General features: G+C 42.9%; 2 protein-coding genes across 2 annotated transcripts in view; both read right to left on the minus strand.

Annotated features, from left to right (window-relative positions):
- The window catches only part of LOC134347898 (uncharacterized protein C3orf38 homolog), a 20,857-nt gene extending 16,450 nt beyond the window's left edge, over positions 1 to 4,407 (minus strand). The window contains exon 1 of the mRNA XM_063050491.1: positions 4,193 to 4,407. Coding sequence (XP_062906561.1) covers positions 4,193 to 4,307 — 115 coding nt within the window. The 5' untranslated portion in view covers positions 4,308 to 4,407. The remainder of the gene's footprint in view (positions 1 to 4,192) is intronic.
- A 23,624-nt stretch (positions 4,408 to 28,031) lies between these two features.
- Positions 28,032 to 59,989, minus strand: LOC134347897 (uncharacterized protein C3orf38-like). Its single transcript, XM_063050490.1, has 5 exons — positions 59,733 to 59,989; positions 55,085 to 55,329; positions 40,316 to 40,415; positions 33,103 to 33,455; positions 28,032 to 29,051 (listed from the first exon to the last, which is right to left on the minus strand). Exons 1-5 carry the CDS (start codon positions 59,848 to 59,850, stop codon positions 29,046 to 29,048), a joined length of 822 nt encoding a protein of 273 aa, XP_062906560.1. The 5' UTR covers positions 59,851 to 59,989; the 3' UTR covers positions 28,032 to 29,045.
- Positions 59,990 to 60,948: the final 959 nt, after the last annotated feature.

The following is a 60,948-nucleotide window of genomic DNA, read 5'->3' on the forward strand; positions in this document are numbered from 1 at the left end:
GTACCTATGCAGAACGCCATACAAATATCACCTGAACATTTGCCACATTTCTGCTGTACATTTCCCTGAGAACATGTGTTCCCAATTTATGCTTCCAAGTTCCTACCTGATAGCTTCACATTTTCCCTACTCCAATTAAACACTTTCCTAACTTGTCTGTTCCTGTCCCTCTCCAATGCTATGGTAAAGGAGATAGAATTGTGATCACTATCTCCAAAATGCTCTCCCACTGAGAGACCTGGTATCTGACCAGGTTCATTTTCCAATACCAGATCCAGTACAGCCTCTCCGCTTGTAGGCTTATCTATATATTGTGTCAGGAAACCTTCCTGAACACACCTAGCAAACTCCACCCCATCTAAACCCCTTGCTCTAGGGAGATGCCAATCTATATTTAGGAAATTAAAATCTCCCACCACGACAACCCTGTTATTATTACACCTTTCCAGAATCTGACTCCCTTATCTGCTCCTCAATATCCCTGTTACTATTGGGTGGTCTATAAAAAATACCCAGCAGAGTTATTGACCCCTTCCTCTAACTTCCACCCAGACTCAGTAGACAAGCCCTCCATGACTTCCTCCTTTTCTGCAGCCGTGACACTATCTCTGATCAGCAGTGCCATGCCCCCACCTCTTTTGCCTCCCTCCTTGTCCTTTCTGAAATATCTAAAACCTGGTATTCTAAGCAGCCATTCCTGCCCCTGAGCCATCCAAGCCCACAACATCATAGCTCCAAGTACTGATCCACGCTCTAAGCTCATCCACTTTCTTCATAATGCTTCTTGCATTAAAAGGCACATTTCAAACCATTGGTCTGAGCACATCCCTTCTCTATCACCTACCTATCCTCCCTTTTGCACTGTCTCTAAGCTTTCTCTATTTACTACCTTTGAGGTCCTGCTTCTCAACTTCCTTCCTAACTCCCTGTAGTCTGTTTTCAGGACCTCCTCCCTTTTCCTACCTACAATGGCATGCAAATGTTTGGGCATCCCTGATCAAAATTTCTGTTACTGTGAATAGTTAAGTGAGTAAAAGATGAACTGATCTCCAAAAGACATAAAGTTAAAAATGAAACCATTCTTTTCCACATTTTAAGCAAGATTAGTGTATTATTTTTGTTTTGTACAATTTTAGAGTGAAAAAAAGGAAAAGAGCACCATGCAAAAGTTTGGGTACCCCAAGAGATTTGACCTCTCAGATAACTTTTACCAAGGTCTCAGACCTTAATTAGCTTGTTAGGTCTATGGCTTGTTCACATTCATCGTTAGGAAAAGCCAAATGATGCAATCTTCAAAGCTTTATAAATACCCTGACTCCTCAAACCTTGTCCCAACAATCAGCAGCCATGGGCTCCTCTAAGCAGCTGCCTAGCACTCTGAAAATTATAATAAATGATGCCCACAAAGCAGGAGAAGGCTATAAGAAAATAGCAAAGCCTTTTCAGGTAGCCGTTTCCTCAGTTCGTAATGTAATGACGAAATAGCAACTAACAGGAACGGTGGAGGTCAAGTTGAGGTCTGGAAGATCAAGAAAACTTTCAGAGAGAACTGCTTGTAGGATTGCTAGAAAGGCAATTCAAAATCTCCATTTGACTGCACGAGAAGATTTAACAGACTCTGGAGTGGTGGTGCACTGTTCTACTGTGCAGCGACACCTGCACAAATATGATCTTCATGGAAGAGTCATCAGAACAAAACCTTTCGTGCATCCTCACCAGAAAATTCAGCATCAGAAGTTTGCAAAGAAACATCTAAACAAGCCTGATGCATTTTGGAAATAAGTCCTGTGGACTGATGAATTTACAATAGAATTTTTTGGCTTTAATCAGCAAAGGTATGTTTAGAGAAAAAATGGTTCAGAATTTCATGAAAAGAACACCTCTCCAACTGTTAAGCACGGGGGAGGATAGATCATGCTTTGGGCTTGTGTTGCAGCCAGTTGCACGGGGAATATTTCACTGGTAGAGGGAAGAATGAATTCAATTAAATACCAGCAAATTCTGAAAGCAAACATGACACCATCTGTAAAAAAGCTGAAGATGAAAAGAGGATGGTTTCTACAACAGGATAATGATCCTGTACACACCTCAAAATCCACAACTACCTCAAGAGGCCCAAGCTGAAAGTTTTGCCATGGCCCTCACAGTCCCCTGACGTGCTGTGTACATACATCTATTGATGCTTCTGGACACATTTTCAGTGACGTTCCTGGAATCATCGGGTGTTTCGGGTCTTTCAACATCATACAACCTCCTCCAGGTGACCCAGCTGGGGCTGATCAGACCCCAGCTTGTGTCCAGATGGCTAGCTACTTATGACTCCATGGCTCCCCTCTTTTGAGCCACAGCCATCTTGAGGCCCTCTCTGCCGCATCGGTGGTACTGCGGATGGCTCTCCTCTTCCTCTCTCCCTCGATGCCCAAAATGCTGAAGGCTCTAACTAAAGAATGGGCTACGAATCCCTGACAACCAACCTCCACTGGGAGACACCTCGCTCTCCATCCAGCCTGCTGACAGTTGCTGACCAGTCCTGCGTACTTGGAGAGCTTCCTTTCAAAGGCCTCTTCCAAGCTATCTTCGCATGGGACTGTCAGCTCCAGCAGCACCACTTGCTTAGTAGACTATCATCGAAAATCTGTGGATAGACCTCAAAAGAACAGTGCATGCAAGACGGCCCAAGAATCTCACAAAACTAGAAGCCTTTTGCAAGGAAGAATAGGCGAAAATCCCCCAAACAAGTGAAACTCTCTTAGCTGGCTACAGAAAGCGTTTACAAGCTGTGATACTTGCCAAAGGGGGTGTTACTAAGTACCGACCATGCAGGGTGTCCAAACTTTAGCTTCGGGCCCGCTCTATAAAACTGTCTCCTTTTAACCTCTTTGCGCTGGTCTAACTTGGTAACGCCCAACCGCTTGGACAGGCATCCCTCGATCAAACCGCTGAACGAAAATACCTCCTTTTAACATCTTCACGCTTGTCCAACAACTCGCCAACGTCCACGCGCTTGCGCAGTCATCGCTCGATAATTTGCTGACATTGCAGACAGAAGGAAGCAAAGGAAGTTTGATTTTTGCAGCGAAATCAAGCTTGATTTATTTTAAGATGTTTCAGGAACTTCTGGTTAGGGTTTTCCACGTTCAGAGCACATTGACATCCTGCCGGTTTGGGTTTGTATTTGCAGTCTTATGTTGAAGTTTACGGCATACTGCTAGCCAACAAGCACTCTGAAACTGAACCTTATAGTTCGAAGTACATTTTTATCGAGGTATGTATACAGTATAAAACCTTCAGATTTGTCTTCTTGCAGGCAGTCACAAAAAGAAACACCAAATAACCCGTTTAAAGAAAAAATCCCACACAAGACCATCAAACGTGCGGGGGGAAAAAAAGAACAAATCACGCAGCAACAGAAGCGAAAAAATAATACACAGAACATTAACGTCAAACTGCAGAGTCTCCGAAAGTACATCCACAACCACCAGCCGCCGAGACGAGTGAAGCCAGTCCAGGAGCCAATGGCTGCGGCGACAGCAACCGAGTCAGTCAGTTCACCGCTAAGTCTGACAATGGCTGCAGGCCACAGCCATAAATCACTTGCGTGCCGAAGCACCTCAATCAAATCACACAAATAACAAAATATCTTCATCACTGAAGACATTAAACATCAAATTGCAGCCAAAAGTGAGTCCACAGACATGAGCTGCCAAGAAAATCGAACCTTCTAGCATGGGAACCAAGACTCCGGCACCTTCCGCCGGCAACACTGAGAAGGAGACCGGTCAAACACAGGAAGGTGGCAGTGAACACCCATTCGTTTTCCGTTCTCATTCTTGTTGAATTTAATCTTGCTCAACGCTATAATCAGAGTGGAGCAATGGCGCATTTTTTTTAGAAATGTAGAAATTTAAAAATATATACATTTATTAGAATGCTAATAAATGTCAATATTTAATAAATATCTGCTCTTTTAACTGTGGAAATGTTGCAAGATAAAAATATCTAGTTGATTTCTTTAAATACATTTAAAACTTCATCGAGCGTAAACGTGCAATGTTACACACAAGATTGATCTCAAACGGCAAAAATAGTCTGAAGAGAAAACAAATCCAGTGATGCATGAGAGAGAGAGTTACACGGTTATAAACAATTGTAATATATTTGTTAGACAGAAGTCGACTTTGGTTGTACTTACCATCTTTAGTAAACTTTCCACAGACAGTGTTCTTCAGTCGAAGCAAATTATCGCAATTTAATGATTCTAGGATTTCCGAACATCCTCTTCTTTGGGTTTGTGAAAAAGAAGACATGATTTTTCTCTCCTAAATGAAATCACGAAGGTCGCCAAGAATTTAGAGTCAACTCTGTTGGAAGATACGCAGTAATGTGCCACAGTGATTTCCGATTCGCTTCTAAAGCGTCAACACGTCAGTCAGCGATTTCGGGAATTTACATCGAGTGAAACTAACAAAGGATCAAGGGAAATCGAAACTGACATAAATCAGCTGATAGAAACAGGGAACGCCTTGAGATGTAAGGGTACAGAATTTATAACTGCTTCTTTATCGACAGGCTTCAAACAGGCAAAAGGTTATTGTAGAAATTGAGGCTTCTGGAATCAGAGTCATAGTGGGGTACCGCAAGGCTCAGTGCTGGGACCCCAGTTGTTTACAATATATATTAATGACTTGGATGAGGGAATTAAATGCAGCATCTCCAAGTTTGCAGATGACACGAAGCTGGGTGGCAGTGTTAGCAGTGAGGAGGATGCTAAGAGGATGCAGGGTGACTTGGATAGGTTGGGTGAGTGGGCAAACTCATGGCAGATGCAAATTAATGTGGATAAATGTGAAGTTATCCACTTTGGTGGCAAAAATAGGAAAACAGATTATTATCTGAATGGTGGCCGATTAGGAAAAGGGGAGGTGCAACGAGACCTGGGTGTCATTATACACCAGTCATTGAAAGTGGGCATGCAGGTACAGCAGGCGGTGAAAAAGGCGAACGGTATGCTGGCATTTATAGCGAGAGGATTCGAGTACAGGAGCAGGGAGGTACTACTGCAGTTGTACAAGGCCTTGGTGAGACCACACCTGGAGTATTGTGTGCAGTTTTGGTCCCCTAATCTGAGGAAAGACATCTTTGCCATAGAGGGAGTACAAAGAAGGTTCACCAGATTGATTCCTGGGATGGCAGGTCTTTCATATGAAGAAAGACTGGATGAACTGGGCTTGTACTCGTTGGAATTTAGAAGATTGAGGGGGGATCTGATTGAAACGTATAAGATCCTAAAGGGATTGGACAGGCTAGATGCGGGAAGATTGTTCCCGATGTTGGGGAGGTCCAGAACGAGGGGTCACAGTTTGAGGATAGAGGGGAAGCCTTTTAGGACCGAGATTAGGAAAAACTTCTTCACACAGAGAGTGGTGAATCTGTGGAATTCTCTGCCACAGCAAACTGTTGAGGCCGGTTCATTGGCTGTGTTTAAGAGGAAGTTAGATATGGCCCTTGTGGCTACAGGGATCAGGGGGTATGGAGGGAAGGCTGGGTTCTGAGTTGGATGATCAGCCATGATCATAATAAATGGCGGTGCAGGCTCGAAGGGCCGAATGGCCTACTCCTGCACCTATTTTCTATGTTTCTATGTTTCTATAGCACGGAAACAAGCTCTTCAGTCCGCCGAATCTGTAACAAACTTCAACCACCCATGTCCTCTGATCCTACAAGTATCACTTTTGTATTTTCCCCGTATTGCCATTTATCCCCATCTGTTTACAGCAATCACCGAAACACAGGGGCAATTGTCGGAGAGAAATTAATTTATCAGCACACCTTTCCTACACTCACACTGATTTATTATGCGTCCATTAAAATTACAGGCAAAGTGGTGATTCGGGCCTTTGGTTTTATGACTCTGGAACGTAAACGGTAACAAATCATCAGTGCAAAATAAGCAAAATATAATTTCTCGCCCCATTCTGGTAAAATTGCCATCATGTGTGCTCTCTTTTTGGATCTGAAAGCCAAGAGGGAAAAGTAAATAAATAAATATAATCAGAACAGATTAAAACTAGCAAAGCAAAGCAAATTCCATAATCGGCTAGGCAACAACACTGACGCCCGACTCAGCCGCATCTGTGATAGACCCCCAGATGAGTCCTACCGCTCATCTGCCACCACCTCTCCCCATCGGCCCCTTGTCTCACACTCCTCTGATAACCCTCGTCCTCCCCTCACTCCTCCGAGTCCCCCTCTTTCCACCACCTCACTTCCCCTGAGTCCTCCAAAACACTGCCCTCTTCTGACCCAATACCTGACCCTGTCGTGCCCTCAATCACCCCCCAACCCACCACTCCCACCGACCTCACTCTCTGTGAGCCACAACAACCTGACCTCAGCATGGTCTCATCTTTGTTTTCCCCAGGTTTTCATCCATTCCATTTCCCAGCACTCAACTACACGCAAGGGGTCTGGGGTCAAGTGTTACAGCTGTCCCTATACCTTCTCCCTCCCTATTATGCAAGGCTTTAAACAACAGTGTGTTGGCGCGTGGCCAAGTGATTAAGGTGTTGGACTAGTGATCTGAAGGTCGCAAGTTCATGTTGTGTCCTTGAGCAAGGCACTTAACCACACATTGCTCTGCGACGACACCGGTGCCAAGCTGTATCGGCCCTAATGCTCTTCCCTGGGTCAACATCAGTGACATGGAGAGGGGAGACTTGCAGCATGGGCAAATGCCGGTCTTCCATACAACCTTGCCCAGGCCTGCACCCTGGAAACCTTCTAAGGCGCAATTCCATGGTCTCACAAGACTAATGGATGCCTATAAAAAAAACAACCTGTCCAGGTGAGGCTGTCTTTCACAGGTGAATCCCATGGATCGGGAAGGAGATTGAAAATCTGGCTGAGTGGTGCCACAACAACATCTCACTCAATGTCAGCAAAACCAACAAGCTGAGTATTGATTACATGAGGAGGAAACTGGAGATCCATGAGCCAGTCCTTGTCATGTGGAGAGGATCAGCAACTTTAAAATTCTTGGCGTTATCATTTCAGAGGATCTTTCCATTACAAACAAGGCAAGGCAATGGCTCTGCTTTCTTCAACACCAATGCCCTTGAACTGAAAGCCTAGAAAATGTAACGGACACAGCCCTGTCCATCACAGGTAAAGCCCCCACCCACCAACCACTGAGTACTTGTACAAGGAGCACTCTCACAGGAAAACAGCATCCATCATCAAGGATGCTCAGCATCCAAGTCATGCAACTCCACCTATCACCACCCAGCTTCTGACATCATTCTCACTCTCCTCAGAATCAGAATCAGGTTTAGTATCACCGGCATACGTCGTGTCATTTACTAACTATGCGGCAACAATACAACGCAACACAAAAAAAAATTAAATTACATGATGAAAATATATATTAAATGGTTAAATTAAATAAGTAGTTCGAAAAAATAGAAATTAAAAAGTGAGGCAGTGTTCACGGATACAATTTCTATTCAGAAATCAAACATCATAGGGGAGGAAGGAGGAGAAGGAGGAGGAGGGGAAGATGGTGGTGCAACGGCAGTGCGCACAGCCACTTCAGTGGTGATGTCTGTTAACTGTCAAGTCGGGGACCGTGCACAATTCTGATTTGATGGAGACGGACGTGAGAGTACGGAGGAACATTAGATTAGATTAAATTATGAGGACACGCAGTTCTCTTTTATTGTCATTTAGTAATGCATGCATTAAGAAGTGATACAATATTCCTCTGGTGTGACATCACAGAAACACAGGACAGAACATCTGGAAAACTTCTGAAATGCCCGCTTCGCTGCTGCTGCTACTGTGTGGTAACCGGAATCTCCAGAGCAGAAGGCGCCAAAATCCTCGTGTTTCAGCAGCCGGGGCGAGGTCGAAGGCGCTCGGCAGGGGATGGCGCTCAGGAGGCTGTATTGGAGAGGCTGGTCGGAAGCTCGAAGTTTTCGGACGGATGGACTCACTGTCGGCTGTGGTCGGCTGCTTCCAAGGCATCGGCAAGTTGATGGTGCCTGGAGGTTTATGCAGGGAGTTTCTCCCTTTTGTTGCCTGCTATTGGGGCTCGGGAGTCAATCAACTCGGGGACTTTTGAGACTTTATTTACCGTGCCCATGGTTTGTTCTTCGTCAAATTATGGTATCGCTTTGCACTGCTGTAACTATATGTTATAATTATGTGGTTCTGTCAGTGTTAGTCTTTGGTTTGTCCTGTTTTCTGTGATATCATCCAGAGAAACATTGTATCATTTCTTAATGCATGTATGCATTTCTAAATGACAATAAAAGAGGGCTGAGTGTTCTCATAATCTAAATCTTAAAAAAAAGTTGTTCTTGAATCATTGAGTGTGTGCCTTCAGACTCCTCTACCTCTTTGCTGATGGTAGTAATGAGAATAGGGCGTGTCATAGGTGATGGGGTTTCTCAATGATGGTTAGCACATTTTTGAGACACCGCTCCCTGAAGGTGTCCTGGATACGACCAAGGCTGGTGCCCATGATGGACCTGACTAATTTTATAACTCTCTGCAGCTTACTTCAGTCCTGTGCCCCACGTTACCAGATGGTGATGCGGCCAGTTAGCATACTCTCCATGGTACATCTGTAGAAATTTCTAGAGTGTTTTGAGTGACATACCAAATCTCCTCAAACTCCTAATGAAATATAACCTCCATCTTGCATTCTTTATGGGTGCATTGATATGTTGAATCCAGTTTAGGTCTCAAAGATATTGATATCCAGGAACTTGAAATTTTCAGACCTTGCACTTCCGATCCCTCTGTGAGGATTGGTTTGTGTTCACTGATCTTCCCCTTTCTAAAGTCCACAATCAACTCTTTGGTCTTACTGATGTTGAGTGCAAGGTTGTTGCTGCGACATCACTCAGCTAACTGATATATCTTGCTCGTGTACGCCCTCTCCTGTACCAGGGGTCCACTAGCCTTGGTAGTATCCAGGACATCTTCACGAAGCGATGCCTCAAAAAGCTGGCATTCATCATTCATGATGCCATCTGAGATTCTGCCAACAGTAGTTCCATCATCAGCAAATTTTTAGATGGCATTTGAGCTGTACCTAGCCACACAGTCATAGGTGTAGAGAGAGTAGAGCAGAGGGTAAGCACACATCCTGAGATGCACCAGTATTGATTGTCAGCAAGGTGGAGACGTTATTTCCAATTTGCACAGATTGTGGTCCTCCAGCTAGGAAGTTGACGATCCAGTTGCAGAGAGAACCTCAGAAGCACAGGTTCTGAAGCCTTTTGACCAGAACTGTAGGAATGATGGTGTGAAACTCCGAGCATCCTGACATACAGTTGCAAGAAAAAGTTTGTGAACCCTTTGTTTCTCTGCATTAATTACTCATAAAATGTGGTCTGTTCTTCATCTAAGCGGCAATAATAGACAAACACTTAAGTCTTTATTGCACACATTGTTTAATTATTCACAGGCCAAGCTGGAAAATTTATATGAACCCTTGTATGTAAAACTGGTAGAACCTCCTTTAGCAGCAACAACCTCCACCAAATATTTCCTGTAGCTGCTGATCAGACTTGCACAACATTGAGGAGGAATTTTAGACCATTCCTCCATACAAAACTCTTTTGGTTCAATGTTTCTAGGATACCGTGCATGAACAGACCTCTTCAGGTCATGCTACAGCATCTCAATTGGTCTCCTACTTGGCCATTCCAAAACACTAGCTTTCTTCTTTTTAAACCGTTCCGTTGTTGATTTATTCTTTGTCTTTTTGATCATTGTCTTGTTTCATCATCCAACTTCTATTAATCTTCAGGTGATGGACCACTATCCTGAAATTCGCCTGTAAAATCTCTTGATACAATTTTGAATTCCTTGTTCCCAGAATGATTGCAAACTGTGCAGACCCTGAGGTAGCTGAGCAACCCCAAACCATGATGCTCCTTCCACCATGCTTCACAGTTGGATTGAGGTTTTGGTGTTGGCGTGCAGTGCCCGTTTTCCTCCAAACATAGCAGTATGTATTTCTACCAAAAGTTCAGCTTTTGTCTTATCTGTCAACAAAACATTGTCCCACAAGTGTTGTTGAACAACTAGGCGGTCTTTTGCAAACTCGAGACATGCAGCAATCTTTTTTTGGAGAGCAATGGTTTCAACCATGGTGTCCTTCCATGAACACAATTCTTGTTCGGTGCACTTCTTATAGTGTACACATGAACAAAGACTTTAACAGGCTCTAAAGATTTCTGCAGGTCTTTTGCTGTTTCCCCTTGGGTTTTTTTCACCTCCTTCAGTATTGCACGTAATGCTCTTGGTGTGATCTTTGCAGGTTGCCCACTCCTAAGGAGAGTAACAACAGTACTGACTTTCCTCCATTTGTAGACAATTTCACTTACTGTGGACTGATGAACACTCAGATCTTCAGAAGTGCTTTTGTAGCCTTTTCCAGCTTCAGGCCCCTCTACAATCCTTCTAAGGTTATCTGAAAGTTGTTTGATCAAGGTATGGTGCACATAAACAGATCTTTTTTGAGAAGAGCAGGCTCTGTCAGTAACCTGACTTTGCGTGTCTTTTTTATAGGGCAGGCCATCTCTACAACCCAGAGATGATTGTAATCTGTCATCTAATTGATTTCAACACCTGACTCCAAACAGCTATTGTCAAATGCATTACCCCAGAGGCTCATATACATTTTTCAACCTATGCTGTGATTATTTAAATGGTGTACTCCGTATTGATGAGGAAAAGTACAACGGTTTGAGTGTTGTTAGGTTAGGCAGATTGTGTTTGTCTACTATTGTGATTTAGATAAAGATCAGACCACATTTTATGGGTAATTAATGCAGAAAACCAGGTAATTGCAAAGGGTTCACAAACTTTTTCTTGCGGTTCTAGGTATTTGTACTGTCCGTCCCTTATCTGCCTATCACCTCTTCACCTGTTTCCATCTATCACCAGCTAGTTCTTTTTCCACTCTTTCCCTCCACCTTTCTATACTGGCTATCTCCCTCTTTCTTTTCAGTCCAGTTGAAGGGTCTTAACCCGAAACATTGACTATATCCATAGATGCTGTCCAGCTTTCTGAGTTCCTCCAATGCATTGTGTGCTGCTCCAGGTTTAGCATCTACAGCCTAATTTCATTTGTTTCTCATTGAGGCACTGGGTTCAGGAACAGTTGTTACTCTTCAACCATCAGGCTCCTGAACCAGCATGGATAACTTCACTCATCTCAATAGTGAACTGATTCCACAACTACAGATTCACTTTCAAGAACCCTGCGCTTCATGTTCTCAATATTGTTTGTTTCTTTGTTTATTTATTATGGCACTCGCACAGTTTGACTTCTTTAGTAGATTGCTTGTCCGTATTTGCTTGTGTGTAGCTTTTCATGATTCGGTTGTGCTTCTTTGTATCTACTGTAAGTACTTGCAGGAAAGTAAATCTCAGGGCAGCATATGGTGATATACAGTACACTTGCTTCGATAATACATTTACTGTGAGCCATTTAACTTTTTGAACTGTCTGCAATCATCCATTTTGAATAAATGCCTAATGGTGGGGAAAGCTTTCCCTGTCATGGATAGGGGTGTATCGAAATGTTCAAAGGTTCATTTTATTATCAATGTAGGTATGCAGAATTCAACTCTGAGATTTGTCTTCTATCTGGAAACCATAGAAATCATACAGAAAACCATAGAAGTAGTTGAAAGAAAGACATCAACAACCACCGCCCCCCCCCCCCACCACCACCATCTAGTCCATTACTTTCTGTGGGCTTTTTCTGATCTTTCCATATCAGGTAATAGCTTTGATTTTCCTCCATAAATCCAACAATTTCCAATGTCTAGTAAATACTGCACTGTTTGAAAATCCATTGCCTCACTTTATCCATTGTCAACCTTGCCTGAGTGTTAGCATTCTTGATTCTGTATTAGAAGGATTGTGTAACAACACGCACCCATCCGTGCCAGCTTCTGAGCTTTAGATGCTTTAACTCCCCAGAGTATGGATAGCTGGCATGGCTCCTTTAAAGATTCAGGACCGTCTTGCTCATTGGCAATCATGTGTTGGGCATCAAGGATTGGGCATTCAGGGAGCACCTGAACTGAGGTCCAGTGATCAATTGTAAGCCTACTTGTGATTTTGTTTGGTGTTTGTTTTATGCTCCGGTTCTTGATCTGGTTTGAAACCATGTCTCAATCCAAGGCTTGAACGTTCCAGCGTTTGGGGTCCAATCCATTCTTGTCAAGGACTATCATCACAGATGTAGCTTCAAGTTCAAAGGACTACAATACTTATTTTAAGCTTCGAACTCACTGCTACAAGGCTGAGGTGCCATTTTCCAGGATGGATGTTATAGCCAGGTAACTGTAAGTGATCTTAAATATCTTTGGTGGAGGAACAAAGAGTTCTCCTGGTATCCCAATCATGATTATATCCCTTCCACATTCGCCCAGAAACCGGATCACAAAGAAACCATTTAATAGTTCACTTGCTCACAATTTTGATTGCACAATTAAAGAGAATCTTGCACCATTAATTAAATTAAATTGCATTGATTCTGGTGTGGAACTGAAGTCACTCATGATACAAATCGGCACTTAGTAATGACTATGTCACTGCAGTGCATGTCTGAACAAATTAGACCAACGTCATTTAGCTAATTCAAAGTGACAAGCCAGCACAGGAAGAATCTATAACTGCACTGAGTTTAGGCATGGAAAAGAGTTTCACTGCATGTTGCTTTCACACAGAGATAACTTATATGTGGTTGCTATCTTATCTATTTGCTTTCTGCTGTCTGTGACTGTTGGTACTGCGGTTTGGTCCTTGGCCCCGGAGTAGTTGTAGTCATGGGTTCACTAGCATCCAAAGAATCCAGGACATCTTCAAGGAGCTTCACCTCAAAAAGACAGTATCAACATTAAGGACTCCATTACCCAGGACATGCCCTCTTCTCATTGATACCATCAGGTAGGAGGTTCAGAAACCTGAAGGCACACAATCAGGGATTCAGAAGCAGCTTCTTCCCCTCTGCCATCTGATTTCTGAATGGACATGGAAACCAAGAACACTACCAGACTACCTTTTTCATTTCCTAACTTTTTTTGCACTACATAACTATTTTAACTATTTAATGTATATACTACCTGTAACTCAGTTTTTTTTCTCTGTTATTACATATTGCGTTCTAGTGCTGCAGCAAAGTTAACATATTTCATGATGTATCAGTGATATTAAATCTTATTTTGATTCTGATTGTTGAATGAAATTAAACTTGAACTAAAGGAGTTGTTTCAACTTGCTTATGTAATGCCCTGGTTCACATAAGACGATAAGACATAGAAGCATTTTTACCTTTATGCTGTAGGTATTTCATTGTACAAGAGCTGCTGTTCTGCTTTCAGCCTGTTTGGGTTCTTGTGGAAGATAAGGGTTGATGTGGAATGTGTGCCATCCAATTAGCGGGAGGTTTTCATGGTCAGAGACAATAAGGTTGGGCTTGGGACTTTTGGTATAGAGGAGGTGAAGAGAGAAGACGCTGGGAAGAACCAGTAGTAGCACACAAACTGGTGGGAGACCTGATTGTTCGAGATGGATTGCGAGAGCAACGTTCGGAAGGTGGTGTGTGCTTTCACGTTGACCGAGCGCCCAGCACGTGAGTGACAGAGAAATTCAAGATGAGCTCCAACTTGTCCACATTTGACTGTTTAATTAAAATGGGCCCTTTTCATTTTGTTATTCTTTACAAACCTTTCAGTTAAGATTCATAAATATAATACCTTTAATCACATGCCATGTCCTTTCTGTTAATTCATGGCATTATTTTGTAACGGGGTAGACAATGACACAGCATCTACACAAACCGAGGTTTGGGGTGGGATCAAGTACACCTCAATCTCACATGTTTGGTGGAGATGGAGGTTGTCTTCCCTGGACTTGTGCAGCCAAGGAAACCAAGGTGGCTTTATTGTGGGGGTATCATCCAGGATTGATTTTGTTGGATGCATTAGATAGATAGATAGATAGATATACTTTATTAATCCCGAGGGAAAATTGGGTTTCGTTACAGCCGCACCATCCAAGAATAGAGCGTAAATATAGCAATACAAAAACCACAAACCACATTGATCCAGTGGGTTGTGTGTTTAAGTCTATGTTAAACAATTGTCTGGTAAAGTGATTATGATACATAGTTATGGATGATGCAGGGGTGGAGAGGAGGTTTGATAATACGACAGAAAAGACTGTGTTCTAGTTCAGACTGGCACTGGCGTAATGGCAGTAGAACTGCCTGGTTCTATTGGAACCCTGGGAGAGGGGCAGCCATAGGCTGTTCATAATTCCCAGAAAGAGGGGTGTGAAGCTGAGTGTACCGAATCAGAAGCCACGTTTCCCACAGCTGGGGCAGAGATTTTAAAGACATGTTGCTCTTGTTTCTGCAGATCGAGGGGAAGGAGTCGTCTGATGTAGAAGGTCTAATGAGTCCTCAAGCGAGGGCTGAGCATTCTGAGTTGGTAGTGGCCCTTACCTCCCTGGTGAATAAATGGCAAGATGCCCAGGTTCAAAGTCCCGGCTATTGTAGGCTCAGCCTGTTCTCAGGAATGAAGCCCACCCCTAAAGGAAATAAGAGGAGATATGATCAACAGGTTAGGTTCTCCCAATTCATGCCTGGAGACAGAGTCTTCATCAAGAATTTGGGGCTACTTGGAAGCATAAGTTGTCTGAGCTTTGGGCGATTATGCCCTATGTAGTGGAGAGTCAGATGCCAAAAGTACCAGTTTTCCGGGTGAAAACAGAGGATGGGAATGGGCCTGTCAAGATTCTCCATCAGAACCACTTTCTACCTCTGAGACAGGAGGTACATGTTGACCCAGAGGCCTGACATGGGCCCTACACGTAGTAAGAGGGCTCTGCGGCAATGTGGTGAGACTGAAGGACCAGCAGCGGGAAGGATTAAACTGGTGCCTGCCCCTGAATGGGATACGGACTCGAAGGATGAGGAACTGGGGGTGTGATATATGCTGCCTTTTGCCAACTCCCCATTAACTGGCTGATGAAATTCCCAAACTTTCTCATGCTGAGGCAGGTGAAATGGAGGGGAGCAGCAGTGCTCAGGCAGGCTTGCAGCTGGGCCATGAAGGGGGGCTGGGCTCTAAGGTAACTGGGGATGAAGCTGAGCTCAGCCAAGTGGCAGAGGGATCTGAGTTGCAGGAAGGCACGAGTGATAGACCGGGGGGAGGCCTTGCCTTATAGACCAGAAGTATCCCAAGTAGTGTCTGAAAGTGAAGATGTAGATGATGGGATAAGGAGGTTTCAAAGAGTCAGGAGACCCCAGATAGGCTAGCCTACGTAGCACCGGGGAAAAAGAGGGTTGTGACTATCCCCCCAGTGAGATATGTCACTACCATTTACAAATGGATTGGAGGTTCTGACATTCTGAAGTTCTTTTGAAAATGCTGTTATTAATAGTGGGATGACAAATGATTACAAAGTCATGAGGACGTGACTATTTGTGGTGGGGGAGGAGTGTAATGCCCTGGCTCACATCTTTACTGTTATGCTGTAGGTATTTCATTTAGCAGTTCTGTAAGAACAGTCTGCTCTGCTTTCAGCCTGTTTGGGTTCTTGTTGAAGATAAGGGATGATGTGGAATGTGTGCCATCCAATTAGTGGGAGGTTTTCTTGGTGAAGGACAATAAGGTTGGGCTTGGGGCTTTTGTTTGAGAGGAGGTGAAGAAAGAAGACACTGCGAAGAACCACTTATAGCATACAATCTGTTTAGAGACCTGATTATCTGAGATGGATTGTGAGAGTGACGTTCGGAAGGTGGTGCGTGCTTTCACATTGACTGAGGGCCCAGCGCCTGACTAACAGAGAAGTTCAAGATGAGATCCAACTTGTGCACATTTGACTGTTCAATTAGAAAGGGGCCTTTTCTTTTTGTTTTTCTTTACTAACACATCAGTTAAGATTCATAAATATAATTCCTTTAATCCTATGCAGTATACCGTCTGTTACTTTGTGGCATTAATTTGTAACAGTGTAGTAAATGACACAGCATGCACACAAACAGAGGTTTGGGGCGCCTCAGTCTCACGAGTTTAGCCGGCCTGGGGGCGGCTTCTCTGGACGTACGCAGCCAAGGAAACCAAGAAAATATTTCACTTTGGAAATACAAAAGGCTCCATTCCCTCAAGTCTGATTCTCAGGGAGTTCTCAGTGCCCACAATATTCCAGCCACACTCCACGATGACTCTTGATTTAAATAATGGGAGGCTATAAGCACCTTTCCTGGAGGTGCAGATGTGCTTCAGATTGCTGGCTCCATTGGAAGTTCTCCCAAAAATAAACCCTGTGAGAATACACTGCCTCAGTAAATGCACACAGCTGGAGAAGTCATTGGAGCGAGGTGAACAAACTAATGTTGGGTGTGACCTACAGTAGAGCAAAATTGTATGTGTTATTTCTGCATTACAGTCTCATCACTTACTTCATTTCTTTTTCCACTATCATCTGTACAGGCTGCCATACTTCCCAAGAGATCAACACTGACTAGGCTCCATTTTATCAATGCACCACAGAAAGCATTTCCACAGGATGCATAACATGGTACGGCAGCTGCTCTGAACATCACCACAAGTAGCTGCAGAGTTGTGGGCGCTGCTCAGCACATTCTCTCCCATCGGGCAGAAGATACCTGAAAGCACATCCCACCACCCTCAAGGACAGCTTCTATCCACCTTGTACCAGACTTTTGAATGGACCTCTTTTACAATGCGATGGATTTTTAACTTCATAATTTACTTTGTTATAATCTTGAACTTTGTTTATTTGCACTGCCCTTTCTCTGTAGCTTTTACACTTTATTCTGCATTGCTATTGCTCTACATTGTTTGACCTTAATGCAGTGTGTAATGATTGATCTGTATGAACAGCATGCAAGACAAGCTTCTAAGTACCTTAGTACATGTATCAATGAACAACACCAATATCAATACTAACAGCTGTGAGGAAAAGAACAAACCACTGAAGGAGCTCAGTAGGTCAGGCAGAATCGATGGAGGCAGAGGGTTGTCAGCATTTCAGGTCAAGACCCTGAGCTGTATACTGCAACCCCTTCCATCACTGCATTACCTTTCCATTACAATCATTAGCTGCAGGAATTAATGATTAATACAAACTTTATTATCCAATTAATTTATGTCAATGATAATTACAGTGTAACAATCAAATAATCAGAGAAGCATAAAACCCAAAGTCCAGATAATAACAGAGAAAATAATGAGTTGAGAATGTCCTTCTTCATCAATATTACTAAGAAGCAGCAGATATTAAAAGTAAAGAGTTAATATAACTACAGTTCTGTGCAAAACTCTTAGGCAGCCTAGATTTTATATACAAATTCTGTTTTAGAGGTTTATTTTTCTCTTCTGCATTAGTGTGTCAGTAGAAAGGAGCAAATTTTAGATTTCTAAACATTCATTTTCCAAAAAATTAAATGTTACCAAGAAAAATTGGTAGTTCTTTGAAGAAAATAACATATAATAGACGACCTTTCAGATAAAAACCTGATTACTTAGTACGTATCTAGCCCAGTGCATGATTAAATCAAGATAACAAACAGGATGCTAATGATCAATAACAAAATGAGTTGAATGCACTAAACTGATTAACTGAAACAGAAATATGTGTAGAGAAATCAAACTGGACGAAGGACAGCCAAACTAAAAGGTGAGATTGTGGCAGATGTGGGAGCTTAATCTTCAAATCATCGATTCTTACACCATGGCAAGAATGAGTTTAGTAATGTCGTGGTTTCTCGTTTCTCACAAACGACAAGGAGACACAGAAAATTCTTCAAGACGTTTTAAACTTTAATTTGAAAATCAAAGCTGAGACAATCAGAAAGCTAGTAGCTGACTGCCCGTCGAGGCTTGTATACAGCATTTTTTATAGCAATTTTCCTATCTTAGCTACATTGTCATATCCAGTCGGCCTGTGATTACATATCATCAATATATCCGCTCTCGACTTTCCACTATTGTTTTACTCCCCAACTTAATTATGTCCTAGTTTATATTTTAGACCATATGTCCTCTCATCCCTAACTACAGTTATTTCTTAATTAGTCTTGCATTGACATACTGCCACATATTTCATCATCTTACTCACCACTGTTATCTTTCTACTTGGTTTCATTCTAGTTCTCTTCATGAACTAACAGTGAACAGATCAAAAATCATGGCTACATAGTGAATACCTTCTATGAGCTAGCAGTGGTTACATAGTAAATATAGAAAATACATTGTGTGCATTTGAGTAAATACTGTAATACATAGAAAATACAATGCATGCATTTGCATTTTCCAATATAATCTACCCTTTGAGACCCACAGGGTCTCATACAGAGAGAGAGGACTGAGAGTCTATGCACAAAAGCTCAAATAAAGCCCCGCATTTACTCCCAAATTTGGGTTAAACTATAATTTCCTGCGCTTAGGACTCAGAGTGTTCTCTCCCTACCTCCCTAGGCTGCTGAGCCAAAAACTCATCCCTTCATAACTGAGACAGGGAAAAAGACTCAGGAGCCTTCACAGTCTAATCCCCACATATTTCATCTCTCTCCTGTTCGTCTTGCGTGTCTCGTAGACTGTACGAATACATTATCGGTGCTTCTTTCTCCGTAGGGCTCGACCCAACAATTTCCAGGAGGATCAGAAACCGTTTCATTGCAGTACGCACTACAAGCGACTTGAGGCGTGGAAGAAAACAGCACAGAATGACCGCACAGCTTAGCAATACAGTACCGATGGTTACTGCAATCTTGGTCAGCCATGCTCCCCACCCTCCTAGTTTACTATTTAACCAGTCAAAGAACTGGTGTCCAAACCCCGCATTTTGTTTAACTTCCTTTCTTAGATTTTTCAGTTTATTCATTGCTCTGGTAAACAATACCTCCGGACTAGTGTTATTCGGTATAAGAATACAGCACTGCTCCCCAAACATTACACAAACCCCTCCTTTCTCTGCCAATAGCCAGTCTAGTACCTGTCTATTTTGCCACGCCACTGTACTGGTTGCATCTAGCTGCTGTCCCAAAGCCTCTAGTGCATCATCAGTGTAGTTAATGAATCTCTGTTGGTTATAATATATATACTTTATCCATTCAACATTTTTGCTAACCCCTATCACAGGTGTAAGTGCTTCCCAGCCCGCAGCAATCTCATTTCTTGCCTTAAACTCGTTAGCTATACCCCTCGGCTGCCCTATACTGTCGATCCGAATCGTCAGGTCGGGATCATATTTTCTCTTCCTCCATTTTAGTGTCTGTTGCCTCAAGGTGTCAAACTGTATTTCAGGGAACACTACAACTTCTTGAATCAGCATAACATGCGTACATGTACCCGCCCAATTAAGGGGAAGCGTGGATCTCAGACACCCCCTCCTGTCCACACAGCCACCAGGTATCTGCTAACGGGATGGTCTGGGAGTTCAGTGCATCCTCGGGCAGAGGGGTACCTGTCTGGTATCTTCGGCCTGGGGTTACATCCCAAGTCTTAACACAGTTGCCGCTGAAATGCCCAACCGAGAGGTCACCGGTCCGCGTGAAACAGTCCTAACTCAACTGTTCCTGCATTTTAAGCTTTTCCAATGTGGGTGTCTGGCTCCTTTTATTTATAGCCCACGGTCTGCTGTAATTACAGTTAGAGGCAAGCTTATTTTGATCAAACTGCGAGGAAGCCTGGTATAACGTACACCAATAAGGGCACATTGGTGTGTTATCAATACATTTCTGAGAACAAGGATCCGTCCCGCTACAAATTCCCAGACTGCAGGTCTTGACTATACTTGGACACTGCCCCCTCCGCTCCTTTCGCCATTGCGTGCAGGTGGAGGAGTTACAAGGCATGGGGGCTACGTGTTGCACCGGACTTGCCCTTGAGCATAGATAACAATTCTGTCTCTTCATCATCCCTGCTGTATAATTTGCCCATTCGTACCACATGTTCTGGTACCATGGTATGGAGGTAACCATTGTGCTCCTCTTACTCCTTTCTCTCAGGTTTTGTGGGATCCTAACAGTCCCATGCCACATCTGCCAAATTAATGGTCTCCAAATCTGCACAAGAGTATCTGAGTGTATCATCCCGGGGGGCGGGACTGGTCGCCCCCAAGTCATCCCCATTATCTGAAAGAGTACTACCATCCATAACCCCATCCTTAGGGTCTTCGGGCCTGTCCTCAGGACCAAAAATTTCCCTTATTACTTGATCAAGTTCCTGCGGTTCAGTGTCAGCTTCTTGTTGCTCTTGTCTGTCCCCTACTGTTTGTTCCTCTTCACCACTTACCTCGGGTGGCCCACCTGACTGTACCTGCGGGACTGCTCTAGTGCAGTGATTGAGATGATACCAGGTGGAGCGTCCTTCCACTTGAACTGCGGTGGGTGGTGCTTTGGTTACTGTAAAGGGCCCTTCCCTTCTGGGTTCGTTCCACTTTCTTCGAAACGCTCGCACGTAGACCTAATCGCCTGGCTTGATTGGTCCTTCCCCTTGATCGATCTCTGGCTCTTTCTGTTTTTCCTGTGCATACATAGACTTATGTATCATAGTTAATTGCCGCATGTATTGTTTTAATTCCAATTCCACTTGTTCCAAACTAGGCCCTTTATATGGTCCTCCCCACTGGGGTACTGGCATGGGCCTTCCGGTTAGCATTTCATGCGGTGTTAGACACCTCATCCAATTAGTCTGCATGCGGTAACTCATTAATGCTGACGGTAGTGCATCGACCCAGTTGAGTTTAGTATTTGTTTAGTTTGGTTTTTAAGGTCCCGTTAATTCTTTCCACCATACCCTGCGATTGAGGGTGATACACACATCCGAATCTCTGCTTTATTCTCAGTGCTTGCAGTACTAACTTGACCACTTTTTGGATGAAAGCTGAACCATTGTCTGAGCTAATTTCTGTCGGTATCCCAAACCTTGGGATCACTTCGTTTGTCAGGAATTTCACCACTGTTCCTGCCCCTTGATCTTTCGAGAGTACTGCCGCTACCCATCTGCTGAATCTGTCGATTACCACCAACATGTATCTTTTCCCTCTTACTGTTTTTATCATGTCTACATAGTCAATCACTAGGTGTTTAAATGGCCCTTCAGGTACGGGTATATGACCTATTGGGGTTGTAATTCCTTTCCGAACATTATTCTGCGCGCATACCTCGCACTGTGACAACACATGGTCTACTGAAACCTGTAAATAAGGCGACCAAAATCCATCCTTCTTTATTTTCCTTATTACTTCCCCCCCTTGCACAATGATCCATCCCATGTGCTTCTGAAATCAGGATAGTCAGTAAAGGGGTGGGAGCTACCAGTAGGCCATCTTCCGTGGTCCATAGGCCTTCTGGGTTCTGCTTGGCCCCCCTTCATCTCCACAGTGTTTGTTCTGCCAAAGTTGCCTTTCCCTGTATTTCAATTAGGTCCTCTACCATAGTTTCCGGCACTAGACTTACCTGGGGTGCGATAACAGCGGATGTACACCCAGACGCTTTCCTGGCTGCTTCATCTGCAGCTTGATTTCCCTTTGTTACTGCATCGTTTCCTTTTTTATGTGCCTGGCATTTTACTATAGCCAGTGCTTTACGTTTCATCAGTGCTTTTATTAGATCTAAAATCTGCTGACAGTGCTGTATGGGATCTCCATTGCTCTTTTTAAAACCTCTCTGTTTCCACACTGCCCCAAACATTTGACACACTCCATGAGCATATGCTGAATCTGTATAGATATCTACTTTCTCTCCTTCCATCATTTCACACGCTGCAGTCAAAGCTCTGATTTCTGCTAGCTGGGCGGAGCACGGTTGGGGACGTGCCTCTATTCTGATGACCTTGAGGTCGGCCTGATCCTGTTGCACTACTGAGAACCCTGCGTGATTCCCATTGTGATCCCTGTAACAAGAGCCATCTACGAACAGGACCTTTTTATTTTCGTCCTCTAACGGTTCTGATCGTAAATCTGCTCTCAATTTAGCGAATGCCGTTGTTTTCCCTACACAATCATGGAGTTCTCCTTCATACCCTAAAGGGACATAGTCAGCTATGTTACTGGTGGTGCATCTCCGTATAGTTATATCTGGAAATGTCAGTAGCATCTGATATGCTGCTATCCTAGCTGGTGTCAACACGAATTTCCCTCTTTCCAGTAGTTCTGATACCTTGTGGTGTGTGTACAGAATCACAGGATAGCCCATGGTTACGGATGATGCCTTTTCATATGCATAGTATAGTGCCGCCAATTCCTAATAACAAGGTGGGTACCCCTGAGCCACCTCATCCAGTTTCACACTGTAGTATGCTATCAGTTACTTTGCTTTACCTGTGCCAGTCTCCTGCGTTAGAACTGCCGTGGCATAACCTTCCTGTCGGTTGGATACGTACAAATGAAAGGCCTTCTCGTAGTCAGGCAAAGCTAATGCTGGGGCTGACAGCAATTCCTCCTTTATCGTATTGAAAGCCAGTTCCGCCTCCTCATTCCACTGTAGACTACTCCTCAAGCTTGTATGTCCTGCTTCCTTCATTATTTTCCTTAGTGGCGTTACCATTTCAGCATATTCCCCAATGTAATTTGAACTATATCCTGTCAGTCCCAGAAACGTCTCATCTGCCCCACTGTCTGGGGCTTGGGAGCTTTAGTTATAGCCTCAATTTGATCTGGCGCTATCACTTTCGCTCCCTTGGATATCACTCTACCTAGGTATTCTACCTGTTGCTTACAAAATTGCAGCTTCTTTCTAAATACCTTATGCCCTCCATGCGCCAGTCTCTTTAAAAGGGTTACGGTATCCTGTTCACACTGTCCCTCACTTTCGGAGCAAATTAACAAATCATCCACATACTGTATTAATGTACTTTCCAACGATATGCCCTCTAGGTCCGCCTTTAACACTTGATTAAATACGTGTGGTGAATGTTTAAATCCTTGCGGCATTCTAGTGTAGGTATACTGGTTGTCTCTGTATGTAAATGCAAATAGGTACTGACACTGATCTGCCAGGGGAACGCTGAAAAAAGCCGAACACAAGTCAATCACTGAAAAATAGTCTGCCTCTGGTGGAACATTAGTCAAGAGCGTGTGTGGGTTGGGAACTACCGCTGGCCAGTCTTCCACTACCTCATTCACCGCTCGCAAGTCATGCACCAGTCTCCATTTAGATTTATCCGCTTTAAGGACAGGTAACAGTGGGGTATTCCATGGGCTGTCTGTCCTTTTGAGTACTCCTGCCTCCAGTAACCCCTGTATCGTTGGCGCTATTCCCTCTTCTGCCTCTGGTTTCAAGGGATATTGTGGTCTCCTGGGTGGAACTGCTCCTTTTTTCAGCTTTATTTCTACCGGACTGGCTGTTCTTATTTTCCCTACATCCGTGTCATGTTGTAACCACAGAATAGATGGTAACCTATTCAGCCTGTTATCTCTCTGCTGGCCTTCCTCCTTTCCCAATAACATCGGGTGTGGTTGGGGAGCTACTTCGACCTCCTTTGTTGTTCCTATTATATCTATATCTACCTCTATTTTAAAGTAGTCGTCGTCTCCCGATACCCACACCTGTGGCATAATTTTCCTCCACACCGCTACGGTTCCAGCGCGCTTTACTAAGGGTCTTAGGTCTTTAGACTGATGTCCCTCATTTACCAGCAGCGTTATGTGGGGCTCAGCTTCCAGTATCCTGTACCATTTTTCCAAGAAGGTATTCCACCTGACTTGCAGGGCTGCCCCTTGTCTCCCAATTATTATAGCTTCTCCTCCTAGGTGCTGCTAGTTGCCTGCCTCCTTGTGCCATCTCTCCCCTAACTCTTTATTCTGAGTTTCATCAAAAATCACTGTGCAATGTAACTCGGATTTGGGCGCTACGGCCTGGGGCAATATAGCCTGCACGCCCTTTTTCCATTTTTTCCCAGGTTTCCCAGATCTGATCTTCTATGTCTCCTATCCAAAAGACATTAGCTTTCTTGACTTCCCGCACTAGTAACTGAGCATTTACTCTTTCCACACTCAACCCACTCCTGGTACATTCTAATTTTAATTCTAGTTTTAATAGGGCATCTCTGCCTGGCAAATTCGTCGGAGTTCCTTTGGACACTAATATCGGCAAAACTATTCCTTTGCTGCCCATCCTTAATCTCACTGGAGCTGTACATTGTGTCAACTGCGTGACCCCCGAGAACCCTACAGTCTTAATAAATTTTCCTGACATGGGAAGGTGAAAGGCATACTGCGGCTGTACACAAGTATACATGGCTCCAGTATCTATCATCATTGGTGTCAGCTGCCCTTCTAACACAACCTAAACAATGGGTCCCTCTTGCGCCTCCCTTGCTATCACTGGGCAGTGTCCCTTCCCACCTGGGTTCTCTGGGCACCCCTAGCGTCGTGCATAGGGGTTCACGGGTCCACTCGGGCCTGCGGGGACCGGTCCTTGGCTAGACTGTGGTACCCATCTCATTGGTTCCCGCTGGTACGTGACGGCTCATGGCTTAAGTAGGCAGTCCCTTCTCATGTGTCCTGGCTGGTTACATCCCCAGCACAATCTCTATATCTCTCTTTCCCCTTGTTTCCTCACTGGTGCTTCCTGTCCATAACCTCTCTGCCCCCCTCCTTGGGATTTCCAGTCCTGTCTGGACTGCTGTTTAAATTTATCCTGTTCCTGATAGGGCATTTGTGGAAAAGCTCCCCCAAAGACGTTTATTATTGGCATGGGGTTTTCTGTGCTCTGTCTTACGGCACGACCGGTCCCTCCATATAATTGCATTTCATTTATTTCAACGGCTGTGCTCAAATCGGTTACTGCTGGCAGCATCTTTTTGCCTTTTTCTTTTTCCTTCTTTTTAAGTTCTTCAAGCTGCATTTGTATCAGCTTTCTTTGCACTTCTTCTTGCTGCTCAGTCAACTTTCGTTTGTCTTTTCGATATTTCTCGACCGCATGGACTACGTGGTCCCTGAATTCCTGTGGGGTCTTTGACATCAGTCCAACCACTTCCTCAAGTTTAGACTTAACTTGGGGAGGCATTGCATCCAAAACAGTATTTCGGAACGACCAGGTCATAAACGGGTTGCCTTCCACTTCTTCTTCAGTTTCCAGTCTCCACCTTTTCAACTGATTTTCTATATAGGCTGCTGGATTTTCAGTGTCTCCCAGTGGATCCCCTTTCATGGCTTTGGGGTCCATTTTGGGTGGATAGAGCTCCCTGAGGGCCCCCCATACCCTCTGCCTCACTGTGTCAAATCTGGCCCCGTCAATCAGTGTGCTGTCCGCATTCTGTATGCCAGCCGCTTCCATCATCTCTTGTAGTTTGAAGGTTCCCATCAGCCTTATCAGCAGCGCCTTCAAATCTCCCATAGCCAACATTCGTCCCGTGGTTTCTTCCTCAAAGGCCCCAATCCACTTCCCTGCACCCTCATGTAGGCTGGGCGGGGTGTTTTTCAGCCCTTCCAGGTCCTGGGATCCCCAAGGAATATACTGTACTTGTCCCAATCCTTTTACTAAACGGCATTATTCTCCCTTTCCTTTCCCACATATCCCGACTCTCCTCCTCGCCTGACTCCCCATCTGTTTCTGAGCACATTTTTACTGGCTGCCACATGATTCTTTCCAGGGTTTCCTTTCTCCCTTGGCCTCCTCGTGGAGTTCTTCCTTTCTGCCTTGAGCTGGCATTTGCTCAGGCCCATGTGAAATCCTCAAACTCCCGTTGGAAATTCAGTCTCCGCTTTAATTTCCTAATCTCTCCCTCTGTTTCTAATATCTGCCTTTTCACTCTCTCTTTTTCCCCCTCAGGGCTTTTATCTCCGATCCTCTGCCTACACTCTCTCGCACCCTCTCTTTCGCTACTTAACTCTTGCTCTCCCGACAAGTCACCTTCAGCTCTGGCCTGTTCAGTTCCGTGCTCATATAACAGAGATTTCTCTTCATCCCTTTTCGCTCATAATTCCTGTAACCCTTTGATCTCCTCTTCTATTTCCCTTTTCTCCTGTTCTATCTTTGCCCTGGTTTCTTCTATTACCGTCCGTAGTTCCTCCTGCTCCTATTCGTGATTCTTTCTTTCCTCCTCAGTATCCCAGACTTTAATTTCTCCATTTAGATCCACTCTTCCTGTTATCATCGGACACTGCTTAAGGGTTTCTTTCTCATAATAGGGAGGAGGTTTTTCTACATCTTTCAGGTCTGGGTATAGAGCCGAAGCCGACTCCCTGTTATGCTTTTCCTTTTCTTTATCAGACTGCTCCTTTCATTTCTCAGGGTCTTTTTTACTTACTATTAATATACTTCCCGTCTTTCTTAACCTTTCTCCCTCCATCTTGTTCCCTTTTTTTCTCTCTTTTCTTGGATTTATCTTTGGGTTTGTGATTTTTAATTAGCGCGTCCATTTCCTCACATAAGCTTACATCAAACATTCCTTCTCTTGGCCATTTCGTGACCAGATTTTTAGTCCTTTTTTCCCATTTTTCTGAAATTCCCGCGATCTTACCTTGGCACACCAGGAATATTCTGCTCAATATTTCTACTGCTGTTCCTTTCTCTGTCATGTTGTTCTCTGTTTCCTTTTTTCTGTTATGGTATTTTTAGAATCTCACATTTTGCTTATTTAATAATACTATTTCTCTAACTCTCTTTCTATGCCTAGCCTTATGGTTTATCTCACCAGTGTCTGAGTTACCTATTAAACTATCCTTATCTCTTATTATGTTCTGCCCGTGCAGACCCCTACTTAGGGCGGTATCCACAGAACTTCTCCTTTTGTACCTCGCCTACGCAGATCCTTACACTTCTTAGGGTGGTATTCACGAGGAGTTTTATTTTCTTTCCCTGCCCGTTCAGCCCTTCGTTTCGTGCGAAGCGGTATCCACAGGGACTTACCAACACCACATGGAATTTTCTTACTTAACATTATTATTTTATTCGTACTTACCCCCACTGCAGTGCTCTTGATTAATCCTCTGAGCCTCCTTTTATCCCCAATTCTGCCAGATTCTTTGGATCGGAGAGACCCTTCGGCAGTTGCTTCACACTTCTGAGTCCACGAGACCCCCCAAAACCAACAGAGTTCTTAGTCCGAATTATCGTAAAAAGCGCTCACCTTCTTTCTTTGGGTGCACCCTTAATTCTGTTAGCCCCGTGAGGGTCCCCGTGCGGGTCTCTATCCGATCCTGTTTGTGACGCCAATTTTGTCGTGGTTTCTCGTTTCTCACAAACGACAAGGAGATGCAGAAAATTCGTCAAGACTTTTTAAACTTTAATTTGCAAATCAAAGTTGAGACAATCAGAAAGGTAGTAGCTGATTGCCCGTCGAGGCTTGTATACAGCTTTTTTATAGCAATTTTCCTATCTTAGCTACATTATCATATCCAGTCAGCCTGTGACTACATATCATCAATATATCCGCCCTCGACTTTCCACTATTGTTTTACTCCCCAACTTAATTATGTCCTAGTTTACATTTTAGACCATATGTCCTCTCATCCCTAACCACAGTTATTTCTTAATTAGTCTTGCATTGACATACTGCCACATATTTCATCACCTTACTCGCCACCGTTATCTTTCTACTTGGTTTCATTCTAGTTCTCTTCAGGAATTAATAGTGAACAGATCAAAAGTCATTGCTACATAGTGAATACCTTCTATTGAGCTAGCAGTGGTTACATAGTAAATATAGAAAATACAATGTGTGCATTTGAGTAAATACTGTAATACATAGAAAATACAATGCATGCATTTGCATTTTCCAATAGTAACAAGACCACAAGCTGGTCATCCTGCGTCAGCAAGGTCTCTCCCAAGCAGAAATATTGTGGCAGACAGGGGTTTCCAGATGTGCTGTCCAATCTTTTCTGAAGAAGCACATAGAAACGGGGCAAGGTTGATCAGAAATGCAGTGGTCAGACACAGAAACTGAGTGCAGGAGACGGGATATACACCAAACTAATGTCCCTTCTAACTAGGAAGTCCAGTACTGCTAACAGCTCTGAACACACAGAAACTACTGGAACCCAAGCACACCCCTCAATAGTCTGGAGAGGTCATTTCAGAAATGTTCAAGGGAGAGTTGCTGCCAAGAAGTCATTCCTTCGAAGTGGAAACAAAGCCAAGAGCACAAAAACACAGGACGGCTGTGCTGTACAATGGCAGCAACTACTCCGGACTGACAAGACAAAATTTGAAATTTCTGCCTCAAACAAGAGGCAGTTTGTTCATGGAAAAGCTGGAGAGTGATATACGGATGAGTGTCTGCTACCAACAGGAAAGCATGTCAGAGGTTCCCTGCATCGTGGGGCTGCATTTCTGCAAATGGAGTTGGTGATCTGGTCAGAATTAATGGAATCCTCAGTGCTGAGAAGTACAAACAGATTCTGATCCATCATGCAATACCATCAGGGAGGTGTCTGATCAGTCCTAACTTCATTATGTGTCTAAGGCTTTTGCACAGTACTGTTTTTTAAAAGTAGAAGATAGGTTCCTAAGATTGCAATAGTTGCTAAAACTTCCATATGTGAAAATAATTTCAAATCGAGAAGAAGGAAGGTCATTTTTAATTTTATTATCCAGTGTCATCTATGCAGGAAAATGTCCACCCATTACATAAATCCACACAAATTTCAAATTCTTTCAGGCTATAAAGCTGAAAATGATTTCCAAAACAAATTACTTCAGAAGTGCACTTAATTCATTGTTACAGGTTTGTAGTTCTGTCATCTGAACAGATACATTAGGTTGCATAATTACAAACTGATCATAAAAAAGCTTTTATCTGGTTAATATACCCTGATTTTCCAGGTGTTTACTCAGATTGGTGTGTGGATGAGCCCAAAGCGCTGTTCTAAAACACGATAGGTAAAGTGAAGGATTGCATTGTCCCAAAAGTGCTGTAGGCCTCACTCTTTTGCCTGTTGTCCAAAGGAAGAATTCGGAGAGTTCAGAAGCTGGAAGAACCATTCGCAGACTCCTTGCCTACTTGTTCACTTTCTGAGACTCCAACAACCACTCGCTACTTCTGGAATGTGTTAAGAAAAAAGAATAAAGTCAGCTTTTTGTAAAAAAAATCGAACATTACAACAAAGATAAATACATTGAATGCAAAAAATGGGGACAAAGAAGTATGCAGCACTTTGTCCCGTAAACCACCCACTAAGCTCCCCCCCATCATCACTACTTTATCATTTCCTGTCAGTCACTTTATGTACAGACAGTCTCGTACATAGTGTCACTTTATGTGCATAAGCTGATAGAAACATAGAAAACGTACAGCACAATACAGGCCCTTCGGCCCACAATGCTCTGCCTAATGTGTACTTAATTTAGAAATTACCTACTGTTACCCATAGCCCTCTAAGCTTCATGTACCTATCCAGGAGTCTCTTAAAATACCCTATTGTATCTGCCTCCACCACCATCGCTGGCAGCCTATTCCACGCACTCACCACTCTGCATAAAAACCTTACCCCTGACTTCTCCTCTGTACCTAATGTATTTATATTTATTGTATATTTTTATTGTGTTCTTGAACTTACTGTTGTTATTATTTTTGTTTTGTGATATGAAAACATGATTATTTTTGAGCTGTATCGGATCTGGAGTAACAATTATTTCATTCTCCTTTACAATTGTGCACTGGAAATGACAATAAGCAATCTTGAATCTTGAAACCCTCAGCATGGATTTATTCAGCTCCAACACCACTAATGAAGTTGACTCCATCAATGACCACGTCTGATCAACTAGCATTCTTTTTCTCCAGCACTGGTACACAGTGGGTGCAATGTGTATCACTTACACATTTACCCTTAATTAGCCTAGACAATGACAGGAGCCTCCAAGCCCATAACACAGAGAAGGAAAAGGGCAGCAGGCCATGGAAAGAGAACCATTTGCAGATTCTCCTGAAAGCTGCACTCAAGCCTAACCTGGAAACAGATCACCTATCCTTTACTCCCACTGGATCTACAACTTCAATTGCCCCCATAACAGCATTGCTTTGATTATGAGTAAGGCAAAGGTCTTAAACCAACGCCAAATTGTTTGAAGCATAGGGTGTTGGTATTCTAAACACTGCTAATCAAATGCTCTTGGCATCACTAGTATTTTAGAGATTATAAGTCTGCTATTATCAGGAATAGGATTTTCATCTCTTGGAACAAGTCGTAAAGAAAGTATAAGAAATATGTCTGTTTCATGCATAAGAATACACATCAAAATCTAATGCAATATCTGAAGTAGTGCTAATCAACCCAGTTCTGCCATTCGATTAACTCATCTCTGATTTTAACTCCTCCGTCAACTTCAGATCCACCCCTTGCCAAACCAAGTACACTGATGTTGCTGTGGCTAAATACCCCGATTAGGAATCTAGATATCTGGACAAATAATCTGAAGGTATGAGTTCAAATACCATCCTAGCTGCCATGGAATTTAAATTAAATGAATAAATTAGAATCTGGAAATAAAAAGTGTCCAAACTGATTCCATCTATTGGAATCACATTTTCCCACATTTGGTCCAATACCGATACATCTGACTTTAGCTTCTCCCTCTCAAACTGCAGAGTGATCACTGCCTTGCTAATGAAATACAGTTCACTACACAAAACCCAATCCAGCACTGTTGCTCCTCTTGTAGGTTCATCTATAAGCTGCTCTAAAAAGCCATCTCATAGGCTATTTACAAATCCCTTCTTGAGGGATCCAGCACCACCCTGATTTTCCCAATCTACCTGAATATTGAAATCCCCATTACTATCATATCATTACCACTATTACACAACTTTTCTATCTCCCATTGTAATTTGTTCCCTGCATCCTTGCTACCGTTCGGAGTCAGATAAACAACTCCCATCAGAGTCTTTTTACCCTAACAGTTTAACTCTCCCCACAAAGATTCTACATCTTCTGATGATCCTATGTCAGCTCTTTATAAGGATTTCATTTTACTTTTTACCACCAACCAGGTCACTGCATACCCTCTGTGTCACAACCACGGATTCGGCAGCGCAGTAGATACGGCAACTGCGTTTGTGAATTTGCATGTGCGACCTAAGTATTATTTAACTGTTATAGTACTTAACTCCATACTTGTCACTGTAGTGCTTGTCGAGACGGACGGAGCATAGCAACGCTTTGTTGCTGTTTTTGCTTTCGGCATTCCCTGAGATATTGACTTTCAAGTCAACTGACTCTGAAGACTAGCGATATTCGTTTAATCTTTAGATGTCCTTTTCAGCCACAGTGTAGGCTTCGTGTTCTTTTTAAGAGTTTTAGTTGATGGCCCTGTCTGGCCAAGTGTTTGTTGTTTATTTTCCCTTTAACACTGTTCGTATTAAAGTCTGTGGCCTATCGACCTGCTTCAGTGTCTCTCGCTCCACAATTGGGCCATATCCGAACCTGGTAACACTCTGTCCGTTTATTGTGTATCCTTGGATGTTAAGCTCCCACAACTCAGTTCTTTCTAAGGATTTTCAGCTTTCCAGCTCCCTATATTCTCTCTTAAGGACCTCCTCTCTTTTCCTATCTATGTTGTTGGTACCAGTATTTACCATGACATCATGACTTCTGGCTTCTCCCTCTCCCCCTTTAGAATGCTGTGGGCCTAATATGAGACATCCCTGACCCCGGCACCTGGGAGGCAACATATCATTTCTATGTCTCTTTCACATCCACAGAATCCCAAGTCTGCTCCTCTATGGAATCCACTAGCACTACTGCATTCCGCTTCTTCCCCCTTCCCAATCGAGCAACAGGGTCAGACTTAATACCAGAGACCCGGTTGCTATGACACCCTTCCCCCACCAGAAGTATCCAAAGGGGTGTAATTATTATTGAGGAGAACGGCCACAAGAGTACACACAGGGTTCTTTTCTCTTCTCCTGACAGTCACCAGGTATCAGCCTCTTGCAACTTAGGGGTGACTACCTCCTATCTGTCACTTCCTCATTCTCTCTTATGAGCTGAAGGTCAACTAGTGCAGCCCCATTTCCTCAACATGGTCCCTTAACACCACTGATGGAGTATAGTGTAGGGAGGATATAATCATGCACTTTGATAGGAGTGAAGGCATAAAAATTCAAAAATCGGAAGTGCAAAGTGACTTGGAAGTCCTCTTACAGGATTCCTTAAAGGTTAACTTACAGTTTGAGTCACTGGTAAGGAAGGCAAACAGACTCCAACGAGTGTTCTATTTCTGCTGGTTTGACAACAATTTTGAAGCTTGATTTTGTATTTCACCGCATATGTATTACTACATTTGGTGTTTTCTTCTAATTGAATTCAATACTGGAATAAGATTTTACAGAATGAGAGAATAATGCCATTCAGCCCATTGAGCTTCCCAGCTCGCAATTTAGCTCAATCCCGGTTAGTAATACTGTCCAGTCGTTTCTCTACAACCCATTAAATTTATTCCTTTTAGATACTTAACCAACCCTTTTTAGATCTCTAGAATTAAAACTCTGTCAACTATAACCCTTGCAGTGTATTCCAGATGCTAAACACTCAGTGTGTAGAAAATTCTTTCCTATGTTAAATTTGAAACAATACCCCAAGAGATGAGTTAGCAGCTTTGATGAACAAGCAGCACTTATATTGTGCTTGACATCACAGCTCCAGATATCGATCAACATCACAAATCTAAATGCAAATCATTTCTGAACCAAGTGAGGCAAGAATGTAAAGACGTTAAATATGGTAATAATCATTTGCCTCACTAATCTTATCAACTATTCTGTTAGTTACAGCAACTCAATTTTCATCCCATTTCATGACTTTTTTTACACTCCCAAAAATTAATCTGATGAGAAACAACCTCCATTTCAACTATATTGTGGGGTTCTTAAGAGAATACTTTCTTGAGAAGTACAACTATTGCAAAGATTTGTCTTAGTTATTTTTCTGGATAGTATTTTAAGTATTATGGTTTTCGGCTAATGGGAAGAATATCTTTCAGTGTTCACTATGAACACTGAAAATAAATCATAAGGAAATACTAATAGTTCGGAGGCAAGAACATTAAAATCTCCCCATGCAGCTAAATATCTTTTGATGCACATAAATTACCTGTGAATTATTCATATTTATGTTCAAGTCCATGGCCGTTGCACCCTGTAGTGAATTCAGCGCTTGCTCTTTCCATCGCAATTGCTCCTCTTCTCTCTTTACTATCTCCAGTTCTACCTTCACTGTTTGGTACAGAGATTCCAGATCTGCTTCAGTTGTTGATGGCTTTCTCTTCAGTCCTGATCTATTCCAATACACCAAAGCTTCAGTAATGAGTTGATGTTTCTCCAACGATGGAGCAGGCATGACACCATGTTTAATTAGGTATTTCAATATGTCCTCGTGTCGAACCTTCCTGCGTTTCAGGAGCTCTTCTGCACTTTGGCTGTGGTTCAGAATGACACCGATGAGGTCTGCAAGAAAGTTCAAGAATATGTCATTTATATGCACATAAATACATAATCTCAACATTTGATTGTAAGTAAAATAAAAAAAGGAATTATAAGTACAATAATTAGCTCACCAAGGTAAATGAGAACGAGAAATTAAGATGCTACTGTAATTCAACTAAAAAGAAAATACCCTGATTCTGCACACAGTGAGGGAGAAATATGCCCACTGTTGCCAGGTTTGCTGCCTCTCAGCTCAGGGGTTGAGGTTCAATGCTGACTTCCACTGCTGTCTGTGCAGAGTTTGCACTGTGACCAAGTGGGTTTCTTCCTGGAGATGGATTTCCTTCCGAACTCCACATGCAGACTGGAAGGCTGATGGGTCACCCTGGTGCGTGGGTAAATGGAGGGATCTGGAGGGAGCTGAAGGGAATATGGGTGGGTTAAAGTAGGATTAATGAGTGTAAATGGGTACTTGATGGTCAGCACAGACATGTGAGGTGAAGAATCTTTTCTTTGTTGTTTGACGTCTATTATGCTTAATGACACAGACAGACATTTTAGAGCAACACACACAAAAGGCTGGAGGAACTCAGCAGATCAGGCAGTATCTATGGAAAAGAGTAAATAGTCAACGTTTTGGGCCGAGACCCTTCAGCAAGACTGGAGAGGAATGTGAGACGACAGAATAAGAAGGTGCAGGGAGAGGAGGAAAGTGATAGGTGATAGGTGAAACTGGGAGAGGAGGAGAGGGTGAAGTAAAGAGCTGGGAAGTTGATTGGTGAAAGAGATAAAGAGCTGGAGAAGGGGGAATCTGATAGGAGGGGACAGAAGACCATTGATGAGAGGGAAGAGGGAGGAGCACCAGAGGGAGGTGATTGCAGGTAAGGAGATGAAGTGAGGGAGGGAAACAGGAATGGGGAATGGTGAAGGGGGGAGGGAGGAGGGGTCATTACCATAAGTTCAAGAAATCGGCTTCGAGGCCAACCAGACAGAATATAAAGTGTTGATCCTCCAACCTGGGTGTGGCCTCATCAATACAGTAGAGAAGGCTATGGACTGACATGTTGGAATACAAGTAGAAATGAAATGGGTAGACACTGGGAAATCCAGCTTTTTGTGACAGAGTGAAGGTGTTTGTTCAACCTTTCTCTGTAACTTGGGTGCTGGAATCCAGGTAACATTCTAGTAAATCTCATCTGTACTCTCTCTATTTTGTTGACATCTTTCCTATAATTTGGTGACCAGAACTGTACACAATACTCCAAATTTGGCCTCACCAATGCCTTGTACATTTTTAATATTACATCCCAACTCCTATACTCAATGCTCTGGTTTATAAAGGCCAGCATACCAAAAGCTTTCTTCACCACCCTATCCACATGAGATTAAATAGACTAAATAGTAAATAGTACTCTAATTTAAACATGTGCTTAAGAGCTCTGCTTTCAGATTTTTTTCTCTTCTTCTGCATCACTGAATATACAAAAAATGAACTGAGCATTCATTGCAAATACATCATTTCTGATAAAATTATGTATGGCTGCATTGGTACAATTACTGTGCATTATCACCCCAATATTCTGGGTTTAAAGTGGAGTTTGATAGCTTCTTGATTAGTAATGTCGTCAAAGGTTATGGGGAGGAGGTAGGAGAATGGAGTTGAGAGGGATAATAAATCAGCCATTATGGAATAACAGAACAAACTTGATAGGCTGAATAGCCGAATTCTGCTCCTATGCCTTATGTTACCTTATTGAGATTCATTTACTTGCAGGCGTTTTCAGGAAAAGAAGCAGAACAAGAAAAAAAGCAGATTAAGAAAAGGGTAAGAGAAACTAACTAGCACTTAATGCACTTGCACCTACCCAATCATACCCTACTATTTTCTGGCCTATTTCATGGAATATAAACACAGAGGATTCTGGTTAACTGGGACATATCAGGGTCAGTACATTCTGCTCCAATTAAGTAGCTGCCCCAATTAGCTGAAGTTTCATGAAAATAGTTAAAAAGGTAGAATAAAATCAAACCACCATTTAACTTAGAAACGAATTACATATTGAAATGAAATATAGAACAGATTAGAACACTACAAATACCAGTACAGTAGTATAAAACCGTGTATTAGTTCCTAATAGTTATCACAAAGGACTTCATCCGGTAAATACACTGCTGTGTTCTTTTTACTGACTGTAAATAAACAAAATCAGGGCAAACTGTATTGCCTTCATGCACAGTCAAAATTTTTTAAAATATCAAAACTCGCTACTTTATGATTCTCCGACTATCGGCCCATAATGCAAGCAAACGCAACTACTTGCATGATTTGTTCTTTTTCAGACGCGGTCTGTGTGTGTGTGTTTTTGTTAATTCTAGTGTATTTCTTTGTTTTGTGGGAGTCTGCAAGAAGATGATTCTCAGAGTTGGATATGGTAGACATACTTTGAAAATAAATTTGCTTTGAACTTTGTTTTGGAATGTCATTTTCCTTGTGTCCTTCACAGTTTCTGCCCATTATTAATTACACTTGAAGAGGTGTGGATTTGCTACCTTTGTCAATAATTTACTTCCTTTTTCAACCATTAGCTATTGTTTTCAACCAAGTTAACTACATTTTTCAACCATTGCAACTCTTGTGGTGAAGGGTATCCCAAAAACTTCCAGGATTTGGTCAAAGCTTCAGAGAAGAAACACATTAATTATAAATCAGCACAGTATGTGACAAGACAAAGATGCAGAAAGGAAGCAGAAACTGTTGTGGATCTCTTTACCTTCTGCCATTATCCTTCTAAGTGACAGTGGTGGATTTATGAGATACTGTCAAAGAAGACCTGGTAAGTTGGGGAAGTATATTTTTTAGATGATACACTTTAACTAACATTCAGTGTTCCAGAGATGGAGGAAGTGATCAGTGAAGGTACTAATTAATCTCATCAGGGAAGTGGCAAGTATTGCATCACATGCCTCAGCTGTGTTTTGCTAATGCTGGAAAGGCTCTGGGAAGGTATTATCTGAGTCATTCTCCACAGAAGATCAACCTTCTGAACACCTCTTGTGGCCATATTCATTTGGCTAGCTCAATTAAGTTTGCAAGATGTTGATGGTGAAGTATTTCGTGAAAGTAATTGACTGTTTTGTTAGAAATGATCAGTGGCATTCACTTCTCTAATATAAGGAGAATTTATGAATGGTGCCGAGGTTTTGTCGCAGGTGAGGAGTTATGGATGAAACTGAACGTGGCACAATCATCATCGTATATCTGCATTTCTGGAAGGTCATTGATAAAATCAATTGAAGGTTGTGTTGAATTCACTTTCTGATGAATATGTATTATTCTGTACACTGGTTACTTGTCGGTCTTTGTGTGTAGTTTTTAATTGATTCTTTATTCTTTGTATTTCTTTGTGCTACTGTGAATTCTTGCAAAGAAATGAATCTTAGTGTAGTATGTGGTGACATATATGATAATAAGTATACTTTGAGTTTTGATCTTTGAACTCTGTGCACAATGCTTGTAGTCGAAAGTTGCCATTGGAAAAACATGGGTAATTTGATCTAGTGCTTTGAGTCCTGCACACCATCCCTCCCACTCAGCATAACTCACTCTTGAGATTAGGAAAGTATTCTATACTGGACAGTGGCGTGAAAATTTCTGTTTTACTTGAATCTGGTTGGAAATTACTTCTGAGGGCAATTAAATATTTATCACTTTAATGTGTATGTGTTATCATTGAAAGTTCCGACCATGTAGGAACAATCCCTGAAGGAGACTAGTGAAGAAATTTTTTGTGTCTGTCTCTGTATCGAGGAAGTATTTTAAATCCATGTTTATTAAATAACTAAATTTTAATTTCCCAGTTTCCAATGTGGCAGTCAGACTATCTTTTTAATAATCAATTTTGAATTCTAATTATTAGTCTAGCTGCTTAATTATAATCAGAGGTTATTTACAACTAAAACCTGCCATGGAACTGTGCATAATATTACCTTAAATGCATTATTTCAATATGATGGACAAAGCAAAATTTAGTTGATATACGCCAAGGCTTATTTTATGTTCAAGATTACAATAAAAAGCTAGCACACATAACTAGTGGACACGTTTAAGGTTAAATTGGATAGCTATATGGACAGGAAAGGAATGGAGGGTTATGGGCTGAGTGCAGGTCGGTGGGACTAGGTGAGAGTAAGAGTTTGGCACGGACTAGAATGGCCGAGATGGCCTGTTTCCGTGCTGTAATTGTTATATGGTTACATGGTTAGCCAACAGGTACTCTGAAACTGAACCTTATAGTTCAAAGTACATTTATTACCGAAGTTGAGATTTGTCAAAACAAAGAAACACCAAAGAACCCGTTGAAAGAAAAAACCCACACAAGACCATCAAACATGCGGAAAAAGTACCAAACTAAGCAGCAACAAAAAGCGAACAAACAATATATATAACATTAAACATCAAACTGCAGAATCCCCAAAAGTGCATCCACAACCATGAACCGCAGAGGCAAGTGAAGCCGGTCCAGGAGCCAGTAGCTACGGCCACAGCTACCGAGTCAGTAAATTCAGTGCTGTGTCTGTCAGTGGCTGCAGGTCACAACCACAGATCCACTTGCATGGCGAAGGGCCTCAATCAAATCGCACAAATATAAAGCATTTTCAGCACTGAAGACATTAAACACCAAATTGCAGCCAAAAGTGAGTCCACAGACATGAACTGCCAAGGCAATCAAACCTTCTAGCGTGGGAACCGAGACTCCAGCACCTTCCACAGGCAACACTGAGAAGGAGACCGGTCAAACACAGGCAGGTGGCACAGAAAACCCATTCGTTTTCCATTCTCATTCTCATTGAATTTAATCTTGCTCAACACTTTAATCAGAGTGGAGCAATGGAGCTAACCACGGGTTTGTGTTCTGCTATTAGGAATCAACACAGCAACCCCCAGCTACAGCCACAGCTGCATTCCATGCAGAATCCCTCAGGAAATCACAGGAGCGTTAGATCATTCAGTTGTCCCAAAAATACATTGTTAAAAAGGGAAGTTACAGGCTGCAAACAATCACAGTTCAGAAGAAGTATATTTAGCAGAAGACGAGTATCCAGTAGTTTTGTAAACTGTCTACAAGATGTTGCCGTTGGTCATTGGCACCATCTTGCTGGAAGACAATTATATGCTAATTATTCACCGCATATAGTACTGGATAAGTTAGGGCAGGTGGCCTTGTATAGGAATGTTGTGAGTTTTTGAGAAAGTCTATTAAGATTGAGAAAACCACATAATAACAACACAACAGCGTAATTTTAAATGAGAGCATTCTGCTCAGTTCTCAATGTAAAAATTATTTTTCATCAACGGAAGGTCCAAAAATGATTAGCAAATGTCCAGAGGACAGAAAATATTCAAGGCATCCTCAATATAATGGTCAAATGATAGACATTCACAGCAGACATTTCTGGGGAATTACATTTTGGCCAGGTCTTGGTACACCATCAAACACTTTCTTACCAAGATCTCAGTATCTTGAACTACCTTTCAAAATGTTATTTGAAGGAGAACAGTCCAACACGAAAAGGCTTTAGAGAGCATGTTTTTGATTCCGTACTGTTATAATCTATTTGTGATCTTTGTGCTAGAAAAAATGGCATATAAAAGAAAAAGCCCTCATGTTTATGATCCTTAAAAGTCAATGACTTCAAAGTTAAGGAAATCTGGAAGAAATTTTGCAATGACCTCTATTTTTAGAAGAATATTTTTCTATTTTTTTAGAAAAATATATACAGGTGTACATTCCTTTATCCAAAATTCTGAAATCCAAAAAGCTCCGAAAACCGAAGTTTTTTCGCCAACAGCTGACGTCACTCAGGTGTGACGTGAGGGCACTAGCAGAGGATGCCAGACGTCAGTTGTGGCTCAGCGCTCATACTAGTTACACGTGCATTTGCTGTTCGCTGATATTTTGTGTTCACTGTTGAATTTGTGTTTAATTTCACTGAGAAAATGTCAAAAAGAGCTGCAGATACCCCTATGGGTAACAATGAGAAAAAGAGAGGGAAGCATCTATCATTATCAATACTGCAGAAAGTGGAGTTATTGCAGAAGTTTGATTGTGGTGTGTCTGTGTGGCGTTCTACTGAAGAAAATAGTGTCGGAACTACCACTGTATATGATTTAAATAAACAGACACAAGTGACTGAAGTTTTATAGTGATAGTGACAATAACGTTCTACATTTATTCCAATAAATCATTTACCATGGGTTTGATTCAGTTCATTTGAAGCTGTATATTTTTATGTTTTATTGAATGTTTTTTTTGGAAATAATTATTTTTCTTATCATTATTCTCTCAACAATACAGTATAACAACTATTTACATAGCATTTACATTGTATTAGGTATTATAAGTAATCTAGAGATGATTTAAAGTATACGGGAGGATGTGTGTAGGTTTGGAGCGCTGCTGGGTCCTAAAGTCTACCACACGGAGACAGGTTAAATAAGGGACTTGAGCATACGTGGTTTTTGGTATCGGGGTGGGGGGTCTGAAATCTGAAAAATTCTGAATTCCAAAATGCAACTGGCCCCAAGGATTTCGGATAATGTATTGTGGACCTGTATTTATTAGAATGCCAATAAATGTAACAAATAAATATCTGTTCTTTTAACTGTTCAAATATGGCAAGATTAAAAAATCTAATTGATTTCTTTAAATACACATAAAACTTCATCGAGTGTAAACATGCAACTTTACACAAAAGGTTGATTTCAGATGCCAAAAATAGTCTAAAGAGTAAACAAATCCAATGATGCAAGAGAGAGAGTGATACAATTATAAACAATTATAATCTATTTGTTACATAGAATTCGGCCTGATTGTACTTACCTGCTGTAGTTAACCCTCCACGGACTATACTGTCCTTCAGTCCAAGCAAATTAGAACAGCTTAATGATTTTAGGATTTCAGAACATCCTCTTCTTTGGGCCTGTGAAAAAGAATACATGATTTTTCTCTCTCCGAAATGAAATCTCTAAGGTCACCAAGAATTTAGAGTAAACTTTGTTGGAAGATACTCAGTAATGTGCCACAGTGATCTCTAATTGGCTTCGAAAGCATCAACACGTCAGTCAGCGTATTCGGGAGATTATATCAAAGTGAAACAAACACATAATCAAAAGGAATAAGGGAAATCGATACAAATATAAATCAGCTGATATAAACAGGGAACACATCGAGATGTAAGGCTACAGAAATTACAACTGTTTCCTTGTCGACAGGCTTCAAACAGGCAAAAGATTATTGTAGAAATTGAGGCTTCTGGAATCAGAGTCATTGATAGTTATAGCATGGAAACAGCTCTTGAGTCCACCGAATCTGTAACAAACTTCAACCACCCATGTCCACTGATCCTACAAGTATCACTTTTGTATTCCCCCCGTATTGCCATTTATCCCCATCTGTTTACAGCAATCACATAAACAATGTTCAGAGAGAAATTAATTTGTCAGCTCACACCTTTCCTACTCTCACACTGATTTAGACCATAAGACAAAGGAGCAGAAGTCGGCCATTCGGCCCATCAAGTCTGCTCCGCCATTTTATCATAAACTGATCCATTCTCCCATTTATTCCCACTCCCCCGCCCTCTCACCATAACCTTTGATGCCCTGGCTACTCAGATACCTATCAATCTCTGCCTTAAATACACCCAATGACTTGGCCTCCACTGTTGCACATGGCAACAAATTCCATAGATTCACCACCCTCTGACTAAAAAAATTTCTTCGCATTTCTGTTCTGAATGGGCACCCTTCAATCCTTAAGTCATGCCCTCTCGTACTAGACTCCCCCATCATGGGAAACAACTTTGCCACATCCACTCTGTCCATGCCTTTCAACATTCGAAATGTTTCTATGAGGTCTCCCCTCATTCTTCTAAACTCCAAGCAATACAGTCCAAGAGCGGACAAACATTCCTCATACGTTAACCCTCTCATTCCCGGAATCATTCTAGTGAATCTTCTCTGTACCCTCTCCAACGTCAGCACATCTTTTCTTAAATAAGGAGACCAAAACTGCCTACAGTACTCCAAGTGAGGTTTCACCAGCACCTTATAGAGCGTCAACATCACATCCCTGTTCCTATACTCTATTGCTCTAGAAATGAATGCCAACATTGCATTCGCCTTCTTCACCACCAACTCAACCTGGAGGTTAACCTTCAGGGTATCCTGTACGAGGACTCCCAAGTCCTGTTGCATCTCAGAACTTTGAATTCTTTCCCCATTTAAATAATAGTCTGCCTGTTTATTTCTTCTGCCAAAGTGCATAACCATACACTTTCCAACATTGTATTTCATTTGCCACTTCTTTGCCCATTCTTCCAATCTATCCAAGTCTCTCTGCAGACTCTCCGTTTCCTCAGCACTACTGACCCCTCCACCTATCTTCGTATCATCAGCAAACTTAGCCACAAAGCCTTCTATTCCATAATCCAAATTGTTGATGTACAATGTAAAAAGAAGCGGCCCCAACACGGACCCCTGTGGAACACCACTGGTAACCGGCAGCCAACCAGAATAGGATCCCTTTATTTCCACAAACAACAGGAATTCTGCAGATGCTGGAAATTCAAGCAACACACATCAAAGTTGCTGGTGAACGCAGCAGGCCAGATAGCATCTCTAGGAAGAGGTACAGTCGACGTTTCAGGCCAAGACCCTTCGTCAGGACTAACTGAAGGAAGAGTTAGTAAGAGATTTGAAAGTGGGAGGGGGAGGGGGAGATCCAAAATGATAGGAGAAGACAGGAGGGGGAGGGATGGAGCCAAGAGCTGGACAGGTGATTGGCAAAGGGGATACGAGAGGATCATGGGACAGGAGGTCCGGGAAGAAAGGCAAGGGGAGGAAACCCAGAGGATGGGCAAGGGGTATAGTCAGAGGGACAGAGGGAGAAAAAGGAGAGTGAGAGAAAGAATGTGTGTATAAAGATAAATAACAGATGGGGTACGAGGGGGAGGTGGGGCATTTGCAGAAGTTAGAGAAGTTCATGTTACTTATCCTTGTAAGCGGAACAAGTGCTACACATGCCTTTACACTTCCTCCCTTACCACCATTCAGGGCCCCAAACAGTCCTTCCAGGTGAGGCAACACTTCACCAGTGGGTCAACTGGGGTGATATACCTCGTCCGGTGCTCCCGATGTGGCCTTCTATATATTGGCGAGACCCGACGCAGACTGGGAGACCACTTTGCTGAACACCTACGCTCTGTCCGCCAGAGAAAGCAGGATCTCCCTGTGGCCACACATTTTAATTCCACATCCCATTCCCATTCTGATACGTCTATCCACGGCCTCCTCTGCTGTAAAGATGAAGCCACACTCAGGTTGGAGGAACAACACCTTATATTCCATGTGGGTAGCCTCCAACCTGATGGCATGTACATCGACTTCTCTAACTTCGGCTAATGCCCCACCTCCCTCTCGTACCCCATCTGTTATTTATTTTTATACACACATTCTTTCTTTCACTCTCCTTTTTCTCCCTCTGTCCCTCTGACTATACCCCTTGCCCATCCTCTGGGTTCCCCCCCTTGTCTTTCTTCCCGGACCTCCTGTCCCATGATCCTCTTGTATCCCCTTTGCCAATCACCTGTCCAGCTCTTGGCTCCATCCTTCCCCCTCCTGTCTTCTCCTATCATTTTGGATCTCCCCCTCCCCTTCCCACTTTCAAATCTCTTACTAACTCTTCCTTCAGTTAGTCCTGACGAAGGGGCTCGGCCTGAAACGTCTTCTGTACCTCTTCCTAGAGATGCTGCCTGGCCTGCTGCGTTCACCAGCAACTTTGATGTGTATTCCTTTATTTCCACTCTCTGTTTCCTGCCAATCAGCCAACACCCTCTCCCCGTATGTAACTTCCCTGTAATTCCATGGGCTCTTATCTTGTTAAGTAGCTTCATGTGTGGCACCTTGTCAAAGGCCTTCTGGAAATCCAAATATACAGCATCCACTGCATCTCCCTCATCTAGCCTACTTGTAATTTCCTCAAAAAATTGTAATAGGTTTGTCAGGCAGGATTTTCCTTTAAGGAATCCATGCTGAGTTCTGCCTATCTTGTCATATGCCTCCCGGTACTCCGTAATCTCATCCTTGACAATCGACGCCAACAACTTCCCAACCACCGATGTCAAGCTAACAGGTCTATAATTTCCTTTTTGCTTCCTTGCCCCCTTCTGAAATAGCGGAGTGACATTTGCAATCTTCCAGTCCTCCGGAACCATGCCAGAATCTATCAACTTTTGAAAGATCATCGCTAATGCCTCTGCAATCTCCACAACTACTTCCTTCAGAACACGAGGGTGCATTCCATCTGGTCCGGGAAATTTATCTACCTTTAGACTATTCAGCTTCCTGAGTACTTTCTCTGTCGTAACTGTGACTGCGCACACTTCCCTTCCCTGCCACCCTTGAGTGTCTGGTATACTGCTGATGTCTTCCTCAGTGAAGACTGATGCAAAATACTCGTTCAGTTCCTCCGCCATCTCCTTATTTCCCATTACAATTTCTCCAGCATCATTTTCTATTGGTCCTATATCTACTCTCACCTGTCTTTTACTCTTCACATACTTGAAAAAGCTTTTAGTATCCTATTTAGATTTACTATTTGTCTATTAAATTTACAGGCAAAATGGTGATTCTGGCCTTTGGTTTTATGACTCGGCAATATAAACGGTAACAGATCATCAGTGCAAAACAAGCAAAATATAATTTCTCGCCCCATTCTAGTAAAATTGCAGTCAGATGCGCTCTCTTTTTGGATCTGAAAGAGAATAGGGAAACGTAAATAAATAAATATAATCAGAACAGATTAAAACTAACAAAGCAAAGGAAGGTTTAATTTCATAATCTCCTACCCAAGGACCCCGATGCCTCCTGATCCCTCTCCTGTCTCAGCTGAGACCCCAGATGAATACTCCCACTCGGCTACCACCTCTCCTCATCAGCCCCTCGCCTCACATGCTTCTGCTAACACTCGTCCTCCCCTCACTCCTCCGAGTCCCCCTCTTTCCAGCACTTCACCTCCCCTGAATCCCCCAATTCGCTCTCCCCTTCTGACCCAATGCCTGACCCTGTTGTATGCCCATCATCCCACACCCCCCCCGCCATACCCCGTCCCACCTGCCTCTCCCTCTGTGAGGCACGACATCCTGTCCTCAGTGCGATCACATCTTCCTTTTCCCCGTGTTTTCATCCATTTCCCAGCACTCAAATATGCGCAAGGGGTCCGGGGACAAGCGTTACACCTGTCCCTATACCTCCTCCTTCCCTATCATCCAGGGCTCTAAACAGCCAGTCCAGGTGAGGCTGTCTTTCACGGGTGAACCCTGTGGATCGGCATATGGGAGGGAGATTAAAAATGCTGATTATTGACTACATGAGGAGGAAATCGGAGATCCATGAGCCAGTCCTCGTCATGGGATCAGAGGTGGAGAGGGTCAGCAACTTTAAAATTTTCGGCGTTATCATTTCAGAGGATCTTTCCATTACAAACAAGGCAAGGCAGTGCCTCTACTTCCTTCAACACCAATGCCCTTGAACGGAAATCGTACAAGAAGTAATGGGTACAGCCCTGTCCATCACGGGTTCTCAATATTTATCGTTCACTTATTTATTAATATATTTCTTATCTGCAACTGTTTTTTGCACATTTGCTGTTTGTCCGATGAGTGCAGCTTTTCCCTGATTCTATTGTGCTCATTTTTAATTTATTATGAGTACAAGAAAATGAATCTCAGGGTAGTATATGGTGACATATATGAACTTTGATAGTAACATGAACTTTGGTGTTACGTATTGCATCTGGGGCTCCCGTTGCCATTTCTTCTACATCAGTGAGGATGGACGCAGACTGGGGGACTGCTTCACCAGCACTTTTGCCCCACCTGCATGACACCCAGGATCTCTCGGTGGTCAGCCATTTTAGTTCCATTTCCACACGACATTTCTGAGCACAGCCTCCTCTACTCCCAGGTGAAAGCAAATTAGAGAAACAGCACTTCACATGCTGCTGGGAGAGCCTCCAATCTGGCAGCGTGAATCACAAATTCTCCAGCATCCATTGAGGAGTTACAGGCATGTGTTCACACCGGGGCCACGGAAGGCAGACAAGTGGGTCACGGTTAGGAAGGGGAAGGGGAAGTGTCAGGTAATAGAGAGTACCCCAGTGGTTGTGCCCCTTGACAATAAGTACTCCTGTTTGAGTACTGTTGGCGGAGGACAGCTTACCTGGGGGAAGCAACAGTGGCCGTGCCTCTGGCACAGAGTCCAGCCCTGTGGCTCAGAAGGGTAGGGAAAGGAAGAGGAGGGCAGTAGTAATAGGGGACTCTATAGTTAGGGGGTCAGATAGGCGATTCTGTGGATGCAGTTAGGAGACCCGGATGGTAGTTTGCCTCCCTGGTGCCAGGGTCCAGGATGTTTCTGATCGCGTCCAAGATATCCTGAGGTGGAAGGGTGAGGAACCAGAGGTCGTGGTACATATAGGTACCAATGACATAGGTAGGAAAAGGGAAGAGGTCCTAAAAGGAGAATATAGGGAGTTAGGAAGGGAATTGAGAAGAAGGACCGCAAAGGTAGAAATCTCGGGATTACTGCCTGTGCCATGCAACAGTGAAAGTAGGAATGGAATGAAGTGGAGGATGAATGCGTGGCTGAGGGATTGGGCAGGGATTCAGGTTTCTGGATCATTGGGACCTCTTTTGGCACAGGTGTGACCTGTACAAGAAGGATGGGTTGCACTTGAATCCTAGGGGAGCCAATATCCTGGTGGGGAGATTTGCGAAGGCTACTGGGGAGACTTTAAACTAGAATAGTTGGGGGTGGGAATCAAATTGAAGAGACTACGAGAGAGTAGGTTAGTTCACAAATAGAGAAAGCTGGTAGACAGTATGTGAGGGAGGATAGGCATGGGACAGAGATCGGGAGCCTCAGACCAAAGATGTAGGGGACAAGGAAGAAAAAGATAACAAAGTTGTTTGCACCATTAGGGATAAACAGAGAGTAAGAGGTGGAGAGTTTCTTAAATGCATCTATTTTAATGCTAGGAGCATTGTAATAAAGGTGGATGAGCTTAGAGCATGGATTGATACCTGGAAATATGATGTTGTAGCTATTAGTGAAACATGGTTGCAGGAGGGGTTTAATTGGCAACTAAATATTCCTGGATTTCATTGCTTCAGGTGTGATAGAATCGGAGGGGCAAGAGGGGGAGGTGTTGCATTGCTTGTCAGTGAAAATATTACAGCGGTGCTTTGGCAGGATAGACCACCTAATGGGGAAGGAGAATTGGAGGAGCAAATTTGTAAGGAGATAGCAGATATTTGAAATAAGCACAAAGATGTGATTGTGGGAGATTTTAATTTTCCACACATAGACCGGGAAACCCATTCTGTAAAAGGGCTGGATGGTTTGGAGTTTGTAAAATGTGTGCAGGATAGTTTTTTGCAGCAATACATAGAGGTACCAACTAGAGAAGGGGCAGTGTTGGATCTCCTGTTAGGGAATGAGATAGGTCAGGTGACAGAGGTATGTGTTGGGGAGCACTTTGGGTCCAGTGACCACAATACCATTAGTTTCAATATAATTATGGAGAAGGATAGGACTGGACCCAGGGTTGAGATTTTTGATTGGAGAAAGGCTAACTTTGAGGAGATGTGAAAGGATTTCGAAGGAGTGTATTGGGACAATTTGTTTTATGGGAAGGATGTAATAGAGAAATGGAGGTCATTTAAAGGTGAAATTTTGAGGGTACAGAACCGTTATGTTCCTGTTAGGTTGAAAGGTAAGGTTAAAAGTTTGAGAGAGCCATGGCTTTCAAGGGATATTGGAAACTTGGTTCGGAAAAAAAGAGAGGTCTACAATAGATATAGGCAGCTTGGAGTAAATGAGGTGCTCGAGGAATATAAAGAATGTTAAAAGAATCTTAAAGAAATTAGAAAAGCTAAAAGAAGATATGAGGTTGCTTTGGCAAGTGAGGTGAAAATAAATCCCAAGGGTTTCTACAGTTCTATTAATAGCAAAAGGATGGTGAAGGATAAAATTGGTCCCTTAGAGAATCAGAGTGGACGGCTATGTGAGGAGCCAGAAGAGATGGGGGAGATTTTGAACAATTTGTTTTCTTCAGTATTCATTCAGGAGAAGGACATTGAATTGTGTAAGGTAAGGGAAACAAGTAGCGTAGTTATGGAAACCACGATGATTAAAGAAGAGGAAGTACTGGCGCTTTTAAGGAATATAAAAGTGGTTAAGTCTCTGGGTCCTGACCGGATATTCCCTCGGACCTTGAGGGAAGTTGCTGTGGAAATAGCAGGGGCTCTGACAGAAATATTTCAAATGTCATTAGAAACGGGGATGGTGCCAGAGGATTGGTGTATTGCTCATGTTGTTCCATTGTTTAAAAAGGGTTCCAAGAGTAAACCTGGCAATTATTGGCCTGTGAGTTTGACGTCAGTGGTGGGTAAATTGATAGAAATTATTCTTAGAAATTGTATATATAATTATCTGGATAGACAGGGTCTGATTATGAACAGTCAACATGGATTTGTGCGTGGAAAGTCATGTTTGACAAATCTCATTGATTTTTTTGAAGAGGTTTTTGAGGGTAAAGCGCTGGATGTTGTCTATATGGACTTCAGTAAGGCCTTTCAGTAAGGTTCCACATGGAAGTTTAGTTAGGAAGGTTCAATCGTAAGGTATTAATATTGAAGGAGTAAAATGGATTCAGCAGTGACTGGATGGGAGACGCCAAAGAGTAGTGGTGGATAACTGTTTGTTAGATTGGAGGCCGGTGACTAGTGGTGTGCCACAGGGATTTGTACTGGGTCCAAAGTTGTTTGTCATATATATTAATGATCTGGATGATGGGGTGGTAAATTGGATTAGCAAGTATGCAGATGATACTAAATTAGGTGGAGGTGTAGATAATGAAGTAGACTTTCAAAGCTTGCAGAGAGATTTAGGCTAGTTAGAAGAGTGGGGTGAAAGATGGCAGATAGAGTTTGATGCTGATAAATGTGAGGTGCTACATTTTGGTAGGACTAATCAAAATAGGACATACATGGAAAATGGTAGGGCATTGAAGAATGCAGTAGAACAGAGGGATCTAGGAATAATGGTGCATAGTTCCCTGAAGGTGGAATCTCATGTGGCTAGGGTGGTGAAGAAAGCTTTTGGTATGCTGGCCTTTATTAATCAGAACATTGAGTATAGGAGTTGGGATGTAATGTTGAAATTGTACAAGGCATTGGTAAGGCCAAATCTGGAGTATTGTGTACAGCTCTGGTCACCGAATTATAGGAAAGATATCAACAAAGTTGAGAGAGTACAGGGAAGATTTACTAGAATGTTACCTGGATTTCATCTCCTAAGTTACAGAGAAAGGTTGAACAAGTTGGGTCTTTATTCTTGGGAGCGTAGAAGGTTGAGGGGGGACTTGAGAGAGGTGTTTAAAATTATGGGGGGGATAGATAGAGTTGACATGGGTAGGCTTTTTCCATTGAGAGTGGGGGAGATTCAAACATGAGTTGAGAGTTAAAGGGCAAAAGTTTAGGGGTAACATGAAGGGGAGCTTCTATACTCAGGGAGTGGTAACTGTGTGGAACGAGCTTCCAGCAGAAGTGGTTGAGACAAGGTTGATATCGACATTTAAAGTTAAATTGGATAGCTATATGGACAGGAAAGGAATGGAGTGTTATGGGCTGAGTGCAGGTCGGTGGGACTAGGTGAGAGTAAGAGTTCGGCACAGGCTAGAAGGGCCAAGATGGCCTGTTTCCGTGCTGTAATTGTTATATGGTTATAATCACTCCCCTCAATTTCTCTCCCCCTTATATTTTTTCCTTTGTCTTTTATTGACCCAATTGGCCTCCATAACTCCAATCCTTGCCCCTCCTCCACACTCTTCATCTGTTCATTACCCATACACTGCTCTCAAAGGTCCTGATGAAGGGTCTAGGCCCAAAACATCAACTGTTCATTCCTTTCCATCTATGGTTCCTGGCTTGCTGAGTTCCATGCACCATGGATTAAATACATGTATTATGTATTAAAGGTGCATTCTGCAGTTTGATGTTTAATATTCTGTATGTTCAAAGCTTGCGTTTTTTGCTTGACCTGTTCTTTTTTTAATTGTACTTTGGGTGTTTGATGTCTTCTTTAAATAGGTTGCATGATCGGTTTTTTTGTGGCTGCCTGTGGAAGGACAAACCTCAGAGTTGTATACAGTATATATATGGTGGCATACAAAAGTTTGGGCACCACTGGTCAAAATTTCTGTTACTGTGAATAGCTAAGCGAGTAAAAGATGACCTGATTTCCAAAAGGCATAAAGTTAAAGATGACACATTTCATTAATATTTTAAGCAAGGTTACTTTTTTATTTCCATCTTCTACAGTTTCAAAAGTATCACAGCTTGTAAATGCTTTCTGTAGCCAGCTAAGAGTCTTTCAATTCTTGTTTGGCGGATTTTTGCCATTCTTCCTTGCAAAAGGCTTCTAGTTCTGTGAGATTCTTTGGGCGTCTTGCATGCACTGCTCTTTTGAGGTCTACCCACAGATGTTCGATGAATTTTAGGTCGGAGGACTGTGAGGGCCATGGCAAAACCTTCAGCTTCCACCTCTTGAGGTAGTCCATTGTGGATTTTGAGATGTGTTTAGGATCATTATCCTGTTATAGAAGCTATCCTCTTTTCATCTTCAGCTTTTTTTTTTACAGACGGTGTGATGTTTACTTCCCAAATTTGCTGGTATTTAATTGAATTCATTCTTCCCTCTACCAGTGAAATGTTCCCTGTGCCACTGGCTGCAACACAAGCCCAAAGCATGATCGATCCACCCCCGTGCTTAACAGCTGGAGAGGTGTTCTTTTCATGAAATTCTGCACCCTTTTTTCTCCAAACATACCTTTGCTCATCGTGGCCAAAAAGTTCCATTTTGACTTCATCAATCCACAGGACTTGTTTCCAAAATGCATCAGGTGTCATGGTCCAGATCAGGGACCCTTTAAATTTACTTTGTTTATGTTACGATCCGGACCGTTGACCCCTGCTTCCCTTTGGTTCCCTGTTTTCCCGTGTCCCTCAGCCTTGGTGATTAGAGGTAATTTACTCTCGGCTGAACGGGTAGTTTATAGTCTCTGGCTTTCAGCTGTTCGGCGCGAGAGCATCTGCAAAGTCACCAAAGGTACGGTGTGCCAAAGTCATCTGACCGGAGCAAACCTAGTCTCCGCTCGAAGAGAGTGCCAGTAACTCGCCTTTCCTCACCGGAGCAACCTTATCAAGTTACCTTGCCAAAGCGAGCCTGCAAAGTTTCCTCACCGAGGTGGGTCAGACAGTTAACCCGCCGGAGGGAATCAAGAACCGCTGTCTACTGTTCCCGGGCCTAGACGAGAGCTCGACACTATCCGGTGGCTCCAAGTCAAGTCCTGGCTCTGGGGGCATTCAAGTACCAAGTCAAGTCCTGGCCCTGGTGGCATCAAAGTACCGAGTCAAGTCCCGGTCCTGGCGGCATCCAAGTTCCGAGTCAAGTACCGACCCTGGCGGCATCCAAGTTCCAAGTAAAGTCCTGGCCCTGGCGGTCTGTGATTCCCGTCCTACTCCCCTGTCTGAATCTCTTCTCTGCCCCTCTCACCTCTAGTCCTCGTCTGCAGCCCTCGCCTGCATTTCGGTCTAGTTCTATCGCCAGAGCTATATAGGTACTGTCTGGTGCTCTTTCGTGTTTGTCTTGTCTTGTCCTCGCCTCCGTGGGGTAAGTCTGGCTGTCTTGCCATTGCCCCGCAGGGGGTCATGTTTTGCCTTGTCTTGTCCTCGCCTCCGTGGGGTAAGTCTGGCCGTCTTGCTGTTGCCCTGAGGGGAGTCATGTCTTGTCTTGTCCCCGCCTCCGTGGGGTAAGTCAGGCCATCTTGCCGTTGCCCCACAGGGGATCATGAGTCCCGGCCCTATGTCCTGTACCCAAGGAGGGGTCCCGGCTCTCTATTCTGTGTTTGAGTCCCGGCCCTATGCCCTGTACCCAAGGAGGGGTTCCAACTCTGTGTTCTGTGTATGTGTCCATGGTTCCATGCACCTGCTCTCCTGAGACCGAAGCTCTGTTTTTCCATGTTCCTCCTCTCCCTAGCCCATGTCATGTCCATGCCTGCTTCTGGGGTCCGAGCCTGAGGCAAGACCCAGCTACTGGGTCTTTGCCCAGTCCCTGGCTCGGAATCCATACCATAGCCTCTTCAAGTCACCACTCGTTCTGGGATCCGGTTCAGAGTCCTAGCTCAGACCCTTGTCCCAGCCTAGTCATAGTCCTGAGTCCTTGTCCAGTTTGCTACTCCTGCTCCTGCCTTGCTCTCTTGGTATCGAACAATAAACTAAATTTGATTAACCTCTAAAGATGTGTCTTGTATTTGGGTGCACCCTTGCTCCCAATGCCCCACCACTGTGACAGAATGCTCTCGCCAAACATGAACCCAGCAGACACAAACACTGTTTTTCCAAACTCTTGTCAGCCTGAAAGTCAAGGTGTTGTTTTTCTGTTTTGCCCGCCGGCCAAACCACCCCCACCCACCCGGGTCATCGATAATACAGGCAAATCTGTTGGTCACCTGGAGGCTCCCATTTGGGGGGGAGTACTGTCATGGTCTGGATCGGGGTCCCTTTAAATTTACCTTGTTTATGTTACGATCCGGACCGTTGACTCCCTGTTTCCCTTTGGTTCCCTGTTTTCCCCTACCCCTCGGCCTTGGTGATTAGAGGCAATTTACTCTCAGCTGAACCGGTAGTTTATAGTCTCCGGCTTTCAGCTGCTCGGCACGAGAGCATCTGCGAAGTCACCAAAGGTACGGTGTGCCAATGTCATCTGGCCGGAGCAAGCCTAGTCTCTGCCCGAAGCAAGTGCCAGTAATTCGCCTTTCCTCATCGGAGCAACCCTGTCAAGATACCTCGCCAAAGCGAGCCTGCAAAGTTTCCTCACCGAGGTGAGTCCCACAGTTAACCCGCTGGAGGGGATCAAGAACCACTGTCTAGTGTTCCCGGGCCGAGTCGAGAGCTCACCACTACCCGGAGGCTCCAAGTCAAGTCCTGGCTCCGGGGGCATTCAAGTACCAAGTCAAGTCCTGGCCCTGGCGGTATCCAAGTACCGAATCAAGGCCCGGCCCTGGCGGCATCCAAGTACCAAATCAAGTCCCGGCCCTGGCGGCATCCAAGTTCCGAATCAAGTCTTGGCCCTGGTGGTCTGTGATTCCTGTCCTATCCCCCTGTCTGAATCCCTTCTCTGCCCCTCTCACCTCTAGCCCTCACCTGCACTTTGGTCTAGTTCTATTGCCGGAGCTAGATAGGTACTGTCTGCTGTTCTTTCGTGTTTGTCTTGTCTTGTCCTCGCCTCCGCGGGGTAAGTCTGGCCGTCTTGCCGTTGCCCCGCGGGGAGTCATGTCTTGTCTTGTCCTCGCCTCCGTGGCGTAGGTCAGGCCGTCTTGCCGTTGCCCCGCGGGGGGGGTCATCTTTTCTCTTGTCTTGTCCACGCCTCCGTGGGGTAAGTCAGGCCATCTTGCCATTGAGGGGTCCCGACTCTGTGTTCTGTGTATGTGTCCATGGTTCCATGTACCTGCTCTCCCGAGACCGAGGCTCTGTTTTTCCATGTTCCTCCTCTCCCTAGCCCATGTCATGTCCATGCCTGGTTCTGGGGTCTGAGCCCGAGGCAAGACCCAGGTACTGGGTCCTTGCCCAGTCCCTGGCTCAGAGTCCATACCGTAGCCTCTTCATGTTGCCTCTACTTCTGGGAGCCGATTCCGAGTCCTAGACCAGACCCTTGTCCCAGCCTAGTCGTAGACCTGAGTCCTTGTCCAGTTCGCTATTCCTGCCTCCTGCCTTGCTCTCCTGGTATCGAACAATAAACTAAATTTGATTAACCTCTCAAGATGTGTCTTGCATTTAGGTCCACCCTTGCTCCCAATGCCCCACCACTGTGACATCAGGCTTGTTTAGAGGTACCTTTGCAAACTACTGACACTGAATTTTGTGCTGAGGACGCAGGAAAGGTTTTCTTCTGATGACTCTTCCATGATGGTCATATTTGTGCAGGTGTTGCTGCACAGTAGAACAGTGCTCCACCTCCCCTGAGTCTATTAAATTTTAATGAAGGTCTTTTGCAGTCAGATGAGGGTTTGATTTGCCTTTCTCGCTATCCTGCAAGCAGTTCTCTCGGAAAGTTTTCTTGGTCTTCCAGACCTCAACTTGACCTCCACCGTTCCTGTTAACTGCCATTTCTTAATTACATAACGAACTGAGGAAATGGCTACCTGAAAATGCTTTGCTATCTTTTTATAGCCTTCTCCTGCTTTGTGGGCATCACTTATTTTAATTTTCAGAGTGCTAGACAGCTGCTTAGAGGAGCCCATGGCTGCTGATTGTTGGGTCAAGATTTGAGGAGTCAGGGTATTTCTAAAGCTTTGAAGTTTGCATCACCTGGCCTTTTCTAATGATGACTGTGAACAAGCCATAGTCCTAACAAGCTAATTAAGGTCTGAGATCTTGGTTAAAGTTATCTGAGAGCTCAAATCTCTTGGGGTGCCCAAACATTTGCATGGTGCTCCTTTCTTTTTTTCCACTCTAAAATTGTACAAAACAAAAATAATACACTAATCTTGCTTAAAATGTTGAAAAGAATGTTTCATTTTTAACTTTATGACTTTTGAAGATCAGTTGATCTTCTATTCACTTAACCATTCAGAGTAACAGAAATTTTGACCAGCGGTGCCCAAACTTTTGCATACCACTATACTTTGATAATAAATGTATATTGAAACTTTGAAGCTTGATTTTGTATTTCACCGCATTTGTATTACTACATTTGGTGTTTTCAACCAGCTGAATTCAACATTGGAATTTACAGAATGACAGAATAATGCCTTTCAGCCCATCCAGCACCACGTAAGAGTAACGCACCTAGTCCCCAGTTAGTAATACTATCCAGTCTTTTCTCTATGGCCCATTAAATTCATTCCTTTTAGATACCGGCTCTTTATAGATCTCTAGAATTAAACCTCTATCAACTATTACCCCTAACACTGTATTCCAGGTGCTAAACAGTGTGTGTAAAATTCTTTCCTTTTACATTTATTTGGAAGCAATACCCCAGTGATGAGTTAGCAGCATTTATGTTGTGCTTTACATCACACCTCCAGATATCTGTTAACATTACAAATCTAAGGGCAAATCATTTCTGAGCCAAGTGAGGTAAGAACGTAAAGACATTAAATATGGTAATAATCATTTTGCCTCAAAAAATCTTATCCACCATTGTTAGTTACAGCAATTCGATTTTCATCCCAGTTCACAACTCTTTTTTACACTCCCAAAAATTAATCTGATAAGAAACAACCTCCATTTCAAATATATTGTGGGGTTCTTAAGAGAATACTTTCTTGGGAAGTACAACTATTGCAAAGATTTTGTCTTAGTTATTTGTCTGGATAGCATTTTGAGTATTATGGTTTTCAGCTAATGGAAGAATATTTTTCAAGTCTATGAACACTGAAAATAAATCATAAGGAAATTCTAATAGTTCGGAGGCAAGAACATTAAAATCTCCACATGAGGCTAAATATCTTTTGATGCACATAAATTACCTGTGAAATATTCTGTGTTTGGTGCAGAAATTGCAGATCTGCTTCAGCTGTTGATGGCTCGCTATTCAGTTCTGATCTACTCCAATACCCCAAAGCTTCAGTAATAAGTTCCTCTTTGTCTGACGATGGAGGAAGCTCGAAACCTTGTTTAATCAGGTACTTCAATATATCCTTGCGTCGAACCTTCCTGCGTTTCAGGAGCTCTTCTGCACTTTGGCTGTGGTTCAGAATGATACGAATGAGGTCTGCAAGAAAGTTCAAGAATATGTCATTTATATGCACGTAAATGCCTAATCTCAACATTTGATTCTAAGTAAAATAGAAAGGAATTGTAAGTACAATAAGTAGCTCACTAAGAAGGTAAACGAGAATGAGAAATTAAGATGCTACTATAATTCAACTAAAAAGAAAATACCCTGATTCTGCACTCAGTGAGGGAGAAATATGCCCACTGTTGCCAGGTTTGCTGCCTCTCAGCTCAGGGGTTGAGGTTCAATGCTGACTTCCGCTGCTGTCTGTGCAGAGTTTGCACTGTGACCAAGTGGGTTTCTTCCTAGAGATGGATTTCCTTCCGAACTCCACATGCAGACTGGAAGGTTGATGGGTCACCGTAGTGTGTGGGTAAATGGAGGGATCTGGAGGGAGCTGAAGGGAATGTGGGTGGGTTAAACTAGGATTAATGAGTGTAAGTGGGTACTTGATGGTCAGTACAGACATGTGCGGTGAAGAATTTTTTCTTTGCTCTATGGCCTCTATTATGCTTGATGACACAGATAGACATTTTAAAGCAACACACACAAAATGCTGGAGCAACTCAGCAGGTAAGACAGTATCTATGGAAAAGAGTAAACAGTCAACGTTTTGGGCCGATACTCTTCATCAGGACTGCAAAGGAATTGGAGTGAAACAGTCTATGGGGGGGGGGGGCGGGGGTGAAGTAAAGAGCTGGGAAGTTGATTGGTGAAATAGATTAAGAGCTGGAGAAATGTGAATGTGATAGGAGAGGACAAAAGACCATGCAAGAGAGGGAAGGAGAGGAGCACCAGAGGGAGGTGATTGCAGGTAATCAGATAAATTGAGGGAGAGAACCAGGAATGGAGAATGGTGAGGCGGGTGTGAGGCAATTACCAGAAGTTCAAGAAATCCGGTTGGAGGCTATCCAGACAGAATATAAGGAGTTGCTCCTCCAACCACAGTGTGGCTTCATCACTGCGGTGGAGGAGGCCACGGACTGATATGTTGGAATGGGAATGAGAAGTAGAATTGAAATGGGTAGCCACTGGGAGATCCAGCTTTTTGTCACACACAGAGAGAAGGCGCTCGGTGAAGTGGTCTCCCAATCAATATCGGGTCTCACCAATATACAGGAGGCCACTCCGGGAGCAGCAGACACAGCATATGACCCCAACAGACTCACAGGTAAAGAGTCGCCCCACCTGGAAGGACTGTTCGGGGTCCTGAATGATAATGAGGGAGGAAGTGTCCTCCCTCTCATAATAAATCCTAACATACCGTTTACCTTCCTGTTCTCCTATTGTATCCACTGGCTTTCAGTGACGTGTGCACAAGGACACCCAGCTTCCTTTGAACAGTAATACCATCCATTCTCTTACTTGCCATTTACACAATACTCGGTATTTCTGTTTGTGTACTAAAGTAAATGACCTCATGTATTTTCCACATGATATTGCATACCCACATCCAATTCATTCAGCTTGTCTATATCTCCCTCAAGTCACTTTACTCCACCTCAGTACTCACAATCCCACTATATTTTGTATTAATAGCAAAATTAGACATTTGACATCTGACGTTTAAGCCAAACTATTCATGTAGATTGTGAAAAGCTGGACCCCACACATCTCTGCCTTATCTCGCTGGTCACAGACTGCTAATCTGAAGTGGTTCTGTTTATTCCCATTCTTTGCTTTCTGTTCAATAATCAATATATTTCAGCACATTTCCCTCCAATTCCATACTATCTATAACTTTACCGACCTCCTGCATGGGACCATATCAAAATCTTCCAAGAAGCTGAATACACCATACTTGCTGGCTCCTGCTGATCTATTCTGCTAAACATGTCCTCAAAGAATACTTCAGGATTTTTCTTTCCAAAATTCACATTAATTCTGCCCAATTTCATTATAGTTTATTTGGAAAACATTTAAACCATTAATATTCCTTATTGATTCATGTATATAATGTTCTGTATATTCCAACAGCATGGTTGTATCGCCCATAAAATAGCTAAAAATGTGATTCTGAATAGGACACACACAAAATAAAACTTATGGTAAACTGCAGAGGTTAAAATGATCTATTGTGCTATCATGAGTCCCACAGTGAGAAAGAATGACTTCAGACTGTGAATCTTCTTACTATCTGAACGCCCAGAGCCTGTATGTGCTAAAGGGTTTTCTATCTTTCTAATATGAAATTAGTTTCTATGTTACATCAGCATGTATCAGCCAAACAAACAGGTGTGTCACCTTTACAAGCATGCACAGACAAGCCTTGGAGTACGTCAGCCAAATTTAGCTTTGTCCATCATGTTGAAATAATGCATTTAAGATACTGTTCTGCACAGTTCCATGCCAGGCTTTAATTGGAAACACTGTATAACTGTAATTAAGCTGCTGGACTAATAATTAGAATTCAAAATCAAATATTAAAAAGATGAATCTGACTACAACATAGGTAACTGGGAAATTAAAATTCAGTTATTTAATAAATATATATTTGAAATACTTCATTTGTACAGGGAAAGACACAAAAAATTTCGTCACTCGTCTCCTTCAGCAAAGGAATCCTATTGTTCCCACATGGTCGGAACTTTTAATGATACCAGATACACACTAAGGAGATTAATATTTAATTGCCCTCAGAATTATCTGAACAAAACATGTAAACAATTTAGGAATGAGCAATAAATGTCCCTGTGCTGTGCATGAAAGAAATAATATGGCTTCACAAGATATGCCAATACTCAATGCAATCAAGATTAAAGAGATGAACCTTAAAGAGATGGAGTTATGATAGTTCCCTCAAACGATGAGGCAAAGTAATTTCCAACCAGATTCAAGTAAAATGGAAATATTCATTCAACCATCTGGTATATAGTACCTTCCTTATCTCAGGAATGAGTTATGCTGAATGGGAGGGAAGGGGTGCAGGACTGAAAGCTCTGGACCAAATTACCCATGTTTCTCAAATGGTAACTTTCGACTACAGCCTCTATACACAGAGTTTAGAGTTCAAAATGCAAAGCAAATTTATTATTAAAGTGTGTATGTATCACTATATACTACCCTATGATGTATTTCCTTGCAGGAATTCACAGTAGAACAAATAAATATAAAGAATCAATGAAAAACTACAGACAAAGACCAACAAGTAACCAATGTACAAACTAATACATATTCATCGCAAAGTGAGTTAACCACAACCGTCAATTGATCTTATCAATGACCTTCCAGAAATGCAGATATACGATGGTGATTCTACCATGTTCAGTGTCATTCATAACTCCTCACCTGCGACAAAACCTCAGCACCATTCATAAATTCTACTTATACTAGAGATGTGAATGCCACTGATCATTTCCAGCAAAACAGTCAATCAACTCCCTATTATTTTCACCAAATAGCTCACCGTCAACATCTTGCAAACTTAACTGAGCTGGCCAAATGAATATAGCCACAAGAGGTGGTCAGTAGGTTAATCTTCTGTGGAGACGGACTCTCCTAGTACCTTCCCAAAGCCTTTCCAGCATTCACAAAACACAGCTGAGGCATGTGATGCAATACTTGCCACTTTCCTGATGAAACTATTTAGTACCTTCACTGATCATTTCCTCCATCTCTGGAACACTGAATGTTAGTTAATGTGTATCATCTGAGAAATGTACTGGCCCAACTTATCGGGTCTCCTTTGACAGTATCTCATAAATCCACCACTGTCAAATAGAAGGATAATGGCAGAAGGTAAAGAGATCCACAACAGCTTCTGCTTCCTTTCTACATCTTTGTCTTGTCACAGCCATAGATCACTTGCGTGCCGAAGCAGCTCAATCAAATCACACAAATAACAAAACATCTTCAGCACTGAAGACATTAAACATTAAATTGCTGCCAAAATTAAGTCCACAGACATGAGCTGCCAAGAAAATCGAACCTTCTAGCATGGGAACCAAGACTCCGGCACCTTCCGCCGGCAACACTGAGAAGGAGACCGGTCAAACACAGGCAGGTGGCACTGAACACCCATTCGTTTTCCGTTCTCATTCTCGTTGAATCTAATCTTGCTCAACGCTTTAATCAGAGTGGAGCAATGGAGCTTTTTTTTAGAAATGTAGCAATTTAGAAAAGTATACATTTATTAGAATGCTAATGAATATCAATATTTAATAAATATCTGCTCTTTTAACTGTGGAAATGTTGCAAGATAAAAATACCTAATTGATTTCTTTAAATACATTTAAAACTTCATCGAGTGTAAACGCGCAATGTTACACACAAGATTGATCTCAAACGGCAAAAATAGTCTGAAGAGAAAACAAATCCAGTGTTGCAAGAGAGAGAGAGTTACACGGTTATAAACAATTATAATCTATTTGTTCGATAGAAGTCGACTTGGTTGTACTTACCATCTGTAGTCAACCCTCCACTGACTACAATGTCCTTCAGTGCAAGCAAATTTTCGCAACTTAATGATTCTAGGATTTCCGAACATCCTCTTCTTTGGGTCTGTGTAAAAGAATACATGATTTTTCTCTCTCCTAAATGAAATCTCTCAGGTCACCAAGAATTTAGTGTCAACTCTGTTGGAAGATACGCAGTAATGTGCCACAGTCTCTTCTGATTCGCTTCGAAAGCGTCAACACGTCAGTCAGCGAATTCGGGAATTTACATAGAGTGAAACAAATAACCAAAAGGAACAAGGGAAATCGAAACTGATAGAAATCAGCTGATAGAAACAGGAAACGCCTTGAGATGTAAGGCTACAGAATTTATAACTGCTTCCTTGTCGACAGGTTTCAAACAGGCAAAAGGTTATTGTAGAAATTGAGGCTTCTGGATTCAGAGTTATTGATAGTTTTGCACCGAAACAAGCTCTTCAGACCGCCGAATCTGTAACAAACTTCAACCACCCATGTCCACTGAACCTAGAAGAATCACTTTTGTATTCTCCCCGTATAGCCATTTATCCCCATCTGTTTACAGCAATCACCTAAACACAGGGGCAATTTTCAGAGAGAAATTAATTTGTCAGCACACACCTTTTCTATTCTCACACTGATCTACTATGCGTCTATAAAATTACAGGCAAAATGGTGATTCTGGCCCTCTCCTGTACCAAGGGTCCACTAGCCTTGGTAGTATCCAGAACATCTTCAAGGAGCAGTGCCTTAAAAAGCTGGCATTCATCATTCATGATGCCATCTGAGATTCTGCCAACAGTAGTTGTATCATGGGCAAATTTTTGGATGGCATTTGAGCTGTACCTAGCCGCACAGTCATAGGTGTAGAGAGAGTAGAGCAGAGGGTAAGCACACATCCTGAGATGCGCCAGTATTGATTGTCAGCAAGGTGGAGAAGTTATTTCCAATTTGCACAGATTGTGGTCCTCCAGCTAGGAAGCTGATGATCCAGTTGCAGAGAGAACCTCAGAAGCACAGGTTCTGAAGCTTTTTGACCAGAACTGTAGGAATGATGGCGTGAAACTCCGAACATCCCAACATACAGTTGCAAGAAAAAGTTTGTGAACCCTTTGTTTTTCTGCATTAATTACTCATAAAATGTGGTCTGTTCTTCATCTAAGCAACAATAATAGACAAACACTTAAGTCTTTATTGAACACAT

Source organism: Mobula hypostoma, chromosome 6 (genome assembly GCF_963921235.1).
Source record: "Mobula hypostoma chromosome 6, sMobHyp1.1, whole genome shotgun sequence".
Taxonomy (NCBI): Eukaryota; Metazoa; Chordata; class Chondrichthyes; order Myliobatiformes; family Myliobatidae; genus Mobula; species Mobula hypostoma.

What these genes read in the sequence shown, in the direction of transcription:
- LOC134347897 (XM_063050490.1), bottom strand. Translation starts at nt 59,850, where the DNA reads ATGTATTCTTTTACACAGACCCAAAGAAGAGGATGTTCGGAAATCCTA. An exon ending in TGGAGGGTTGACTACAGATG is followed by an intron (nt 55,330 to 59,732) that starts GTAAGTACAACC and finishes ACTTTCTTGCAG; the next exon opens with ACCTCATTCGTATCATTCTG. An exon ending in TGGAGGGTTAACTACAGCAG is followed by an intron (nt 33,456 to 40,315) that starts GTAAGTACAATC and finishes ACTTTCTTGCAG; the next exon opens with ACCTCATCGGTGTCATTCTG.